At 40.0% G+C, this 60,948-nt stretch overlaps 5 protein-coding genes across 7 annotated transcripts; 4 read left to right on the top strand and 1 right to left on the bottom strand.

Annotated features, from left to right (window-relative positions):
• The first annotated feature begins 627 nt into the window (after positions 1–627).
• LOC310966878 (mediator of RNA polymerase II transcription subunit 26) lies at positions 628–4,635 on the top strand. Of its 2 annotated transcripts, none has more exons than XM_083940808.1 (3): positions 628–899; positions 2,299–2,376; positions 2,454–4,635. In XM_083940808.1, the coding sequence occupies exons 1-3, from the start codon at positions 828–830 to the stop codon at positions 4,023–4,025; spliced, it is 1,722 nt and encodes a 573-aa protein (XP_083796934.1). In that variant the 5' UTR covers positions 628–827; the 3' UTR covers positions 4,026–4,635. The 2 variants fall into 2 exon arrangements, with proteins under 2 accessions (XP_083796934.1, XP_083796935.1); XM_083940809.1 differs by having other exon boundaries at positions 2,302–2,376.
• Positions 4,636–7,048: 2,413 nt separating this feature from the next.
• On the top strand, positions 7,049–20,643 carry slc35e1 (solute carrier family 35 member E1). Its single transcript, XM_083939998.1, has 6 exons — positions 7,049–7,389; positions 9,711–9,781; positions 13,011–13,148; positions 15,041–15,166; positions 15,293–15,538; positions 15,788–20,643. Exons 1-6 carry the CDS (start codon positions 7,062–7,064, stop codon positions 16,007–16,009), a joined length of 1,131 nt encoding a protein of 376 aa, XP_083796124.1. The 5' UTR covers positions 7,049–7,061; the 3' UTR covers positions 16,010–20,643.
• A 2,152-nt stretch (positions 20,644–22,795) lies between these two features.
• LOC310945365 (prostaglandin E2 receptor EP4 subtype-like) lies at positions 22,796–24,917 on the bottom strand (the record flags this gene model as incomplete). The annotated part of the gene is made up of 2 exons (XM_083911445.1): positions 22,796–23,140; positions 24,120–24,917. The coding sequence occupies 2 exons, from the start codon at positions 24,915–24,917 to the stop codon at positions 22,796–22,798; spliced, it is 1,143 nt and encodes a 380-aa protein (XP_083767571.1).
• A 9,966-nt stretch (positions 24,918–34,883) lies between these two features.
• On the top strand, positions 34,884–47,250 carry LOC310945366 (uncharacterized protein; the record flags this gene model as incomplete). The annotated part of the gene is made up of 8 exons (XM_083911446.1): positions 34,884–34,974; positions 38,158–38,288; positions 40,409–40,507; positions 43,550–43,681; positions 43,794–43,880; positions 43,995–44,042; positions 44,582–44,672; positions 46,841–47,250. 8 exons carry the CDS (start codon positions 34,884–34,886, stop codon positions 47,248–47,250), a joined length of 1,089 nt encoding a protein of 362 aa, XP_083767572.1.
• Positions 47,251–48,471: 1,221 nt separating this feature from the next.
• On the top strand, positions 48,472–60,577 carry LOC310966488 (FYN-binding protein 1). 2 transcript variants are annotated; one of them, XM_083940229.1, is made up of 16 exons: positions 48,472–48,552; positions 51,896–52,514; positions 53,187–53,301; positions 53,654–53,709; positions 53,876–53,913; positions 54,180–54,211; positions 54,718–54,850; positions 55,504–55,666; positions 56,918–57,068; positions 57,292–57,308; positions 57,715–57,775; positions 58,018–58,060; positions 58,334–58,496; positions 59,153–59,186; positions 59,610–59,653; positions 59,788–60,577. In XM_083940229.1, the coding sequence occupies exons 1-16, from the start codon at positions 48,550–48,552 to the stop codon at positions 59,814–59,816; spliced, it is 1,701 nt and encodes a 566-aa protein (XP_083796355.1). In that variant the 5' UTR covers positions 48,472–48,549; the 3' UTR covers positions 59,817–60,577. The 2 variants fall into 2 exon arrangements, with proteins under 2 accessions (XP_083796355.1, XP_083796356.1); XM_083940230.1 differs by having other exon boundaries at positions 53,190–53,301.
• The last annotated feature ends 371 nt before the right edge of the window (positions 60,578–60,948 follow it).

Here is a 60,948-nt window from a genome sequence, read left to right on the forward strand (position 1 = left end):
AGGAGGGTAATTTGTTAAGCCAAATCATTTTACGGGCATAGTATTTTTCTAAGATGATTAAATGAATTATGCTAGTTTTATCTCAATATTTGGGACTGTTACATCCATCTTTGTTAGTATTACATTTTCTACAAAACACTTCTTTAATTCAACGTTTTTTATTCATTTAAATATTTATTTAATACAGAAGGTGTCACATAAACAAATAAATCAATATAAAAAATAAATACTGCAAGGATCTCATATAAAAATATATCGATAGAAAAATACACATTGCCATGTCAATACATAGATGCATGTTATAATCTCTGTTATAAATTGATGATGGGGGTATATCAAATATCTTTTCATAGTTGTGTAAAAAGGTTGTATTCTTTTTGTTTTTTAATTAAAAATGAGAAAAGGTTGATTTGGAGGCTGACATCTTTACCAAATAAAATGAAAAAATGAACTCAACACCGAAGACACTTTCATAATAATAACATAGAACATCTTTAAGGGAAAAGCATCGCGGATGTGAACAGTTGGTGACGTGAAATCTCCCATGATGCTCTGGGCGAGCGCTTAACAAAAAGCCCGATGAGCAGACCGAGGAGGAGGAGGCTGCCAGCCGAGGGGGGTAGCCGATTCCCGGAGAGGATTTTCTGCTCGCGTCGTCGTATTAAATGGTGACGGCGGCGAATGAAAACAAAGATAAAAGCATCATAAAAACATGGTGCTCACTCCCAGAGAAGACCGTCCGTCGGGCCTGTGAGTGTCGGCAGGTTCCAGCGCCGCCGCCTCTCTCTTCGGGGGGATTCTGCTGTCTGAGTCCGTCCTGACCCGCGATGACAGCGGCTACAGCCACTCCGCAGGTGATGAGAGACCGGCTGCTGCAGGCCATCGACGGCCAGAGCAATGTGAGTATCACCGCCAGTTCCCAGAGGACACACTGGGTGCAGAAAAGAAGACAACGAGGCCGAGCAGACATTGACAAAGAGGAGGCAGTCTGTTAACGTTTGCTTGCTAATTAGCTGGCTAACATCACTAGTGAGCTAAAGTAACTAATGCCAGCACTTAAGCTAACTGACTTCTGCTGGATAGTGTTAGTTAATTCACGTGTACTCTTAAAATGCCGCAGGAGTGGAGAGTTGCTGAGACTGAGCCATTAGATAGGAAGTGTAAATGTAACTGTAAGTGCCCCTTCAGTGACAGAGAGGTTGGTTGATTGGGGTTTCAGTAAGATCAAGGCTCCATGTAGATTAAATCATGATCTCTACCCTTCTCTACATACAGCTGATGAGATTGTCATGGTGTGTTACAGCACTTTTCTGGTAAGATCCGTGTTACAGCCAAACTGGGACAGGATAAAAGTTCAACTTATGACATTTATATTACCTAACCTTTTCAGTATTCTGTCCAGTTCTTCCAGCTTTTCCACTGGTATTAGCAGTCATTGAAAAGTACTCTAAAAATACCCTATAACATTGAAAAACTAAAGCTAGAAATGTAATTTTCTAACTTGGAGACGTGTATGTATGGCTCTTGGAGTATAATGTATGCTGTACTGCTTGTGTGAAAAGTTTAAGCACATAACTTAATGAGTTGCTGTGTCCACCTCTATATATATTCTGTATAAGGTTAATCATACAGATATGCTTATGGGTGGTTGATATGAAACCCTATTTATACATATTCAATTTTATTTATATTGCTAAATCATAAAGTTATCTCAACACACTATACATATAGAGTAGGTCTAGACCACACTCTATGACTTATATATGATTTACAGAGACCCAACAATTCACCCATGAGCAGCTGCAAGTTGCAATGTCTCACATTAAAGGGGATGCTACCAAAGTAAAATTTGTGATAGTGGAGAAATGTATGTATTGTCATATAGCCCAACTTCAATTGCCGCAGAGCAGTCCCAGACGAAGGGACCGCTGTTGCCAGCACTTTCCTTCCATCCTACTTGTTGGGCTGTCTTCCTCTTGTGGGATAATATGGGACATTTGCATAAAATCTCAGTTTGTCAGATTGAGCCTGAAACCAGGAGCAGTATGTTGTCACGAGACATCCAGGTGCACATTTGAAAGTCTATTCAAATAAGCCTTTGCCTCGTTTTTTTATCAGCCTCTCTTTCTCTCTCTGGAGAACTTGTGCATATTGGGCCTGTAGGGTTCTGAAGCACAAATTGCAACATTCACTGTACATAGAACAGTACATAGTACATAGATACGTCGACGCTGCTGTTGTAATGCTGACAACATTATGTCTCAGGATTGTGAAATATAAGCCTATGTGTCTTTTCAGCAGATATGCAACATTGTGGTCGTTATGGAGGTGATCTCCTATTTGGAGAAATATCCCATCACCAAAGAGGCACTGGAGGTGAGTTACTTCAGACCTATAGTATGTGAATTGTGTCAATTCATGTAGTTTTTAAAACTAATCTTATCTCTTTAAAGGAAACCCGTCTCGGCAAACTTATCAACGATGTCCGGAAAAAAACCAAGAATGAGGACCTTGCAAAAAGGGCCAAGAAGCTCCTGCGAAATTGGCAGAAGCTTATCGAGCCAGGGAAGGGTGAGGTGTTGTCCAAAGGACAGCCCGGTGCATCGTGGTCTTCCAGTGGTGGTGCACATTCCTGTATCTCTGCTTCAGCTGCCAACACACCATCAGGTAAAACGGGTACAGAGTTGAAGAACAGAAATGACTTCAACAACTGCTATTCCCCAGAAGTAGAGAAACCGAACAACAGGAAACGTAAGGGTGACCAGAAGGAAGGACAGCTCTTACCAGCCAAGATAGCCAAAACGACTCTTAACGATAAAATACAAAACTCCAAGCAACTGCCAACCAATGGAATTGGCGGTAGCTCTGAAATTTTTACGGATTCATGTGCACATCAGCCTCCAGACTGGGAGATTTCCGAGCCTTTGGACAATGACAGGCTAATTAAAATCCCAGTCATTGCTGTGAAACCTCATCCAAGTGCCCCAGGATACAGCAAGCCTCCGAGCGCTTCTTCTTTGCTAAAAGCATCAGTTCTGCAGCAGCAAGCCAGACAGGAGCAAGCTCTCTCAGGGGGGCAGCATCGACCCAGAAGCCCACGCTGTTCCTTGCACAGTCCTCAAACTCCAAAGCAGGAAGCTGGTATCAAACAAACGGCACAGCAAGCACAGGGTCTTTCTAGCCCCATAGTGAAGCCTGGGTCTGTGGACACCTCTGGGCTGGGGCCTTCCACTCAACCTTTAAATGGTTGTGTTCAGGGTTTGCACACGGACGGTTCAGATTTTGATTCTCAAAGCAGGCCTCCCAGCACGTCTCTTCACAATTCTTATGCCTCCTCCTGCAGTAATTTGGTCAGTTTGGAAGATGATGGTGCGGTTAGCAATACAGGGAAAAGGAAACGACAGAAATACAGGCCTAAGGACCATGTCGTAAATTTAGATGGACAGACTGTAGAAGACAACATTAAACCAGTCAGGTTAAAAGACAGGAGACTGACATTTGACCCTGTCACAGGACAGATCAAATCCTCCTTTCATAAGGAGTCTTCCCAAGAGGGGGAGGTCAGACTGGGCCAAGGACCTGAATCTCAGTGGTCAGAACCGCCGAAGCAGAATCCTCCGGTTCCTCCCAGTCCCTTCCAGCAGACGGACTGGAAAGAGCTGTCGAGGAGTGAAATCATCCAGTCGTACCTTAGCCAGCAAAGCAACGTGCTGACATCATCAGGTGCCCGTGCCCCTGGTGCACACTTTTTCATGACAGAGTTCTTGAAAAAAGAGGATCACCGAAGTACTGATGTCAAAAAAACACACGCGTTGGCACCGGAAATCCCAGCCAGGGATTTACCAGGGGTTAGCAGAGAGGTCGTCAGTGAAGACCTGAGCAAATTACACTCACAACACTGGTCTGGGGTTAATGGTTGCTACGACACAAAGGGTACTTGGTATGATTGGACAGAGTGCATCTCTTTAGACCCGCATGGAGATGAGAGCAGGTTGAACATACTGCCATACGTCTGTCTGGATTAAAAGGTTTGGGTTTCTGATTTTGGATGTTTGTAAGCTGCCTTCATCGCACAGCGGAGCAGCTCTGCGTGTGTTTAAGTGTAAGCTGTTGTTTTGCACCGTCGGTGAAGTCAGTGTGCTGCCTGTTTGGATGTGTGTGGAACACAGCCATAAGCAGGGTTTTTACAGGTTTTTGAACATTATGAGGACAGCGCGAAGGAAAGAGGCTCCGCATTATTTTGACCATTTAGTTGTGGGTGTTCATTAACTGTACAGACTGAGTTTCCAATACCTGCCATTGTTATTGAGAAGACTTCACATTAAACCACACAGCTCCATTTTATACCCATTGTTATTATTACACATTGGGATTATTCTGCGTCCCGGGGGAAGCATACTTTAATTTAAAGTGTATGCATAAAATGTGACTCAATCAACATTATCACCTTTTAATTAGAGAGTAGAAAGCTACACAATTGGAGCTGACATTCAACAGATAAATCTACCAATGAGGTTTATATTGGCATTTGCGCATGCACCTTGAGCAAGACAGTTCAGCTGTTCAAGCTGAAATCTTCAAGTAGATATCGTCATTACCAAACAACTATCAACAGCTGTGAAAAACGTTTATCATTGCACCTTTATGAACCGCTGGTCCGTCATTTCAAATCTGTCTCTCATGCAGTGACTTTTCACAGAAAGAATAACTGTCAAATCAGCTTTAAAACCTTTTGAATAATTTTCTCGTGTTGTGAGGTTTAACTGCTGTTAAATAAAGTGAAACTGCCAGATGTGACTGTGCAGTTTTGGAGGTGAGAAAAAAGGGCTTGTAAGGGGATTAAAGGTGCATGCCAGTAAAGGAATGTGGCTGTCATGTATATTTATTTACATTTACATATTCATTTTTAAGATTAATATACATGTTCAGACATTAAATCATGTTTTGTTAGATTTCTTTATCCAGAAATGGTTCAGTGATGCAGCTGCGACAGTGCAACCTTTTTTCCTGCTGATGTACCAACTTGCACAGGAAAACTCTCCAAAATGACACATTCTGATAATGTGAACTATTATTTTGTACTTGCCTTTTCCCTTTACTGTGTATTTTGGCTGTAAAATATGAATTGAAATGGCAGAGCAGATTATGCTACTAGCTTTGTACTGTCAGTAACAACTGAGCTATAACTTGACATGCTGGATAAAGTACTTAATACCATTCCTGTATATTGTTTGCCTTATGGAAACCTATTTTCCCTAAAGACAAAGCCTTAGTGAATGTACAGAAAATAGCCTTTTGTGTTCTGCTGAATGCAGAAGGGAACATATTTGCTACTTAGTCCTTTAAGTGGACATGTTGATATGTGTTAATAAAAAAACTGAAGGAATTGTGGTTGTCTTCTCTTTTTTATTGCTGGCTCTTTGCAAATTAAAACTAACTCACAAATGAATTCCCACAGTGCAGAATCTACACGCACATTACTCCCGAGGATAGTGTGTTATTTTTGGAAACAACATTTTTATTCTTATGTGAAAATTTAACAATTCCTGATGCACTTTTTGATCCAGTGTTCCCCCTGAAAAAGAAGTAGAAGTTGTTTCCATTAATCACGAAGTTCCAAAACAAAATGATTGGCAACTATTTTATTAATAATTTTCAAATGTATTAATATTTCACCAGCGTTTAGGAAATTGTTTTTGGGCATAATCATCATTTTCTGACTTTTTATTGACCAAATAATTAACTTATAATAAACCTTTAAGGGTTTTCCCACCTTAAGTGTAAGAATTTAACAAATTCTGTTACAAGGTCGGGCATTTGGGACAAATACAGTATCCCCACCTCCTTATAACTTTTAATAGGAAAGTCCTCTATTCAACAAGGAAATTGAGCATAATATATATTATGTAGCCTTCACAAAATAAAACCCTTGGAGGTAGGGCAACTTGTGTGCATGTGGAAATGTACTCTGACAGAATTTGTTTCCCCCTTTAGCTTTTTCTAAGAAAGAAGAAGCTTTTCCACATCCACTGAGGTTATTAGGCATAGTACGGAATATAAACAAAATAATTGGTGGTAAGGCATAATTTGTGCATTATGGAAAGGGGATTAAAAAATGTAAGATGTTATTTTTTGAGACTTCTTCTTTGCTGGGCAGTGATGGAGCTTTTCGTGTACTTGTACAGGACCTGCCCAATGATTGCTGAATCACTGACTTCTTTAAAATATTTTCTTAAAACACACACTTATCTTTTATCACTTATCTATTTATTTATTTTTCATTTTATTATTTCTTTACAGTCTTTTTACCTTACTGTCTTTTAATTTCTTTTTTTGTCGTTTTTAACTTTTCGTTTATCTTGCCTCGTTGAGGTGTACATGTACATGTGTATGGATTTCTGTGTTTTGGCCTTTGCTCTTGCTGTCAAAGCACTTTATAACTTTGTTTTACTACAATCAGCACTGCTCTCGCTGAACTCACACACAAACACATACACACTGTTTACCAGCCTGTTTATTTACCACTCAGTTTTACTGTGACTCTAGCTTTTTACTGTTTTTGGATGTTTTTAACTGTGAATTGGTTGATTTTATATTTCGCATCTGCTATTTGCTGCTGTAACACTGCTAATTCCCCCACCGTGGGACTAATAAATATATATTTTATATTTTGCTTTTAAAGGTGCCATATAAGTAAAGTTATTATTATTATCCTCATCATTATTATTATTATTGTCATAATTATTAATATTATTATGGTTATTATTGTTACTACTACTACTACTTCCTTTCTATGGTGAGTAAAGTGTTTTTTTTGTTTCAAAGTGTGTAATGTATTTGGTTTTATTTATTTCAATTGCTATTTAAAATGGTAGACTCAAAATCTACCATTTTAAAAAGCAGTCAACAGCCATTACACTTTATAAACGCATGTCTGTGAAAGTCTCTTATTTTGAAACCTGTGACCAGGAGCCATGCGTTTCCTCCGTAGTCTCCAGTCTGGAGCAGCACCGCCCTCCTGCCCCTGATGCAGCCGGTGACTCGTCACTCCGCGGTGGAAGATGGCTGCGGCGGACCGGCCCCCTGTTAGGGAAGGGATCCGGATACTTTTTCTGTGTGTGGGCTGGTACACGGTCAGCTCGGGGGGCAACATTGTGAACAAAATCATCCTGAATGGATTCCCGTACCCGGTAACAGTCTCTCTGTTTCACATCATCTCCATCGTCGTCTTCCTGCCGCCGCTGCTGCGGGCATGGGGAGTCCCCAAAATAGAGCTACCGAGCAGGTACTACCGCTGGTTCATCCTGCCTTTGGCTTTCGGAAAATACTTTGCATCTGTGTCGGCACACTTCAGCATATGGAAAGTTCCCGTTTCATATGCCCACACCGGTGAGTACAGCAGATTATGAGTGGACGTTTGTGACGATGTAACCGTGGTAACTTGATGATGTGTCTGTAACCGTCAGCTGATGTTAGCTTCGTGCTAACGCTGGAAAACTCCGCGACACCGACATTTAACTGTCGCGTGGGCCCCGGGGTAGTTGGGTCGTGAATAGACATGCTTTTCATGAGATGAATTAAATTACCAAGGGCCCAATTTTGTCCAAGGGACAAAATTGGTCAGCTTTGGGCTCCATTTAATAATAACTAACTGGCTGCTTTTAGCTAGCTGTAGCCAACTTCATTAAGGCTGATATATTCTACGTCACAGGGGGAGGGCCATTACTGAGCCTGCTCTGTGTTGCAGTGCTTCTCAACATTGATCTGACTGACAAATCAAATCACGGCTCCATATCTAATTTTTTTTTTTTCTAAGAAACCCAATGTGAAAAAATATTAGGTTAGGCTCTCTGCTGTGGGATCCTATACCGTTAACTGCCTGCCTGTCTTATGACAGCAGCAGTTTATAAGTTACACTCAGCTGCCACTTTATTAGGGTACACCTAACCTTAACTACAACCAGGCTAGTTCAGCCTGATTAAACAGACCTGTATGACTCATTCCCTTATGAAGGTTATCATGATCTGTTTAAGTTGAAACTTTTTTGTCCACCTTATTTCTATATCAGTAAAGTATATTTGTAATAAAAGAAATAAAGATTCACCGATCCAGTTTTTTCAGATCTGATACCTGATACTGATCCGATGCTACTGTTGAATGAATAAACCGTATACTTTGCCATGTGAATGAAGGTATCAATGTTCTTAATATTATTTATTAGCACATAACAAAGTGTACATTAGCAACAAAAATATATAAATAACACTTCCATGTAAAATGCACTGCATATAGATATTTTAAAATGTAATATAAAACCTTAACCGTTGTTGCAAACAGAATTGAAGTGACTAGATCGCTGTAACTCTATTGCTGTGTATGATGTAAATAAAAAAGAAATGACTGGATCAGAATGCTGGATCGGCCTCATTCAGCAGATATCCAATCCAGCTAATTAATCAATATCGGAGGCGATCAGATCGATGCATCTCTAAAAAGAAACATCTCTCGGTAAAATGCAGAGTGGGGTTTGACTCTGTAGTAAAACCTGTGAATAAAATTGTCCTAACTTTAAGTAATCTACCTGACCTTAAAATAAAAGTAAGTAAACTGGAAATGAAACATTTTTGCAGGTTTAAACGTCCTATAAACCTATTCAACTCTTGGCCGACGGCATCACAGTCTGAGTTTGTTTGTATTTTAACTTTTTTATTTTTTTCTGCAGATAAAACCCATTACGCAAACAAATGTGTAAAATCAGTAATCAGTTTATAATGAGCTGATCCTAATTTTTTTTTTTTTTAAAGGATGACATTTTCAATCAACACTCTTAACCGGTTTCAGCATCTAAACATACTCAAACGTGGAGGTGTCCATAGGGACTTGAAGGGTCAGTGGTTCAAGTCCCCACACGGACCCGGTGCGGGCTTGTAGCTGGAGAGGTGTCATTTCACCTCCTGGTCAAGGCGCTAAACCTCCGACTGCTCTTAGCCTCTTTCCATGGGCAATGCAAGAACAACAAACAGATTGATGTATACGTTTCAAATGTAGTGAAATCTTTATTGATCCCTCCCAAACACTCATTGTCAGTCTATACAATAATTAATGTTCAGTAGTTGTAGTTTAAAGAGGTGTTGGTTCAACTTTATGATCATTTTGGAGGCTGCAATCAGTTTTTCCGTTGAACTGTTTTGTGTTACAGTGAGAGGAATTTCTTATATGAAGTGTAGTGTACCGTCGCAGTTTGAATGGCGTGACACAATATTAGAATGCGGTCACACTCGCTATGTCAGTAAAACCTCTGTCTCTAACGTGTGGAAGCTGCTTTGCTTAAATAGTTAGCTTCTGTCCTTGTGGATGGCAGTTTTCAACAGTTATGAATCTGGTTTTCATGGTTTTAAAGGCTTTAAGTATGTGTTTTTAATGTTAGTACCTTTTTTTAAAATGACTACTACCACTCTTGAGTCAAACTCTCTCGTTGTTGGTAACTAACACCCGGATGAACCTAATTGTACACTTGTCAACGACTCAGTGACACATTGCTATACAGCTGTGTTGGACAAAAGCTTTGGCTCTGACGTAGGAGCACTTTCATTCTTGTTCTCTCTACCTGCTGCTTTTAAACGGTGTTACATGTTTGTCAAGGAAACACACCCACTGTTGTACATTCCAAGCTGACGTTGTCCCTTGTCTTTCTTTTTTTTCTCACACAGTCAAAGCCACAATGCCAATATGGGTTGTGCTGTTATCAAGAATCATCATGAAAGAGAAGCAAACCGTAAAGGTGAGTAGGTTTCAACCAGACACAAGGCCTGCTCTGTTTCAGACTGTTTCTCAGTGTTTGAGACCGAGCAGTGGTGATGTGGCACAGTACTGCGTCTCACATTACAACCATCTGTGGGGGCTTTTGTCCCTGAAGTTGATCAGATGTTCGGTGGGATGGGGGGGCTAGCTTTTTATCTCCACCAGCTGGCAACATTCACCTGTTATATCCCCACATTCACTCACTACTTTTCACATTATTGGAGCCTACTGGTTTGCGTTGATGCATATCTTTCAAAGGCTGTTTTCTGTCATGCAAAGTATTTTGGTATGCAGTGTGCAGAGTGTCAGAGCCAGACAGGTGGTTCAACATTTCCAGAGCAGGGGCAAAGTTATGTGAGAACTAGATGTTCTGGAAGAGATTTACTTTAACTAACTGAAACTTAGAAATGTTTTAAAAACCCTGAGTTCACTGTTGATAACTTAAATTAAAACCTGGACACACTTCTCCTTCCATAGATATTACACAAAACTCTGCTATATGAAATACTTTATTATAAGGAATCATTAAAGGGAAACTACAGTATGATACAGTTTCTGCATGTTCAGCTGTCAAACGGTTAATTTATTGGATTTCCAATCGTATCATGATGGTGGTATTTTACAGTCTGGGTTTGCTAGATGTGAATAAGGAGGCCTCTGAGTCTAACATCAGCTCTTCATGTTTACCTTACAGCCGACAGTTTAGTTTTCAGACAGGCTGGGTCCACAGAGGGAACATGCGTGTGTGTGTGGCAGCGGACTGAAGAACTTTAAGTTGTATGAAACACATTAGAACACCTAAAAGTCTGAATTTGTCAAAATAATATAACTGGGTTTAATGTTTGGACTTGACTCAGCTTTGTTCAAAAATGGCCGACTTTCAAACATCATAGACATACAAACAAACAAAATATACTCCAGTGGTGTGTAAGACAAATGATCATATCAGTTGTATTGGAATGGATTAGATTGCACAAGTGTACCTACTAAAACGGACACTGTAGATACTTGAATAACTAATTACATACGGCTTAATAATACCCTCCCCTGATGCATTCATATAGTCTCAAATATTTCCTTTTGACTGCAGAAAGACTTCAGGAGAATTATCCTAAATAAATCATGAAATGTGAAATGGGACAGAGATTTAGGTCCCTGCCAAAAAAGTTTTTTAGTGTGCCTGTGTTAAAATAAGTTATTAGATATATCAGCATGTTTAATGTGTTGTTCTTATTTAAAAATTTTCAAAGGTGCAAAAAAATATTTGCAAGTGAATGTGAAAGAGAATTGCCTAAACTATTAAAGTGGCATTCTCAGGCAGCATATTACATGATATAATGATGGCATGGTAATATACACAATTAATAAGAATATATCAATGATTTTAGGCATATTAATTAACAGAAACATAACACCCATCTGTTCCACAAGTACACTGGATCAGTCATAGACAGACACTCACACATGCACCGACAATCGCACTAGGGTTCTCAAAAAATCCGTACTAAAAATTAGTATCGGATTAGATACTAACTTGCAAAAGTATAGATACCTTTGCCATCAACAGTGCAGCCTCCTCCAGTTGACCACCCAGCAGACAAAACAAGATACACACACACACACACACACACACACACACACACACACACACACACACACACACACACACACACACAGGTCCAGAGGACAATGTGTTAGCAGAGGATAATTTAGTGTTATGTTTAACAATGGGTTTCCCAGAGCTGCTCTGCATCTTCTTTGCACATCCTGTTGAAAATGTTTAATCATCAACCAACAAATTAAGAGAGCTGACTTAAAGGCACAGTCTACAGTTTTGATGTAGAGCCAGAAGACAGAGTACTGACAATTTCCGGAGAAAACAAGTCCCAACCAGTATTTTTTATCTTTTTTTTTTACAGCCTCTTCTAATGTCCCCCATTCTTGTTACTTGTGTTTCTGTTTTTAATTGCATGTATGAAACAACTTAGTTGGACAACAACATTTACACCTGGCATTAAAATGTGAGTGATCAGATCGCAGTCGGATAATGTCTGATGACTTGAAAGTACAGCTGTTGAGGACAGGTTGTGATCCAATCGGCAAAACCACCTCAGGAGATGGTCAGGAACGCATTGTGACCACATTGAACACATGTTTAAATGCAAATGCCACATACAGCAACTACCAGCACGGGTAGTTGTTGTGGGTCCGTATGCCGAAAGGTCGCCCAACACAAGTCCTGTTGGAGAAATTCAAATAAAAAGAATCACAGTTCGGTGCGGTGTCGTTGCTGGGAGCTTAGGAAGAGCCGACAATGTACCTCCAAAACGTCCCAAAACTGAGTTCAAACGGCGGACCTTGGCAACATGTCTATTTGTCCATGTCTGATGTACAGCGATCCGGAGACGGTAAAGAAGGGAGCTAGGTTGGGTTGTTTCAGCTGGACAGAGCGTTCAGATCTCAATGTGGACACTGGAGACACATTTTAATAATAATGCCAGGTGTGAATGTTGTTAAATCACATCTAGGTACAATCTGGAGAGAGACACATTTTCGTTGCAGGTGTAAATGGGTTCAAACTGTGGGCGGTTGTATCTATTGTAAACTGGAATCTCAGCGCAGTTTGTTTTCAGTTTCACTGTGTGTGGTTGGTTTGAGGGGAGTAGAGTGGGTGCACAAGTGGGTTTCGTGACTGCAGGTCTCTAGCATTTCTCATGATCCATTTTCAACATGCAAATAAATCTAGCTGTAGATGTTTCTGATAGTTTCAGCTCGTGAGGTTTTTTGTCCCCAAGTGTGTGATCTCAGATGGAAAGGTTAGTAAGTACAGCTGCAGCCCCTAAAGCTTTACTGCAGAAGTTTTATGAAGCTATTTCAATGGTTAAAATGTGCCTCTAGGCATAAAGGAATGTTTGAAATGTCACATTGCTCCTCTATTAGCCTGTCCCCGTCACCAAACAAATATTAGGCGGCAGCAAGCTATTCATATTCTTACTTGTTTTAGTAGGGATGCAGCTATCAATTGCTTTCATTATATTTTAATCTGCAGGTTATTTTCTTTATTCATTGTTATGTCCATACAATTCAATCGGAGTTGATTGAGAAACACTCCCTGATTGAAATTATGATACTGTACTGGATAAATGCAACTTAAGTGTTGTTTGTCTTGGTTTTTGCTGACTCTGCCTTCTGTGTGGTTCTTTTCGTAGGTGTATGTATCGCTCATCCCTATCATTGGAGGAGTGCTGCTGGCCACAGCAACTGAGCTGTCCTTTCATATGTCAGGACTTATCAGCGCTCTGGCTGCCACGCTCTGCTTCTCTCTGCAGAACATCTTCTCCAAAAAGGTGACTTCCTTCTCAGGCTATGATCGCTGCTGGTTCTTTCAGCAAATCACCCAAAAGACGTGTGTTGTTGTTACTACGAATACATTCATTTGAGGGTTTTATCTGTGCAGTTCAGAATTATAGGATCAACAGAATTTTTTGAAAGACATTTTAATGAAATGAATGTTGCATTTTACCCGAGCACCATGATGGTCACGATGGCATGTCCATATATGTAAGTTTCAGACTAATTAAAAAATAGGGCTGGGTATTAATAAGATCAGTTGGCATATTTAGATACCTTTATAAAAAGTTTCTTAAGTTTGACTGTTATGTAAAGTATAAAAAGCTAATTTTAAGAATAATTCAACCTCTAAATGCTGAATTAATGCTGCGTCGTCTCCTGTCACAAGAGGACCCTCGCACAAATCTTCCTAAAGCAACTGGACTTGGTTATTTGTCCAGGAAGACGTTTCACCTCTCTTCCAAGAGGCTTCATCAGTTCATGTACGCATCTGACCAGGCTGGGACTGGTCCAACTAACTGGTGTGGAGATCCAAGTATTTAGGGCGCACTCACACTGTCCTTCTGCACCGGGCCAAAACCGTTTTTTCGGCTAAAGCCTAGTGCGTTTGACCAGTGTGAGTGCACCCGCTCCGCGCATAACTGCGGCCAGCGGGCCGTCCACGGCTTTTGTAGACCGCGTTTGTACATGTACGAGCACGAGCGTGCGCACGTGTACGAGCACGAGGCCTACGGCGGTTCTGATGTAATTTATGTGCACCTGTTCGGACATAGAAAATAGAAGGACGGACCATGCGCGGACATTTAACAACAACAACAATGGCGGCGAGAGGTTCACGTTGGTGTGATGCGGAGGTGGAGTGTTTACTGCAGATTTGGTCGGATGAAAATATTCAAAAACAGTCGGACAAGACGCACAAAAATTCCGAGGTCTATGGAAAGATTTGTAAACAAAGCGACGCATTGCGATGACGTCATCAATGCGTGTGATGTGTTACGACGTGATGATCTATAGGCAGGCAAGAAGCATTGGCCGAGGCCCAGGCAGTGTGAGTACAAACGGGCTGGCAAGTGGGGGGAGAGGGAGGGGGGGAGAAGTACCCTAAAGCCCGGGGCGCGGTGCGGAAGGACAGTGTGAGTGCGCCCTTAACCTCTCACAAGGCTGATGATGTCACTGAAACCCTTTGTGCTCCAAGTGCCAACGACCTTCGTTAGAGTGGCAGTCGTTGGTGGGAAGTTGGTTTCGGCTTCTTTAGTGCTCTATTGAGTCTTAACGACAGTCGGAGTCACAGGAAGCCATTTGTGAACAGTTGTTCTTTGAGGTTAGATTGTTGAATCTCCTGGGAAGGGATGAAAGGGCAGCATTGTAAATTGGAGATAAGTGGTGTCTCAGGCCTCCTCCGATTAGCGATGGTTTCTCTACTTTTACATAGATGGCCTCTTTTGAGGAGTAAAAGAGGATAACTATGACCTGGACAAATGAGAATATTCACAGGCCTATTTTCTGGATATTATCAAAATGCAACAGCAAAAATTAGACCAAAAAATTTAAATATTTATATCTCTGACTGCAACTTTTTCCATGCAAATCATAACTACAATTTCACAGAGATCTTATGGGTCTCCCTTGTCATTTGGTAAAAGGCTTTTGGTAGCAACAAGAGCAAGAGTTAGAGGTTTAGTTCGTTTTTTGAGGTTTACAGTGATGGAATATTTTCTGAAGGTGGAGCGGACTCATTCATGGTCTGTGAGTATATAGTGGACAACAGAAAGTATCTTAACACTGAAAAACTTTAAATCATCATCTCCTTGGCCAGTGCAGTTATAACCCTTATTCATTTTTATACTACCTTTTTACTTATTTTATCTTTTGTCCCCCTTTTTTAAAGATGTTGCGGGACACAAAGATCCACCACTTGAGGCTTCTCAACATCCTGGGCTTTAATGCCGTCCTCTTCATGCTGCCCACCTGGGTTCTGGTGGATCTCTCTGGGTTTCTTGTGAATGGAGACCTGGTGAGTAGCTGTTACGGCTGTTTCATGACATTTGCACCACCTTGTTGTGGTGGTTGACAGAGTTCTGCAGCCTCCGTTTTGTTTTATCACACTGAACGTAGCCTGACTATACTGCTGTCCTTACAGTCAGACGTCTCAGGATGGACAGGTACCTTCGTCCTCCTGCTCATCAGCGGCTTTTGCAACTTTGCTCAGAATGTCATCGCCTTCAGCGTACTGAACATCGTCAGCCCGCTCAGCTACGCCGTCGCAAACGCCACCAAGAGGATCATGGTCATTAGCATCTCACTGCTAATGCTGCGCAACCCGGTCACCCTCACAAATGTCATGGGTATGATGACGGCAATAGTCGGGGTCTTCCTCTACAACAAGGTGAGTCATGCCATGAAAAACGAGAAGCAGAAATTAAAGCAGAAAAGAAGAATTCATCTTCTGTTGTTCCCTTTAATTGAAAACTCTTCATCAGCCATAGCAGATAAATTAAATTTACACTTAATTTATCTGCTTGAAGAAAACTTTTGACCCACCCAAACTATTTAGGATCAGTGGACAGCCGCAGGGGACCGACTCTAAAGAAGGCCAGTCATTTAAAATCCATTTGCCCTTCTCCTCTGCCAACAGGCCAAGTATGACGCTAACAAGGAGAAGAAGCTGCTGCCAAGCTCTAAGCAGGACCTGATGACCTTCGACAACCCGGCGCTGGAGAAGATCCAGGCCAACGGGTCAGTGCCTTTCTTCCACGGCTCAGCGGAGCAGCACAGCTGGAACAACGTGCTCACCGACCATTTCCAGTACAGCCGGCAGGCCTACACGACAAACAGCAACCACCAGTATGTGGTGTAAAGGAGGAGTCTGTCCTCCATCTAGCTGTGATAGACATTACTGTGTAGCCGCACTCCCAGCTGCGGGACACAGCCCCGCTCCAAACACGAGACTGAAGGCAAGTGCTGTTTGTTCTGGATAGGAAGAATGAGATGGCCAGTGACGTGACATCTCCTGTGCTCCTCCCTGTCTAAACTTTACTTTCTGACAGCTTTGCCGTATGTCATTGTTTATTTATTAGTTTAGTACCGACTGTATGGGACACCTGTTTCATACATTTTTGTGATGGGTTCAGCCATGTTATCCAGACACAGAAATGTGCCACAGCAGGGTGACGCATCAAAGTAAAATGATGAATGATTTGCTTCTTACTGTCAGGGCATTTCTGAGTTTTGTTTCACAACCAGTCATGATTAATTTTGGGTTATTTTGTTCACTTTCAAAGGAATGGATGTCAGCTGTAATTATTTAATGTGTACGCTAACTTGCACCGAAACATCTGTCTTCTTACGTTTTGTAACCACAGACTGTATACTAGAGATGGACGAAGCTACCGTGACTTTACCAATTGGTTTGTGGACAACCGCTTTGAAGGCAGAAGGAGCTAGCATTTTGGCTGTCGCCATCTTAGGTTTTTGAAACTCGACGTGACCATATTAAGACAAGAGGGCAGACCACGGGAGGAGTAATAATAAGCATCAGGCTGTGCTCCACTGTAATTTCAATGATGCTGCACTAAGCTAAATGCTATAAAGGGAAACTGGCGGTGGTCTATTGCTAGCAGGTGAGCGGGTAGCTCTAGTCGCTGGCGCTGATTGCTGCAGTGACTCAGAGCAAGGTGAAAATCGACAGTTTCCCTGAAGTTGCCAGCTAACGCTAGCTTTGCCCCCCGCTGGACATGAGAGAGAATGCAGGTTTAAGGCACTTCAGCATTGGCTTCACTTTTCAGAACCGGGAGCTACGTCCATCTTTATTATACAGTCTGTCTTCTTAACAAACAATTCTCACTGGAAGGACTGGAGTGTCATTTTTCTTCATGAGGCACCTGTAATGATGTGAGCAGAAACAACCTGTCTGAATAGTCCTCACTGAATAAAACATGTTCCACTCTTCAAAAGCACGAGGCAGCTGGGACTGTGGATGCAATGTCAGTTCACCTCCTGAAATTAATGGTCCCCAGAGGAGGAACTCCAATGACTGGTGATCTCCTGGCTTTTGGTTTGGATATCCATGTCCCCCTCAGGATACACTGTAATCAGATTGCACAGTGCCTTCATCAGGTCAAATTTTTTATTTGTCCAACACATTGGTTTGTAACTAAATTCCTGCAAAACTAAACTCCCTTCAGCTTCTTCTGTACTTTGTGTTACTACTGTTAGCATACTAGCATGCTATACCAACATGGTGAACATCAGCATGTTGACATCGACACTGTAAGCATGTGAGCATGATAACGGTTACATTTAGACTCCACTCACTTTCCAGCGTGCTTCAAAAAAAGTGCCTGATGAAGAAAAATGTCCAAATTTCAAAATTAATTCAAGAATCTGATGCCAGTGAGTAAACGGGTTGCACATGCAGGTCAGTAAAATTCAGTCACACCTTTTGTTTTATCTGCCACTATCAAGGTATTTTTCATCTCTCTCTCTCTCTCTCTCTCTCTCTCTCTCTCACACACACACACGCACACACACACACACACACACCCCCTCCATGTCTATGAACTTAGATAAACTTTGAGAGTGAGACCAGTTCTGTCGCCCAGAACGGTCAATGACCTCCCACTACTCCTACTCCCCAAGAAAACAAATGCGTTTATCGTTTGTCAATCATGAAGCTTAATTGTAAAACTTAGATTTACCAAAACAAACGCACCCTCACAGTATCCATACTGTGAGGGTGCTCATGTTTCATCTTTCTTGGGGATTCTAATCATGTCAAATGTAATACAGATGTTAAAATTATTTTGCTATTATAGTTTGTAACAGTGAATCTTTTTTTTAAATTTGATTATAGGTATTTATTGTTCTGCAAAGCTTCTCAGGCAGAGTGAGATTTTCTCTCCTGTCAGGTGATTGTTTTTTTTTTTTTTCAACCTGAACCAAAGCTGCTCCGTCATGTTTGTTTTTTATTAAAACAGAGCCCCGGTTCAAGTTTGCACATCACGAAACAACTCGATGTGTTCTGCAGAGTGTGACTTGGAAGTCCTGGTGTTTTAATTGAAAGAAGTTTTGTCCCATTGGTGTCAGATCTGGACAGATTCAAACTGAGACATGCATGAAATGACAGGTTTGATTTGTGCAATTAAAGATTCAACTGTCATTTCAGGTGGACAGGAGTTTGATTATCATTATTGATTACACTGTTACCTAATAATCATTTATGATTGAAAAGCCTATTTTACTGCTTGAAGAACTATTTAATTTAGTAAACATCAGCCTCTGTGCGGGATTTCTGATGCACACATCTCACTGCAGCAATATGAAGATTTTTTGTTTGATTTCTTTGGGGGGGGGGGGTGATTCAAATGTCAAAGTAAATGAAATCAATTGTATTTCTGCTCATTTATTTTGTAGAGACAACGCACGTTAATTGAATTTTTGTAAAAGTGCCAGTTGTAGCCTGTGAGCTTGTTTTTTTTTCAGCTGTAGTCCTGGTAGGTAGGGGATAGTGCGGTTATATTCTAATAATATGGCTTTTTTTTTAATTGTACCGCGTTTGTCTTCTCTGACAAATTTAAAACGCTGTCACAGTATTTAGTCTGGAGGAAAAAGAGCTCTGGGCTTCCCACAGACAAACTGGTATGAATGATATATTTTTTTTTTTTTTTAGAAATTAGCTGTTAGTGCTGACATTGTAGGATCTTGGGAAACCGTAGCTGCTCTGATTTTCTTGTGAGGGAAATCACAGCTGCCTGTTTTAAAGAAAGATATAAAGGCGGCTGTTTTACACTGACCTGAAAACGCCTGTTTGTTGTTTGAATTTCAACAGCCTGGGAATAATTACTACCTTATTCAAATGTCTATTTTTGTGTTTTGACCATTGTACCCTTTGAGGCTTTACTTTGTGGTGTCGGATGTGTTTGATGTGTTTAAGTGAAACACATAAAGCAGAAATATCAGAAACTCCTTTAAATATGATGCAGTCACCAACAGCAGCCTCAAAAATTACGGAGTTGAATCAAAACCTGAGACCTCCGTTGTCAGCATCAATTCAAATTATACATTTCCTAAAGGTATCATTCATCTACTTTTTGTTTTTGGATCAACTTTTCCATGGAAACCTCAAAACTTTATTCAAACATTTTCTATATTGGCATTGAAATAAATTACTATTAAAGTAGTCTGGCTTACCGCCTTCTGCTATCTCCACTATCTATTTTGCCAGTGCACCGTCGCTGCATCCTGGACTTAACACCCCCCACTATGATTGTGGCTGGTTGCTATTACAGCCGCACATATCCACTGTGGTTAAATGTAAGTGCTCTCATCTCACCTGTGATGAACTCCAGGAATGCTTCCTTTCGCGGACAGATTTACTGAGAGGCTGCAGAACAGAGTGGAGTATTTAACAACTGAAAAAAACATATTTATTAAGAGTCCAAGTCCAAAAAGGAGAGTGCATATCATATACTGTAGATGTTTATTTCACTGTAACATCCTAGTTTTTATCACTACCTGTCCAGATAGATTACGTAACTCTTAAACAATCATGATTTCAACTCTAAATCATATAAGCTGTAATCACAGAACTGCTTTCCAACGGCTTGGTTCTGTAATTTTTGTCTACAACAGGTGGATCGTTGGAGCTGATAGTTGCCTCATGTGGGAAGCTAGTTTTGTAAATGTCAAAGAGGGAAATCTGCTTCCTTTTAACCATCACAAATGCTTTTAGAATCAATCGACATCGGCTGGTAAATGACATAATTCAATACAAATAGCCTTTTATGGATGAGGACACTTCATCTGCATATCAGACTGGTGCAATAAATCAGGTGATATGTGACATATCTTAAACTCACGATTAAATGTTTTACATGAAGAGACGAATACTTTGTCGGTTGTTGTGAGGGGTGAGTAAACGACAAAAATCTAAACTTATGAACAGCTGAGCAGTGTCCAAACAAAACTATCTCACAACAATCATTTCATAGTTTAAGAATGTAATATTAACATGCAACCTGCAGAAAGGGACAACCGTAAATCTCACTGTCCGCTGCTGCAGCTGATGTTTTTAGACTCTTGAATTTCTTCATGTTTTTTTTCCTTCATCTTGCCAAAAGCAGTTTGCAATAAGTACAACCTTCTTCATGCTGATGCACCACATTATGGGGGGCCTGATGTAAAAATTCATACACTTTCATAATTTCTTTATGAATATTTTTGCTGTGTCATGCTGGCTGTTTCTGTGAGCACAATAGAGAAAACTGTTTGGATTTTGACTCTCACCTGCAAAGGAAATGTTAAGGGGAGGAGAGGAGCTTACTTTGTAAAACTTAAATTTTGTGCATCTTTCATGGATCTCAAGGCCGACTTTTTACTTGACCGATGTTTATAGATTTTTATTTATGGTGTCACGGTACAGAAATGTTGTACAGAGGTGCAGCTTTGCACAGTCTTGTCTGCTTATGTTTAGTAAATGCTATTTTTTAAATGTTGGGGGGAATAAAATGCATTATGGAATACTGAATATATTGAATGTATGTCTTTATTAACGTCTAAGAATTTATACTTTCTACTTTTTATTAGCCTTTGAATGCAGGAAGAATGTGACCACTGATTGTACATATTGCTGTAGCATCATATGTTGTTATGTATTGAGAGCAGGTGTTAAATGTGCTCTCGTCTGCCTGGTATCAAGAAACCAAAGCCCTATGTTCCACTTTAAACTAGCTCACACAAGTTAATACATCTGATTATGACTGAAACAACTGGTCAGGACCATAGACTGTATATAAAGTCTATGGGACATTGTCAGCTAGAAGTGAATAATGGAATTATACCCTATTCATTACATTCATAGAAACCAGACTACAACTTATTTTGAAGTTTCCCTGCCCCCAGGTGGCCAAAACTAATTTTACGCAGCATCAATTCCCCCTTTCTAGAGATCAGAGCGGTGAAAAATTTCATAATTAATGTGAGAGTTGTAAAGGATGTCATGCACACTTGATCCAGTTTGTCAACAGAAGCTGACAGTGACGTGTTTCTGTTCTTGAACTGTTCAGGGAAAAAAAAAATTATGAAAAAGGTCTGGGACATTTTGAAGAACACCCTGCAGATGGAGTTCAGTCACTATCCCTCTCCCACTCATGCCACCAGTATGTTACCTCCCTGCATGCCTTATCAAAAATCCTTGCATATGATTGGATAAACAACTTGTCCGTCATCTTTATTGACGTGCTACTTCAACCACTAACATCAAAACTAACCTGTGACGCTGACGAGCGACGCAGGGAAAAGGCAAACAGAACAGTCGACATCGTTTTCACCAACAAAAGCCTTCAGAGCCGTTCTCTGGTTCTTTTAAAAAAGAAATATTCGCTAGATTGGACAACATCGGATGAAATGGCAGCATAGATGTTGACGTCTGCTTCCTCGATGCGAGCCGCCACAGTCGTTTCTCTGCTATGTCGCATCTATAAAACCCGGCACGGCGGTCCTGATTGGCCTGACCATCCTTTGCGGACCCTGAAATCACTTCACTATGGAGTGAATCCAGATGGTTGAGTGGAGCTAGAGGGAGTCAAGACGGAAGCAAGGTGGAAGGAAAGTCACCAGGCGAGAGTCAGGTTAGTGTATCACAGCATTTACAGCTACTGCCAATTTCAAATGTCTGTCCCTAGATGGGCCTTTAAAATAACAAACATAAAACATCATCACAGACAAAGTTGAACCACACACCCATACTTTTTAAAAAATCCTACTCATTGTTCCTTTAAGTTGAAATATAATAAGGGGGCTTCAAAGGTGGTCAACACCAACTGAGACTGCAGCAACATGAGTTCCATTCAAGATTAAAACAGTCACACATTAAAGACAAAAGACGCCAAGGCTCAAATACAATCTTTAATACAAACGTCAATCGGTTGCATTTAGTCAGTGCTTCATCAGCCTCATATCAGTGTTTCAAATATCAGTCCTGATGCAAAACTGACTCCTGAGAGGTTCCCCATGGAAGTAGCTGTAACTGAGGGAGGGTGGGGGGTCCGAACCGAGCTCTACATCAAAAAACACATCTCAGAAAAATAGTTGTGATGCGTCTCATCCATCGACTCTTATGATGTCCATGCACTGTTATTTCTGTTGTATGAATACACAACTTTTAGCGCTGGATCTTCCAAGAACTATGACTATTCCTGTACCATCCAACTTAATTCACATGAACTGGAGGACTGACGACTCTGGTGGAGGGGGACGTGATGGGAATGTGATGAGAGGATGAGGAACTGTACACGGGCGTGATGGTCAGGAGGAAGCCAGGGCGCTGCTTGTATTAGAGGGGAGGCTGGATGACAGTGAAAGGCACAAAATAAAGGCTCGGTCACGTCTTATCGTTGCACTTACGGTGATAACATCCAAGTTCCTGTGTCACTGCAGGATACGTCTTCATGGACGCCGAGTAGCTGTCCACTTTTATTTCATCACTAATCTAACTGACCCTGAGCGTCATGTCCAGCTGATGGCCCAAGGAGACGTCACAGTCTTTCCATCCCGCTGACAACAACGCCTCTGGTCCTGCATCGAGCTGCTTGCAGCCTGAGAGATCAGCAAACCTTCACGGATGTCTTACACATCTTCAGTCTGTTTAAGTCTGGCCAAGGCTCTCCGTGATGTACGTCAATGGCTGAGAGAATTTGACGGTGGCAGGCAGCTGAGTAATGATGTTTGCGTTGCACATCAGCTGGGTGATCACGTGGCTGCCCCCCATGAGTTCAGGATAAAACAGATTCCTTCCTGTAGGAGAGGAACTACTGCGAGTGCTGCTACCCCGCCTGGATAAACTGAGTAACCGCCGAAACAGAGACCTCCTGAGGAGGATGTAGATCCAGGGGTCGAGGATGGGGTTAACAGAGGCTATCCGGATGGCAGCCAGGTCAGCATCACCAGCCGTGTCCTTTTTCAACTCAAAGTAGTTGGCAAACACACGGACCTTAAATAGAAAAACAAGTTAATATAGCTCAGATCTTCATACAACAAGTAAGTTTAAACAAACCTGTAATATCTGTGGATATATAGGCCCTTTTTATATTATTTATCAGGTTTCTCAACTCAAATCAAGGTTCATTATCAAGGATCATTCCTTTATTTCTTATGAAAAGTGAGCAAAAACTACATTACCTCATGAACCTCATGTCCCCTACTTTCTCTTAAAAGATTTTGATTTTCCCTTCTCAAATTGTCTCATTTTTATTTGTTTTGGAGGCAAACCTATCAAGTATTTAACAGGAACAATTAAATATAAGAGGAAAGCCAGAGAATAAACGATTTAGTTTAGAAGAAATATGTTTTAATAATCTCCTATCCAGTGAATATTCTTGTGGCCTGTCTGATTCATCTCGTTTTGGGTTAGGGTTCTAACCACAACATTTACAGCAAACTATAAATTATATTTATATTATACTGTAAATAAAAAAATAAATAGGGAGAGCATTAGATGATTGACCTACATGTATTTTATCAATACATCACACTTCCCAGTTATAGTGTTTAGTTTAGTTTAGCTAGTTTATTGTACTATTCCAATTCATGTATCTGACAGATGAAGTTACTAAGACTCTGCATGAAGATTCTACCTACAAAACATACGGTCACATATGATTCATCAGATTCAATTACCCAGGACGGAAATGTGAAATTTGAACATGTTGGACACACAATAATGCATCAGCAATAATAACACACACAACTTTTATATTTCAAGTGCCCACATACGTATTTACTGCACTCCCTCATGTTTTGAATGTATGTTTTAAAGTGTTTTCATAATGCTACTTGTAATACCTCTTCCAAGACAACAAGAACTATGGCTGCATGTAGTAAAGAGTCAATGCTCCATACATTTAAAAGGGCAAAGGGGATTGTATTCAACATCAACAACCAACTACTGCCTAATCCCACCCCCGACTCACCACCAACGGGGCTGAACAGGCCAGGACCACCGCGGAGGTCATCACCAGCACCGCGATCATCTGCGTCTCTGCAGCCGAGGACAGAGCCCTCCACCTCTCCCGGACGCTGGATCTGGTGACGGGCCGCTGCACGGTCCTCTGCCTCATCAAAAGGAGCGCTCCGCACACCGCCAGGTTCAGCACGATGGTGCCCAGGATGAGCAGCAGGCTGACGACGCCGTACAGGACGGAGTAAGCGGCGGCCACGGGCTCGTGCGTCCCCCAGTCGATGAAGCACCAGGTGTGGGACGGCTGAAGCTTGCTGCTCGACATGCCCATCACCGGGAGACAGCAGAAGAAGATGTGACTGGTGTAAATGAAGAGAAGGAACTTTTGCGCAAAGCGACGGTCCACCCCCCACCGCTCGTAGGTGTATGGGCAGCAGATAGCCAGGTAGCGCTCTGCCGCCATGGCGCATATGATGCTCAGTCCCGTTACACCGAAAAACAGCAACAGAAATGAGTGAAACTCGCACGTATGTCGGTTCTCCAGCACATAATTGTCCAGATAGTTAGCTAGGGTGAGTGGACTCGCCAAGCAGGTGCCCAGCAGGTCTGTCACCGCCAGACCGCGCACCAGCGTGTAGAAAGCCGAAGATTTCCTCTCCTGTCTTGATACCGAAAGGACGATTATTGCAATTAAATTCCCAATGGCGCCTCCAGCAAACATAAAAATCGGCAAAGCGATTGTTGACTGTGAATGCTGAGCCGGCGTGTCGTTTCTGGAAACAGATCCGTGCGTAAAGTTCGGGCTCTCCATCGCCAAATACACCCACAGGCTGGTGTTTGTTAGAGATATTTCCTTTGGGATGTCGTGGATTTGGAAATGGATTTCCTTTTCAACCCCCTGAAACGGAAGATAAGGAGTCAGCAGGGGTGTTTTCTCTGGTAGTCTCATCCCCTCTGCTTTCCAGTAATCCAGATGCAGTTAGCCAGAGGTCGTTGCGCACAGATGTGATCTGAGAGGCGGGTATCTCTAAGATACAGAAACACCCAGCCGCCTGCCGGGGTGGATGGGATGCTAACAGGAAGCTAAACATTTTTTGTTAGTTTTTTTCTGTTGCAGGGTCCGCTCCATGGCCGATGCTGGGGTCATCACAGCTCTGCGTAAATCTGCGACAGCATGTCAGGAGGTCACCGTGACTGGCTGGTGAGTAAAAGATAGAGTCATTGCACAGAGACAGAAGAGGCTTCAGCAGACTTTTCTCACACAGTTAGACACGAGTCATATATCAACTAGTTTGATCAGTGTGTCGCAGAAAGCGTCGATGTTGACTAATAAGAAATAACCAAATAAAATCACGAAGAATAAAGTGAAATAGACACAACTGTTTTTTATGTTGTTATGTTGGAACATTTCCAGCTTTTTAAGGGGCCAATTCAACCAAAAGATACATAAATACATTCTTTTTCTAGCCCAACAGATAGTTTGGGTTCTTTTTTGCGGAGCATTTAAATTATCCAAAAATGAGTTCATTCTTACTTTATAGAGCAAAACCTGGATAACAGTAGCTTCAAAACCATGTGAGGGGACAGCAGCACAAATGATTTGTCAAACAGTAATACATGAGAATCAGGTTAAATGTTGCACTAAATGATGCAAACTACAATCTGGAAATAGAAGAGCCTAAAATGATTGTGAAACATCTCACTATTAATGTTGGTGATGTTTAATTCAAGTGTTCAATTGCAGGAAAATCAAAATCTAATGGTAAACCCCAGTAGCCTCTGTTGTGTCTTTCATGCCAAAGTGTATTAAAAATGATCTTCAATTTCAAATTTGTGTCACATTTTTGTGTTATAAAAATGTGTCTGAAACAGTATACACAAGACCAAAATGCGTGTTTTATTATGACACTATGATTATGCTAAAGGCCTGTTTTTTTGTAAAAACATGTTGCGGTGAAATGTCTCTTAATATTTTTTTATGTTTTGAGCAGTGAAAGAAACGCTGAGCAGTAAAACACACTGTTAGATACCAGGAGGGGAAGGGAACACATGTGTTTCATAATTTGAGTGAACTGAGCCTTTATTGCTCCCCTCCTGGCGTCCTAACATGGTGTTGTTGATCATGTTTCTGTGTCTTTAATGGTCCATATTGTTTTTTTCATGTGTTTGTGAATCATGAACACTTTGAGTTGATTAGGGGGATTTGGTTTCTTGCTCAAACACACTTTTATGCTGTGAATTGCTGCTGTCAAAGCCTCAGAAGAAGTGATTTACTCACATATCTTTACCTCCTGCTGGTGAGTTTGTGCTGTTGTGTGTCAGTTTTAAAGTTTGTGACCTGTTATTCTCTGCAGTGATGCACACGCTCAATTAAAGCTGACAACATGTCCAATAGTTCTTTCAACCCCTGCAAAAAATGTACAAATTTATTTTGCAGATTTGTCTGCCTTCTTTTGAAATCTGTGCTCCAGACTGGTGCAATCACGTCATTTGAAGCAGAGAGGTTTCTGCTACCACAAAAGCAAGCGTCATATTTCCTGTGTATGTATGTCCCTAATTAATGTAAGAATGTGACTCTCGCTCCACACAAAAAAACGCGATGACAGTAGCTAAACATCAAAACGTACTAATGAGTTACAGATATGCTTTTGTGACATTTTAATGATGAAGCCTGAGGTTGTGTGTTGCTCTTTTTTATGTCTTAAATCTGACAAAGAATGTTTACCAGAAGTAGAAAAGCTTTATATACTGAGCAATTGTGCATGAATAAATGGTTGGGAAAATGTGTTCCAGCTTTGTCCCAAACAGACATGACTGTAAATGGTTGCGAGGAACAACAGAAGGCTGCTGGACATTGAGAACACACACGGGACGACTCTCCAGCCATCAAACATTCATTACAGCGTGACTTATGTTTACAGTGGGGAGCAGCAACGAGGGTCTGTGTCTGCAGCCATCCTTAAAAGACAAAACACAACACCTCTCTGAGAGGTAAACCACCGCTGCTCATCTCTGCTGCAGACAAAAGGGAGCAGGCAGATTCTAAAAACAACAAACCACTTAAGTGATGCCAAGGCTGGGAAACTCCAACGCCGACTGGAATGTCCTCATGTTTGCAGTGAATCATCCGATGTACCAGCCTTCCCTGCACAGTTTATAGTTTTCTTAAATGTCGTAAAGGTAATTCATTTATTGCAAATGCACTTAAAGTGTATCATGTCTGTCTGTGGTCTCTGAAGCTAAAAAAAGTGTATGTAGTTTTTAGGGTATGACTAAGCTGCAACACAGAACATGCCCCTGTACAGCCATAAAAGGTCATTATAAAGGATATACAGGTGTATTTGTCTGTAAACTTACCCGTACACTCATCTCAACGCATGAATCAGCACTTACAGTCACAGGCAAATGAAAGAGCCTTTTTGCCTACTATTCTTAAAATAATAAACTCTAAAACATGAACAACATGATCAGACATTACATACTGTTACAATATTATACTACACGTTCAATCTGAAAACGGTGTGTACGTTTTGCTACGGGCTCCAGGTTGAACGACATGTTGCCTTGAAACGGTGGGCAACCATAGAAAGCCAGCCAGTTCAATTACATGTGAGTTCTCACACGTTAACAATGCGTGAAAAATTGATGCGTTGTCTACGTGTTGTTAACTTGTCAGAATTCACGTGTATTTGAACTGGCTGGCTTTTCCTATGCAACAGGCTTTGAGGTCCGTTTATTCTCTGTTATGGTGGGTGTCATGTGCTCAGAACACAACCTGATGTTCAGCACACTGCTGTTTCAGTTTAAATTAAGGTTTTGCTACCTTTTGTCGAGGATCAACGTACCCCAGGTGTTAATAGGGATGTTGCAGACGAAGTATTTTTGTAGGACTACCAAGACCATTGAAAGGTGGCTGAATCAATAGAACTGGAGCTGCGCTGTTGGGGGGTTACAGCAGATGGAGCAAGAAATAAAGTGATGGTGATCTTTGGTTTCACTCATTCTGACAGAACATTAAAATGGGTGGCGGATGTTTACCTATGTTTATTTTTCAAATACAATACATTGTGAGCCGAGGTTGACTGTGGACACCTCAGTGAAATGAATCAATCACCCCCATATTCTGTGTTAGTGGGCCACATATTGAGCCTTGTGGCAGCTACAGACCAGATTTTACTGCAAATGTGTCATACCCCAATGCTCAGATGATTTTTCATTTTTTTGGTGACTCAGCCTCTTTTCAATAACCTTGAGGACTACCCAGAAGTTGGCGCTCTAGTTTGTTGCAAATCTTTTTTTTTTTCCTAGGATGGCAAAAACATGACCCACCATACTTTACCTCTAATTGGTTGGTACTTCATTGGCTAGATTGATTAGGTTTAAGCATGAGGAGTGGGATTGGTTTGGTTTAGGACAAGAACAGCACAGTAAGCCAATCAGAGACAGAGTAGGGTCTGGAAGTCATGCCTTCGCCATTCTAGGAAAAAAATATTGCTTCTTGGTCATGTCTAGAGGATAACCCTAGATCTGCGAAAACTCGAAAAAGCTCTTGTGGGACTCACTTCCCGACCACCTACACTGTACTAACCTTTCATTCCAAGTTCAATGCCTAGCCTTATCCTTTCATGAGGCTTTTGCAAATCTTGGGTTACCGTATTGTCGCGACCATGGTTCCTTCGACAAAAAGCCAGTGGGATTTTGGGTTGAAATATGCTCTGTGGTGAACAAAAAATTACGATACTATAATGTTTTGTTCAGCAAAAATCTGGACACTTATGACTTATGAAGGGTAAATGCAATCACCAGAAGTAAAAAGCTTAAAACGTTAAACTATAAACAAACTACACTGTGGTCACATGACTACAGAGTCACCACCACTATAGCTTCCAACTGAATTCATGTGGCATCTTAAAATAAATGCATAGTTGATTATTTTGTATTGTATGATGCTTTGCATCTGTTCAGCTAACCTGAGCAGGGCCCTGTTTCAGAAAACATGATTAGTGAAAACTGAGTTTGTTAACCCTGAGATGAGGGGAAATTGAGGATTTTCAATTCCATAATAATAACAACTTTGAGTTACCGTGGTAACTGGCAGGTTAGGTTTTCTACAGTTGGATACGCTGTGATTGTGATTTCATAATCATTTTTGTTTTTGATCAAGGTTATATATTGTTTAAATGTTTAACTACATTTTAAAATGATGAATTAATTAATGGACAACATTGCATAAAACGTAATTGTGTTAACTTAATGACACTTTCCCTGCCTGACTGGAGTCTGCATACATCCACTGGACCAAAACGGCAGCTCCGTCTTTTATTTACCTGTTGCCATGGTGAATCGTATAGTATCTTCATTAGTGAGTTCTTTTTATTGAATTTCTTGGGGTTAATTTTTGCCCTTGTTTCAGTAATCCTTTTGTTAATGACACCACCTTTTTGCATGGATTCTGGCCCACAGACCGGCTTCTTCCACAGCCCCTGCCTAAAAGCTCCACTGTCTATTTGCACCTGGGTGCAAACAGTGACACAAGAGTTATGTACACTCTGCCCCCTCACCCCCGCCTCCTGGTGGCATAAAGAACGACAAAATGCATGCAGGGAGGAGGTTGTTGTGGAAGAATGAGTCTAGCATAGGACTTTTACCCAGGAGGCTGGTGTTTTTGCCCTGTGAGAAACCTATTTTTACACCTAGTTGACTTATTATTTTCACAGTTTGGTTAGGTTTAGGCAACATAACTAAAAGCCTGGTTTATATAGAGTGTCTAACTGAGCACACACTTGAACAGTGTCATTGCTGCAATTAATAAAAGCTGCAATTCTTGCACAAGGTGAAATACTGCTCCCTGTTTTTGAGCATGTGGCCAGAAGTTGCACAATGCCCCATTTAAATCCAAGGAAGTGTGTGTTATTTGTTTATGTCTCAGCTGAGTGATCAAGGACCACATATAAGAGTAAATGTGGAATTGTTTGAGTAAATCGCTATTCCCACTAACTACACAATAGTTTAAGACTTCACTGGAAAGGAGTGGTCGTTGTGTAATCACAAGAAAACTTCATGTGAAGACAGATTCTTGGCATAAGAACGTGGCTGATCACAAGTTTGTTCATGAATTAAAATAAACCAGATTAAAATTAATTCACTCATGTTTTCTGATCATATTGTTCTCTTTTGGTAGGAGTAACGCAAAACAAAACCATTTATTTCAAATTATCTCAATTTTATTGTCATTGTGGAATTTAAACATTGAGTGTAGTGTACCACTCTCACTGTTAACCTTAACGTTGCTACTGTCACTAATGGGAATCTTAAGTATATATATATATTATGTTATTTATATTTATTTATCCTACTACAGTATCAGAATCAGAATCAAGTCAATTTGCCAGATCACATATTTCAGGAATCTGACTCTTACCACTAAAGATTCTCGGGGGACTGTTGTAATCCAGAAAACACTGAAGCCGTTCAGCGTAACTGTGATTCTTGGATCTGCTCTTAAAATGCAGGAAGCCGCTGACTTCAGCTGAATACCTCCTCATCTTTTACCAGAAACTCAACTACAACACAGAAACGTCGTCCCCCACCTTTTCCAAGACCCTGCTCCCTGCTGACCAGTGTGAAACCATTGACAGGCAAACAAATGTAATGGACCATTACCTTAAATAAAATTACAAATTTCTCTGGGTTTGAACATTGTTGGAAACATTTGGGGAAATGAAAACAACTCAACAAAAGCATAAATTACACCTTCAAGGGTGTTTGCATGCTAGCATTTTGTTTATTGGTACTAAACAGAGCTGGGGCTGATGGGAATGTAATTTGTTTTGTAGTTATTTGATCATGAGTCAAAGTATTGAAGGAATTACCATTTCGACCTGATGATTAAGAGACTTTCAGATGATTACCAAAGTCATTACACATACAGAGGAGCATGTAATCCTTTAGTTTAAAATTGACTGCTGTAACTCCCCAAAATTGGGATTTGGATATTTGCATGCAACAGTAGCATATTTGCTGTGCTCCATTATCTAATATCTGATACATGTGGACAAGACTTATTATTAGTCAGACAAAACTGACTGAGACCCATTCAAATCAACATATCGGAGAGCTGCTGATATATTTGAGTTTATCATTCATCCATGAATATGATTCCCTTTATTCAGAAATAATGAATTCATGTATTCACTGTATATATATATATATATATATATATATATATATATATATATATATATATATGAATATCAAAACATAGCAGGTCACATTGCAAGTGTTTACTGGTGATGTTTAATCGATGGAGAGAGTCTAGATCAGGCCAACATGACACTAAAAAGTTTAGAAGACAAAGAGTCCAAAGTAACCACTTGAGTCTGGACTTTTGTGGATGATTGTTGGTTATTTTAACAGGTGGCAGCCTCCAGGCCTGAAAACGAATCCAATGCAGATGTGCCTGAACCTGCATTCTTTCTAATGTCCAGCAGGGGGCGACGCCACTGGTTGCAAAAAGAAGACTGATTGTATAGAAGTCAATGAGAAAATGACGCTACTTGTCACTTGATTTATTTCCTCAGTAAACAATTTCCTTTTTATAAGCACCGGGAGAAAAAGGGTTTGGTGGGGTTTGGGGGGGGGTTGATCTCAGAACATCAGCATGTTTGGATTCTGCCAATTGGTTTGTAGACGTTAGCGAACTCCTTGTAATTAACACTGTTGGCTGTAGGCAAGCTGAAGAGAGACGAGGGACTCAGGAGCGTGCAAAACATCACATCCTTTGGAGTTTTCCAGAAACTTTGACCAAGTCACTCAGGCCGTAACTACCACTGAGGTTACGGCCGTCATGTCATTTGTTAAAAAAAAAAGTGAATTTGTGGATTTAAGCATTTGGATTCTACACTTACTGAACCAACTTGCACATTGTGGTGTTATATGAGATGATTCCAGTATTTTTAGACTCAATAAGTTTACATGATTTCTGGGCCAAAACTATTTAAAAATATAATAATAATAAAGGCATCAGCACAGTGGTAATCATTCCTGGCATTCCCCATTTAGTAAACCATCATGATGGAAAATACAATGTGCAGAAAGTATTTTTCAAAACACATGGGGAAATGTGTATTGATACTAAAATGGATAGATGTGAAGTGAAAAATCCAATTGATTAAAAAATAAATAACGGTAATAGCTATATGATGAAAAAGGGTTTACCTTCCCACTGTAAAAATGTTTACATCATGCTGAGTGTCTTTAAAGAGCAACGGAAGAAATTTGCTCCAAAATCCACCAACTAGATGAGAAAGCCACCAACACACACATTTCTAAATCCTGGTCACAGTGCAGGACGGTGGATGCTCCGAGCTTGTGTGAGACAAATCTTTCGACTCCTTCACTGTCACCGGAAACACAATCATTCAGTTTCCCGTTCGCTGCTGAGATAACAGTAATCTACATGATGTTTTCCTGTCTTTAGTGTTTTTCCAAAGTGGATTGAATATGGTATTTCATGTCCTCAGGTTACTAAAGTCTCAGCCAACAGACCTAATAGTCTGGGTTTGCATATTATTTTTGCTTTAAAATAATTTCTCTCATTTAGAAGAGATTTTAGGGAAAGCCATATCAAATCCGACATGAAACTCTTCCTGTTCCTAGGGGGTTTCAGTATAAGCTTCTGTTCCTGAGAAAATGTTTCCACATGCAGAGAAGCTTCTTAGATAAACTAAATTTAATGTTTTTAAGTGATCTGGTTCATAAATATTTATTTTAGAAAGTGCATCGCTTGAGTTTTGGAGGCTCTCAAGTGGAAGGCTGAGACTTTTCTCCACCAAACAACTTTCTCTGTACCTCATAATTCCACAGCACCTGAGCAAATGCATTTAGTTTATTCCAGCCTCAGTCTCCCACTGTATTAAAACTACAAACCACAAGGATTTTGGGTGAACATAAGAGGAGGCGAACAAACTATAAATGACATCCCACTTGACTTAGTGTATTATATATTTAGAGTATATCAGAAGACCAGAGACCACAGTTATAGACAGAATAAATATCTTAAGCATACTTTTAAAGTTGTACTCTGTAAGATTTTCATCTATTTGTCTTTGAAGTTAATATCTATCAAATAGTGAGTTAAAACAATGGTGAATGATCATATGACCCATTAATGAAAGCCCTTGTTGGCTTTTTTGCGAGTATTAGAATATCTGTGTCTGTGGTGACATTCCTGCCCTGGATGTAAATAAGCCACCCTGTTAGTGACGCTGCTGACAGCGGTTGGTCTGTCTGCCCAGAACGTTACTATAACGGTTATGCTGTGTTCACTTGTAATCGGAAATCGGGAACTTCCAACTTCTGAGTCAGGCTTGTATAAGGGCATAACTGTAATAGGAACAAGTGTGTGTGTATGTGTGTGTGTCAGGTCCCCAGGACAGGCCCTATCCCGTCGAATGATCCTATGGGCTTAGTGGCCAAGCTATTACTGCAGCACTCATCTGTTTGTGTTGTGTCCTGGAAGCACATTCACTCATTCACTCTCAAACATGCGGTGAAGAGGAGATGACTAACAAAAAACAGTTTCTGGGTACCAATGGAAAGGCTCATATTATCATAAGACCCTCTACTAAAACCATGTAGGTTGACATCATTTTGGACCCTACCAAAATCAAGTTACCTGCAGGAGAAGGAGGGTGCGTGGCTAAAAAGAGCCGGAGTGAAACACATTCAGCAGCTTAGTTCCCGTCTCCGTAAAGGCCCGGTGCAATGCTCCGGCAGCGACACAACGCTTCTGCTTACACTTTTTGTGCATTGTGTCCGATGATTTTTCGATTGTTTTTTGTTGTTTTTCGTGCTGTGGAGGTCTCTGAAACAACAGGCGCACTGCACTTCAAATTCACTGCAAATCCAACCCATGGCCCTTTGCTGGGTGTCATCCCCTCTCTCTTCCTTGCCTATCCTGTCCTTCTCCAAGCTAACGCCTTCCAATCAAGCAGAAATGCTGAAAATATCTACACTAAACCACCACTATAATAATCCTATTTAAAGTGCATTACATAACATCATCATCAAGTCAAAATTATTTCTGGAGCAATGTCTGGTACATGAACCCTTTAAAACCCTTTCAAGTGTTACCTAATGATTTTATAGTTGTTTCTCAAACAGTACTTTATTAACATTTACCATTTTCTGGTTTCTCCCCTGTAGAGGTTTTTCGGTGCAGTATTTGGCAGCCAGACACATTAAGTTTAACTGCTATTTTAAGTAAATACCACCCAAAGCCTGTACTTGAGGGAAACACATGACCTCAACTCATCCCCAGAGAGGGACAGCACCATGCTCTGACTTTCCTCCCTATTAGAGCTTCTTCAGTCTTATGCCAGTTCCCATGTATTTGGGACTCCCAGCGGATGTTAATATATCACCAGTAACTCTGCGGCCTGACCTTTGACTCTGAGAAGTTTTGGCTGTGAGTCGAGCCAAGACAGAGCAGAGACACAGTCCCAACAGGTGAGGTGGATCAAACAGTTTATCTTCTGCTTTTTAGAAAACAAAAACAAAGATTGCTTAAATCTTTTTTAAGATGTTTCTTTTCTTTGCACTTTGACAGTTTTAAATGTCTGATATTTTTGATTTGCTCTACATTAATCGTGCTGTCTTTTTCTCAAGCTGTTGAACTGATGTGGCGTCCTTATTTGCAGCAAACAAGTGTGACAGCCACATTGCTCTCACTGCATCCTGAAGCTCTACAGCTTTGAATTTCCAAACAGACCTCGTCATGATGGAGACGGAGCAAACAGCTGCAAGTTGTCATACGCCGGGCCAAACTCCTGTCAGGACCTGGCTCTCCTCCAGCGCACGAGGTATGAGTGCTCGGCTGCTGTTAACTGTCAGGATTGGTTCTCAGAGAAAAATTAAGCTCAGAGTTTTGCCTTTGACAGAAGCTTTAACCTATGACCTGAAAAAAACTCTTGAATCTACAGTTCCTTAACGTTTCTTCGCTGGGCAGGCCCTTTCAATTCCTTCAATTTAGTAGTCACAACATAATCAAAATTGATCATTTTCTGCGTTTTATTCTACATTTGTGTGGCCTTATTTTTGTCAAAACTTTAAAAAGAGAAAATACTTTCAAATTTCAAATCCACACATATAAAAATGTATAACTTCAATATGTACAACATCTCTAAAGACAGAACAGTTGCAGAACAGCTATTTGCTGTCAACAGCAACGCTTTGTACCTCAACAATATCATAAAAAATGTTACGGTTACATTCTGCCCTTTTCCACCAGCAGGTTCTGTTCTGGTTCACGCAACTTATTTTGAACCGTACAGAACATTTTAAACAAAAAGAAAATGGTTCAGAACCAAAAAAATATCATGTTTTCCTTGAGCTAAAGTGCAAAGCGTGACGACAGGTACAGGTAGAAAAGAGAGTTAGGAAGTTAGAAATCATCAGAAAACAAGAGTGTGCAGTGGTCCGTGCTTGTTTTTTGATGATAACAGAACAGAAGCTTGCAGGTAATCACTAGTATCCTGGTAACTTCTGTTGTGCAATGCCCTCCATTGATGACTCATCCTTGATTACAATGGTTCTGCTAAATATTGGTGGAAAAGTGAGGCTGGTTTGTTAGATATTACCACTTTCCCAAGAATTTTAAACAGAACCAGTTCGAGATTTGAACAAATTTGACCACTGAACTGCAGTCTGCGTTTGTTTTCCCGGCCAATTTACAGATGTTAGCATTAGCAATGGAAGCACCAACTGAGTGTTTGTGTTTGTGTTCAGGTCAGCTCTTTCCATTGTACGTAATCTCACTGCCTCTAAAATTTGCTTCTCTTCTGTCAGAACACAGTAAAAATCTAGATGTCTCTGCATCCGCTGCTTTGATTTTGACCTTTCACCCAACTTAGTGGAAGTTCACTACTAAAACACTGTACACTGGAGTACACACGTAATCCATATAAATGATTGCCTTGAATTGTTTTTAATAACAGAAGATTCACCCTGTAAAAGTGAATCACACAACATTTGTTTTTGTTTAGTTTCAGAAGAAATTACACGCAAACACACACAAACACACACACAATTGGATTTTGGATTAATATATTTTGAAATTAAGCGGTACACATACAGTGTACAGTACAGTGTGTCCCCTGGCCTGATCTGTGACTGTGAGTTTGTTAATATCTTATGGGAAACTGGAGCATTTTCAGGTAGAGACAGTTTGTTTTGTTCCTCTTCGTTGTTCCTCTTTCATGCACCTCTGGAGGGTGTCCAGCTGCTCCAGCTGTTTGAGGACATCACTGTTGATGTCATCTGCTGAATTAAACAGTAGTCTCTTACTCGAAAATCCTTTAACACATTTCCAACTTCATGTCAAAATGGATAAATGTTTATTTGGTGTGAAATACAGTTTGTGTTGCTCCAAAACCAACACATTTTCATGTATTACCATTTTCGAACAGCTGGTGTGGCAACAAAAGCTCTGTAAGTTTCAGAAATCTTACACAATCCGTTATACACACTTCTCAGTCATGTTAACCATTAGCTATCATCAGCAATGATGATTTTATGAGAATATGAACACTTTGTGTGAGACTATATTCCAATGCAGTGCCTATAAAAACAGCAGTAAACCTGCAGTGGTCATACTTAGATGATGAAATAACGGGGCAAGGATTGTAAAACCCATGAAGCTCCTGAAATCTGATGAAACTAGTTAAATTTACTTTATGGAATCTAATCAACTGAAAATGAGAGAGACTAACCAAAATGAACCTGGCTTATCAGGTAAACTCACTTCATGGAAGAGGCCAATACTGCTTTGAAGCATATATATATCTGATATAATAAAAATGCCTTCAACAAGTTCTTCGGAGGCAGAAACCACCTTTTTTAATGTGCAAACATCAGTGACCTTAAGTCTAATGTATAATACCATAGTCCATTTGGGTGGGGGAGAGAGAGTGCAGGGGCAGAGGGGTTGTTAAGTTGAATATGTTATTCTAGTCCGCCTGAACTTGAAAGTTACAATCTTTGGCCCTGACCATGGCTCTGAAATATCAGCTGTCTAACTGTGTATTGATAAATCAATTGCGCTGTCCATTGTGCTGAAGGAGAAGATGGATGAGGCCGTTCATTAGTCACAGCTGAACAAAATGAACCAGTCTGTTAAAGATTAACAAATTGCTGACTGCATAAAACAATGCAGTGATGTGTCAGTGTAGGAATGCTATACTGCAGCCAATGTTTAACTATACCTTGTGTCCAGGCCTTTATTGTAGCTTATTTTGCCAACTCTTCAGTCAGTCCTCACCAGAGCTCCTTCAAATAACCGGAAAGAGATTTGTTTGCCAGTCATCTGTCACACACAGAAATACTGGCACACCCAACACAGTAACAAGTGGGTGGGATATGTTCTAATGGCTGACCGAAATGATAAGTTCAGCTAATTAGCAGCTTGTGTTCTAAAGAAAGCAACTGTTTTTTGTTTACTTTAGAGGCTATTTGGCTTTTGACACTCACCCGCTCAGGTCAGGTGTGCAGATGTGTATTTGTGCTGAACATTAAACTAAACAGTGACTAAAACCCAGTAAACTCTTTTAACGAAGCTGTTTAAGAGCCGACCTTTGTAACAACAATGCACACTGATATTTCCATAATCGTTTTCATTGCAGGGAATGAGATAAAACATTAACCACGGATCAGACAAACGCTTGCTCAGCAATTTGCCTACACACACACACACACAAAACACACTGAGAATATATAAACACTAACGAGCTTGTAATGGTTATCCATTTACAAACACACAGAAATATGTACACACAAAAACATGTGTACTTCACTTTGTAAAAACACAGGCATCACAGTAAAAGACACAGAAGTGCAAACACATTAAAACACAAATACGCATCTGATCATGACGCACAAACATAATTAAACCACAACTAAGTAGCACAAATATACTCAGACCAGCATTTCCTTCCTCTCACACAGTTTTGAACTCATAGTTCCACCCCCTTGTCTCACTTCTTCATCTTTCCCAGGAGCACACAGTGACACCACAGCACGTTTCCATGGAGACGGAGTTCGCTACAAAGCCAAGGTCATCGGCACGGACCCGGTTCCCGACGCCCAGGGAGACAAGATGTGCTGGGACTCTATGATGAAGCTAAAGGTAGTCAGTCCACAGCCTAAGCAAACGCACCTTCTGCATCCTTAATCAAATCTGGTTCATCAAATCTTCTCGTTCTCCACATCCGCAGTAATTTTATCAGGAAAGAAAATTAAAGATAAACATCACATATCTGTTGTGACCTGTTAGATTAAAATGTGTCGTCAGTGAGTGTTATGAGTGATTTTCGGAAGTCTGCTGTATATTGAATGAGATCATTCTGGAGACAGATGCCCTTCTATGTCACACCAGTGGCATGAAAACAACAGCAAGTGCTGAACTAATGAAGACTGCATTATGTTTAATATTGACAATTGTATCTAAATACAGTGATTATAAGAATAATTAATCACAAAGTCAAAAAATGCTTTAATATTAATATAACCGGAAGCAATGCTTAAGTCAGGGGTGTCCAAACCTGCTCCTGGAGGGCCACTGCCCTGCATGTTTTTAGGTTTCTCTCCAACACACCTGATTCTAACGATTATCAAATCTGTGACAAGTTTCAGCTATTTGATAACAAGCAGAGCATAAGAATCAGGTGTTTTAGAGCAGGGAGGAACCTAAAACATGCAGGACAGTGGCCCTCCAGGAGCAGGATTGGACACTCCTTACTTAAGTTGTTGAGATATTTCACTAAAACCCCCAAATGTCAACCTCGTTGCACAGAATCACCAAAGTCTTTATGGTTCATCTTCTGAGGAACATCAATATCTATACAACATTGTGTCTTAATCCCCCCATATAGTTGTTAAGATATTTGTTTACTATTGTTTTGGCTTTTTGCCTTCATTTCAGTGTAGAGAGAGACAACAAAGGTCCCCCAGCAGGGAGTCGAATGGGGCCTTTGCGGTTATTAGTGGCATGAATAACAGATAATACTTATGCAACAAGTAGTTTGTATTTTAGATTTGTTATTCATTTAAATCACTTTGTGGAAACGTGTTTTGACTCCTATTTTAGAGAGTCTTTCTCTGTGGACCAGAGAACCCCTGTATGGTATTCAGGTGAAATTGACCCATTTCAAAGTTTTACAAGAAGAAAAACTGTATAATTTTTTTTCTGCCTGAAACTCAATGACCTTAGCCTATTTTGTGTGAAAAACATTTACAAACAAAATAATAGAGCACACATGCTACTATTCCCCGCACATTTAGATCCTTCATATGGTCTTCGGGTCAGTTTGACCCACACACACAGATAATGTTACATTATTATGATCTAAGCACAGAGAAGCTGTTTGCTCTCACTCTTTACCCTCTGTCCTGTGTTCACTTCCATTGTTAATTGTGTTCTAGTAGAGACTGATTGCAATTATTAAACATATTTGTTATCTATATTGTTTGAAATGGAGATAAAGAAAATATATGTTAAGGGTTTATGAAGTAAAATTTGATTTCAGACTTGTTTTTAAAACCCCAAATATGTCCCGGGTCAATTTGACCTGAGGGATACCAGAGGGTCACTAAAGTGAAGACCATACGAGGGTTAAATCTACTTTGATTGAATGCCTTAAGACAATAAAACATGGAAACTTCCAAAAGGGAGATCACATTTCATGAGCACCTTAGTTTCAGGCTCATTGAAATCACAGGTCACAGGTACTCTTGGGATTATAAATTACAGCAAATTAACTGGGTTCCTTGGAAATTAGTTGTGGGAAAATTCCTGCAGTGGAAAAAGCGAGCTTCTGATAGGATCTGACATCCTGCTCACTTCTGACATGTGGCCCTCGAGTCTCACAGGACTTTGCACGATCCAGTGGGAGTGTATGCAACAGCATTTAAAAAAACAGACATGATCCACGGGGGCTGAACACTTCTTGGAGGGTCATCCGAAACCCTTAGCCATAGTCAACTGTTTTGGTTTGTGATTGCATCAGAAAAGACAATAAACAAAACGTTTCAGAACACTTCAGTGTTACAATGACATTTTAAAAGCTATAATTACACTATCATTATTTGGGGGATTTTGTAACTGAATGTTTGCGAGAACAGTAGGAAAAAAAGATCTACACATAGTGACTTTGATGTAAGTCATCATCAATATAAACATTAATTTCACTTTTGGATGGTCGGCTCTGCCCTACGACACTCACACTTTTTGCTACTTTTTTGTCTTAGGGTTTTGAGGCAGCAGCAAGGAAACAGGGGAAACACAAGCAGAGAGTGTGGTTGAAAGTTTCCTCCAGCGGCCTGAGAATAGTGGATGAAAGGACCGGGGTGAGTAACACTGACTCCCAAATCTCTCCTTCTTCATTGTGTTGTCCTGTAACTGCAGCGCCTCCCTTAGGTTGATGGTTAATCTTGAAAAGTCTCTTGTGTGCAACCACAATAACCATTTTTTCATCAAGCTTCACTAATGCCTGATGACATTGGAATTCCTTTTTATCTTTCCAGTTAAATTTTCATGATTCCTTAGGGAGGTAAATGTTACAAATGTACAACTAACATGGTACTATGAAACTTTTCTCCAATACCATCCCATTTCAAAAACATTTGGGACGCTGTGTAAAATGTAAATAGAAACACAATGTGATGATTTGCGAAACATTGAAAACCCCATGTTTAATTTCTGTTTGCAAGAAACAAGGCTGTAAACAAATATTGGTTGTTGGTGATTGTCAGGCGCTCAGAAGTCACTGCATTAAAAACAGACAGATTCTGTAGTGGACGTCACTGCATGAGCTCAGGAACACTAAAAAAACATCTTCTGTGAACACAGTTCATCTGAATCCACCAATGACAGTTGTCAACATTTTAAATTCTTTTTGGGAATCATGGACGCTGCGTCCTCCAGGCTAAAGAGCAGAGGGACCATCTGTTATCAGCGCACAGTTCAAAGGCCAGCATCTGAGATGGTACGGGTGCATTAGTGCACATGGCATGGGCAACCTGCACAGTTGTGAGGTTGTGTAATGCTGAACAATATATAAGGTTTTGGAGCAATTATGCTGCCAACACAATGCCAAACCACATTCTGCACGTGTTACAACAGCATGGCACTGTAGTAAAAGGGTCCGACTGCTAAACAGATCTGCCTGCTGTCAGACTTGTTACCCACTGAAAATGTTTGGTGCACAAAAGAGACCCTGAACTGTTGAGCAGAATGAAAAAACAAGTAACAACTGGTCTCCTTTATTCCCAAACCCATACAGAGTTTTATTAAAAGAAGAGGTGATGCAACAGAGTCGTGAACACGAGCCTGTCCCAACTCTTTTGAAAAGTTTTGCTGGCGTCAAATTCTAAATGAATATATGATTTTCAAAATCAATTACGTTTTTCTGTTTTCACATTTAAAATGTTGACTCTGTCCTAATTACAGCTAAATATGGGGTTTAAATGTTTTTTGCAAACCATCAAATTCTGTTTTTTAGCAGTTTGTTTCCTATTTTTATATAAAAGGGAGATTCCAGTAAAGTTTAGTCCACTAAGATATATTGTGAATGATCCCACCTCACCACCTCACCAGCCCCGTTTGTACTCACACTACCAGGGCCTCGGCCAATGCTTCTTGCTGTCCATACGCCTTCAAGCCGTAACACGTCACACGCATTGATCGCGTGTGTGGCTTTGTTTACAAATCTTTCCATAGACTTCGGAGTTTTTGTGCATCTTGTCGACTGTTTTTGAATATTTTCATCCGACCAAATCTGCAGTAAACACTCCACCTCCGCACCACACCAACGTGAACCTTTCACCGCCATTGTTGTTGTTGTTAAATGTCCGCGCATGGTCCGTCCTTCTATTTACATGTCCGAACAGGCGGACATAACGCTACTGCCGTAGGGCTCGTGCGCGTGCGCGTGCACGTGCGCACGCTCGTGCTCGTAAATGTGCAAACGGCTCCGCTAAAGCCCACCTATTTCAAGCGGGCCGTGGCGGCCCAGCTGGCCCCAGTTGAGCGCGGAGCGGGTGCGCTCACACTACTTAAAGGTACTAGACTTTAGCTGAAAAACCGGTTTTGGCCGCGGCCAAAAGGACAGTGTGAGCACGCTCTTAGAAGCCAATCCTCTGTTTTTATCCAAAACATTATACATTTTTTTACATTTTCATTTAAAGGTCCCATATTTTGCTCATTTTCAGGTTCATACTTTTGGGTTTCTAGAACATGTTTACATGCTTTAATATTCATAAAAACACATTATGTTCCTCACACTGTCTGTCTGAATATATATCTGTATTCACTCTGTCTGAAAGGCTCTGTTTTAGCGCCTGTCTCTTTAAGCCTCCCTCCTAACCTGATTGGTCAGTGTTTCCTTGTCTTTTGCATCTGCTCTCTGCATCTCTGCACCATTACTGCAGTTGGGGATAAGTGTAACAGCAGATAGCGGCATTTTCTACCTAGTGTAGCTGTTAAGTACACCCGTACAGAAGTCCTAACGGCTCATTTAAAGGCACAGTTCCTGAATATGTTCTTTCACAGTATTCATATAGCACCTCAGCCTGATTTATAATGTTTTTAAAGACAGACATTGACATTTCACATTTTGGATTATGGGACTTTTAAGTGTTGGTGAAGTAAATGAGGAAGTAGTGTTTTCCATGTGAAATGGATACTGCGCTTTATGTGGAAGTTGGTGTCTGGAGATGATTCAAGTTTTGGTTCTAGTTCCTCACCTCCTTTTGGTCCAATATCTGGTTGTGGTGAGACCAAACAAAACAACATCACAAACCTTTGCCTGCACTGAAGAATACGGTAAAATCCTGTCACATCCAACACGCTAGATTACAACAAATTGATTTCCTGCTCCTGCAAACACATTCTTTGCAGGAGCCATTTCTTTGCAGGAGCCATTTACGGTCCCATATTGTAAAAAGAGAGATATCCATGTCTTTTTGATTACAAAGCAGGTCAGGGTACTAATAGATACTGTGAAAGAGTTTTTTGAACATTAAAATATATAAATATGTTCTACTCAAAACCCAAAATACAATATGATCCTGAAAATCAGCATACTATCGGACCTTTAAAGGAAATACATACATGTAGTCCTTGTCTTTGTTAGCTTGAAGACGGTGAGGAACCAAGATCCAGAAAACTCCAAAGAAGAAACTTTCCACCTCAAAAGACAGAGAAACAGAAATAGTTTGAGATGAAAAAACAGACAAAGCAACTTGAATCTGGCACAATTGTATGGTTATGTCTGAATTTCCCTTTTTCTTCTTGCAGTAATTGTAGTTTTCTGTTCCCCCCATAACTTATGGTTTTTTTTGTAACATTAAAAAAAACCTCTCTAATCCTCTTTATGATCTGTTTTTCAGGCTGTGCTTCATGACCATGACAGGAGCAAGATCAGCTCTTTGACGAAGGATGAGTCTGACCCCAGAGCTCTGGCCTACGTCTACCAACACCAAGACACCTACTGCCTCTTCTACATCAAGACGGCCAACCTGGTGACAACACACAGTACTTCATGTCATCATGCTGCATATAGGCCTCTAGGTTCTGCCACCCTGCAGAGAATGTCTTTGGTGTACAGTGTGATGTTTTATCCGTGTTCCTCAGGCAGATCCGGTCCTCGTTGACATCAGAGAGGTTTGTCAGATTGTGGACGAGGAGACGCCGCAGGAACCTGCAGAGCCCCAGACGCAAGTCAGAGAAAATCTTTCTAAGTTTTTATCAGTTGGGGGATTTCTTTGGTGTATGTGTTTAGTTTTTTTCATAAAGACTGTGTTCAGTTTTGTTTGTCTTGTTTGTTTTTTCCAGACCAATTCCTTACTGCTTGTAAATGACAGCCCAGCTCCTCCAGCTGAGGTAAATTAACAAATAAAAAAACATCTGTTTTTACAACCCCCGAATACTTTGCTGTTTATTTTTGTGGTTTATCATAAAACATCTCTTTATGGTTTGTTTGTTTTTTCCAACATGGTGCAGGTCGCATGTTAATACAAAACTTTTGTGCGTACCAAATGTTACTATTAGGGACCAGCTTTGGAGGATGTGTTCAGTCCACGGCCGGACTCGTCATCAGGAAATTCGAAACAGGTCAAAACAACAAAACACACGTTTTACTCCACTGTGCGTCACCACACAGTCTCTGAACATGTTTTTGAGAATTTGACCTGAAACTGTTGCAGTCGGAACAACAGAAGCATAAAACAATTGACATTTCAGTATCAGAATTAGAGTTAATAAGACAGTGTGTAAAAAATAAACTCTTAATAGTGTAGAGGTTCTCTTCAATGAGAGGAACTTAACAGTCTGCCACCTGACTGTTACTTCACATATATTTGAAGGAGAAATGTAAATGTATTCTGTTATCAAATACAGACTCTAGTGTTTTCTGTCTGCAGGCCTCTTCCAGTAATGAGTTGATGGAGGTTTTCTCTGCCCAGATGGAGGCGCCACTGATTCCCAACCAGAACTCCTCCACCAGTCAGCCAGGTTTGTCCAAGAGATGACCCTGTGCTGAGCCTCTCCTGCTGCGTTTACCCATGACCCGAACCTTAACCATCGATGACCTGAAACGTTTTATGTGTGGAGCGAGTTGGGGGCAGCAGCCTGGGTGGAGGTGCCACAAGGGAGACCTGAATCAGAGACAAATAGGACATTTCCTTCTTCTTAGGTCTCTTCTTACTTGCTTTCAAATTTTGCTTGATTTTTAAACAGCCAACGAAGTATATTACACATAAAAAGGCCGTCGGTCGTAAGATTAATTCATTGATTCAGTTACCGGTAGTATTATTCAGTCGAGTTGACCGCGTTCCAGTTGCAAAGTGTTTTTATAACATCTTTATTGAGAACATAAATAAGGATATATACAATGGCACACTCAAAGCAGCACAATTCAAGTATGACATCTGTCTCAAACAGATTCACACCTCCTAAATGAGATATGTACATATTATACACATTTTGAAAACACCAGCTGTTGGAGGAATCATTATATTTAATGGGTTAGCCAGGTAAGCCACTTTTAGCGATACCAGCTGATAAGGATGCTGTATCTTGTGCTTACAAACACTGTGGCAACATGTCCGCAGATGAACTATGGACAGCAAGAGACAGAACAGAGAATGAACAGTGTATTCCTCCAGCTTTAACGGCTGAGACGCCACCATGTTGGATTTAGTGGTCAGTGTTGCATGGTTTCTCTGACTGGGAAATTTCAACATCTGAGTTCAACTAGATCGCAGCATTAACCCCCACACACACTCTGTGGTGTTGAATCTGTGGTTGAACTGCTTAGATGACTGAAGTACTGCCGAGCCGAAAACTCCATTCACATAGCGACTATTTTCATTTATTTCACACATAACCTTAAAAACTTAGCTAAACAATAACCAGGCCTCCCAACCTTTGCAGTAATGTTGGTCAATGTGCACTGTCCATGATAAATACATGAATAAAGAATCTCTATTGAGTATTAAATGAAAAATATTTTAGTCCGCAGTAGATTAACATTTGTCTGCTTTAATATATTGTACATTATACATAATGAGATCAATTCAAAAGATCAGGCAGTAAATAAGATAGAATAAATAAATGTGTAGTAATACACTGATTCCTTACAGCTGCTGCTCTTCTATTGACCTCTGACCTTTGACTTGGAGATACAAGAAATACACTGATTATCCCTTAATGTACACAGTATTTTCCCACGATCTCCCTGTTTATGTTTAATATCTACTGACATAATTCCCATGGTACATCTGATAACGAGACACATTTTTATATGGTATACAGTCAGACAGAGGGATGTGTCGTGTTTATCAACGATGGAATAAATAGTCTCTCATCACGTTCTCAGTTCCCACACTGAAATCATAAAGAGCTTATTGGGCACGCAGCCTTTGTGGAGGAGCTGATTCAGGGCTAAATAGCCTCATCGATGTCCTGCTTGCTTGGACTCTCCCTACTTTCATCCAAATGTTGTTGTTTTTTTTTTTTTTAAATTCATGACAAACTTTGCCATTCAAGAAATCCAGGTTTTGAAAAATAATTAAATTTTCTAAATTGCAACATTTTTTTCATTATCTGTACATTTTTTTTTAGATTAATTGAGAAATGATTAAGTTAAATCATAAAATATCACAAAATAGTGAAAAAGCACTTTTTCTGAAAAAGTGCATCCCAGCATCCCAGAGGTGTCTCATTTAAATGACTTATTGTCCGACCAATAGTCCAAACCCCAAATTATAACACATATAAGATACAAAACAGAGAAAAGTTGAAGGACTGGAAAAAATGTCTGCTTGATTGAAGTATAAAAAATATGTTTTCTTGCCTAGAGTTGGATGGAAGAACACTCTCATATTTGTTCATTAAATATGAAGCCAGAGCTTGATTATCAGTCTTTAGCTTAGCGTAAAGACCGCTGGCCTGGCTCTATCTGAAGGTTAAATATTCTGCTCTTAGCGTCTCTAACTCTTATTAAAACACTGTATGTTTAATCTGTTCCAACTGAAAACAACAAGTTATTTCATAGTGAGCTGGAACAATTTCTTGACACAGTACCTGCAGGAAGTGCTCCTGTAATTTTTCGATTGACGAAACAGTTAATCAACTAATCATCAATCGTTTTTTCCATTTATCTTCTTCCTGTCTCCCAGAGTCTCCACAGCCGATGCTCTCCACCTCTCAGATGCTCTCCACCTCTCAGATCCTCTCCATGTTCCCCACACAGCCAGTAGGGGGCTCTCCGTACTCCTCTCCCCCATACTCCCCCACCACCATGCCCTGGAGCCAGCAAGGTCTTCTGGGAAATCAGTGGGCAGGTCCAGCTGCAGCACCGTGGCCCACAGTGCCTAGCAGCTTGGCAGCATGGGCACCAGCAGGCATCGCATCGCCCCCCTCAGGGGCGCAGATTCTGGCTCACGGCCCTCCACCAGGAAACACACCCGCCTCACCTTCTTCTGTGAACGGGTACCCGAGCCCTTTAAAGTCCCTCTATGCCCCCACTGGAGCAGCAGGACCACTGCAGACAGTGTCCCCCACTGTGGACCAAAACCTCCTCCTGTGAAGAACTGTTGAAGGGAAAATGCAACTTATTGAGATCCATGCAGATTTAATTTCTATTTAATTTCTAAACATTCTTTCTTTATTTTATTTGCACATATACAGAAATGAAATAATTATTTTGCTTTTCAAGAAAACTGGAACGTGTCAGTCAGTTATGGTCTTGTTTCATGAGAATTGATAGTTGATGAAATTACAAAATAATATTAACATAGATGTTATTGATGTTGGAAGTAACTTGTAATTCTACCACTTAACGATAACTAGAAATGTAACTAATTACTTTTTCAAATTAAATAATGCAATTAAAATGACTGATGTTTAATTGTTGCTCGTTTAGTGTGTCTCAATCATGGAGAAGACAAACGCAGGCTTTTTTTCCCCACGTTATGATCTGATGTTATTTTACTCCTCCAAAAGAGTATAAAAACGGACTTGTGTTGCCTGATTGAAGGCCTTTCGACGCTACAATAAATACATCCATCAAACTTTTCATTATTAGTGATAATGGAAACATCATAGATACAATTTGACAGTTGTCTTTTCACACACTCACACTAATGTAGTGCATTGGTAAGAGGGCTGAAGCAGATATTTAAAATTAATGTTAGAGTCACTTCCCTTGTAACTAATTACTTTTAAATGCAGTAATTGGTAAAGTAATTCAATTAGTCATAATCATAATCAGTCACAAGTCACTGTAACTAATTCAGTAACTTGCACAACATTGGATGTCATCCAATGATACTAACCATGTTTTATTTCACCTGATCATGTTCTGTTCTGATAACTGAAATGACTTTTCCTTTCTTCATTTGGTTTTCTGCACTTTGCTCTTCTGCATCAAATTCAGTCTTTTTAATTAATTGAAATTAATATTAATTGTCTTTTTTCATAAGCATGCAGAATAAAATACAGAAGGCTCATAGACCAGAACTTTGTTTTGTATTTCTTCAGACTACAGTATGCCATGTTGTCTCGGTTTTGCTTCTCTCTCTTAACTTTTTCTTAACTTGTGGAGAGAGCAAATCTCTAAACACACGTTGCCAGAAAGACAAAAGAAATAACTTTGCGTCATCTAAAATTTCCGCACAGTGCAGGCTTTTTGAGAAGAAATTAAACAAACGGACTGTTAATGTTTCTCTGATGTTAAGCCCATGTTGTAACGGTGTCAGTCACAGTGTTGCCCACACTGCATCACAGAGCGTTTCCTCATTTGCAGTAAGTTTAGTGACACAGGACTGTACAGTAGCATCAGGACATGGAGCACTTTATCCATCATTAAAAACCACTAAAGGCAAACATGGTAAGAAATTGTTATTAACTATGTTTTTTAGAACGTTTGGTTATTGTTTTTTTTAATATATCTGTCAATGGATTGATTCCTTCACAGCACCTTTACTTTCACACTTTAATTCTGGTTTCCTTCTAACCATTAAGGCGTCTATGAATAACCTGACTGTTGTAGAAGGACCATCATCAGATTGTGTTGTTTCCCTTAAACCTCAGTTTCCTTCTGCCGTGTAACCAAGTACTCTTTGAATAACCTTTTAAGTTTTAACCCGCTTTAAATTCTACAAATATTTGATCTCACTAACGGCTACAGTTGTTTTCAACAGTAATTACATATTTCACTGCAGAAGGGGAAGTTGGATTTAAACAATAAAAATGTTCATGCTGCTGATGATGAAAGAAAGCTTTGTCACACAGTCATCTGTGGTTAATGATTCACAGCATGCTCCCTGCTGCTTTACTTCTACTCTTCTATCCTGCTAGCTCTCTCTTAAACTACACTTTAATTGCATTTAAGACTTTTTTTAGGATAGAAAAATGCCAATGATGGTTGATATTCGTCTTTAAACTGTAAAGGAGTGGCCTCTATCAGAAGATACATGGAATTACATTCCTAAACTGGTAATTCATCCTCTATGTGCTCGAAAGTGCTTAATTCAGTTCAAAGTGGTACATAGGGCTCATATTTCAAAAGCCAAATTACCTTGCATGTATCCTGAGATTAGCCCCTACTGTGACAAAGAGTGCTGAAGCCTCTTGTATTCATATGTAGCACTGGTATTATAACAACCGTAACAAGCATTGGATGGAAATATTTCACTCTAATTCTTCGACTTATGACTCCATTGAAACCAGACTAGTTATTGTAAATGTGGCAGGCAAACAATTAAATAAATTATGAATCACTGCTTTCTGCAGCGGAGACTGGCTGGTACACTATGCGTTAGAAAACTAGTATTACCTGAACATATTAAATCAAGCTGTATCTGAACCCCAATTCAAAATGCTTAACGGGTGACTGACAAACTGATAAGATAAATGTTTGATTTAGTCTTAATGGAGGTCAACAGGAGACATCAATGGCGTTTATCCATATTTCAGAAAATGTTGTAAATAAAATGTTTATTCTCAGTGTTATCAGGTTTTCTCTGCAGCACACCTGCACAGCTACAATCTGTGGCAACGCCGTTTTAAAAACATCTGCGATAATATGTCAGTGTCAAAGGACACACTGTAGATGCACACACACACACACACACACACACACACTTCTGCAGGCGCTCTGACTGAAAGTGGGACCCCGTCTGTGTGTTGTGTGTGTGTTTTGTGGTGAAGAGAGAAAAGTTTTCGTCTGCTTTATCTGTTCCTCGTATTGAGCGAGACGACCGCGAGCAGAGCTTGCAGCGCAGGAGTGACAGCGAAGGGGCGTTTCTATGGTAACGGGTGCAGGATGCTGGCTGAGGTACAGAGGTGTGTGGTTGTGAGCACTTCCTGCTCTTTTACCTCTGTTTAGCTCGACTTTTGGTGTTCAGACAATAGTGCAATTTCTTCATCATCCTGTTTTATTTTGTCTACTCAACAGAAAACTACACATATTCATTCATAACAACATGTCCTTTTATTTCCACCATCTGTCCCTACTTGCTGATGATATTTGTGAGTGAGTTAACCATTGCTCAGCCGCCTGTTGAAGTTAAACACCAGTGATATCATTTCTGCCTGTGGACGACTGATGCTCCGTTTTAAACTGTTCTGAGTACCTTATTCAAACTCACTTCCCTCTTTTATGTGAGTTCATCTGTGTAGGTTACAACGAAAAACATTCAAACCCCAAATGACCTCACAGAGATGCCGAAAAATGGGAACTTCCATTCTTTTAAAATGACTGAGACGCGTGTCAAATGTTCTTTCGGTTTCGACTTTCACCTACACAACACATTTTGTGTGGATAAATGTACACTACCTGGCCACTTTATTAGGTACACCTTCAGTTGTCATTGACACTGTCAAGAGAGGTGTTCATTCAAATATTTATCTAGTTTTTTGACTGAGGTCATAGTTAGCAGATGTTTTGTTCGACTTGACTTGAATTGAAAATACTCCTCTACAAGTAAAAGTCCTGCATTCAGAACCTTACTTAAGTAAAAGTATATAACAGCACTTAAAAGTTGACATTGTGCAGTAAAATGTTCCGTCAGTGTTATGTTGTTTTTGCATTAATGTGTACATTGCATTTTATTGCTGCAGGTGTAAAAGGTTGTGCTAATTCTAACTCATATAAATACTATACTATATATATAGATATGCATACTGTATATACTAAAGTACATTTCAAACCTGTTGCTTCACACGTGCTCAGAAAATATCGTATCATAAAAAATAACAAGAATTTCAGGGAGTGGTCAAACATAACACATCGGGAAAAGACAACAGAACTCAAAAAACATTGTCGTAATATCTGTATATCCCACCTTTAAATGTGCTCACCTCTTGTTTTTTTGCACATTATTGTCCCTGTGACCCTGAATGACCAAATATAAAATATGCAACACAGAGAACCTCCACATGCAAAGAAATCCCTCTAGAGTTGTAACTGCCCTTTTAAAAATCTGCCATGAGACCTGAGCAAAGCACCGTCTGAGTCATCAAAGTCAGGGACCCCCTTATCACTTCAAGCATTGCTACAACGTTGAACTGCATATTTTAGACTGACGCGCCTTCGTTAGAGATGCAGCGATCGGCTGTGCCAGGTATCGGCTGGGATGTGGACAATTGAGTTTCTTTGTCAGTGTCACTATAAACTGTGTTTCTGTTATATTTATTAAGTCACGTGCCGTTTTTAGTGCCACAGCAATATCTGACCTCGTGTTTCAATTGAAACTGTCCAATTGCATTGAGGTGAATAGAATTTAAACTTGGACAAAAAGAGCAGTGGTATTGGATCAGTGTGAAGATGAGTTGAAGAATCATCTGCACCATTGTTTCCATGAACAATTGTAACATAAATAAGATTTTAAGGTTTTATTAGTAATTTTTCATAATTATCACAATCTCTAAGAAGATTCATAATCATTTAATGCAGCCTTAAATATCTTTATGTTCAGATCTCACTGATAAAGGTTGTCTCTGCTGCACAGAGTTGGAGGAGACTTCTCAGCTCTGTGAAGATCTAAACATCCAGGAAACTGTGTTGCTGCACGGTGCATTCTCACTTTGTAAAGATAGCGCAGGGTTTTTGAGAGTGTGTGTGTGTGTGTGTGTGTGTGTGTGTGTGTGAGGGGGGGGGGGGGTTGCTAACTTCCTGCCTTAAAAACAGAGCAGCTGCAGACAAGTTTGTGCTCCTGTGTTGTTGTCAGGGGGAGAGCGTTGATGTCAAGGCTCTGAGGGCCAGGTTCAACAACAAGCCCAGGACCTCGGACACCAGCAGTCGAGACAGCGGCTCCCCAAAATCTCCACGACCTGGGTTTGGGAAACTGATACTGACAGAGGAAGCTCTGGCGCATCACAGACTGTCTCCCACGGTTCCTCCTCCTCCGATGGCTAGCCCAGGCCTGGCAAGGATCCCGAGGGCAGAACCGATGGCAGCCCCCATCCCCTCCAGACCTGTTTCCTTCCCTCGACCGCCTCCATATGCTGGACTCAGAGCATCCTTCCAGCCGACAGATCCGGGCATGGTCAAGATGAAGGGGGAGATGCTACAGAACATGATGATGAGGCACCAGAGGCCTCCAGGCACCAAACCGTCCCCAACTCCAGCTCCAGCTCAGGCCCCTGTACCAGTTCCAACCTCCACCCCTCTACCGCTCCGTCAGCAGCCACGACAGAGGAGTGCAGGGGAGGTGATCCCACTGAGGAGGCCCCTGCCACCTGAAGGACCCCTGCCTTTGAAACCCAAACGCCCTCCCAATGTCAACCTGGAGCCGTTTCTGAGGTTCAACCGAGGACCTGCCCTTCCTGGTCCAAGAAAGATCAATGGTGAGTCTCTCTGGCTTAATCGCTTGCAGTTTTGTAAATATCCTGGCGCACACTGGAATTTCTATGCTTCCATCTTTCTGGCTCATTTTGCTCCTTACCAGATGAAAAGCAGACACTTGATGTTAATTCTGTCAATACAGCACAAAGACAAACTAGTTTAGTCTTTTTCATATGCCTTTATGAGACATTTTGACATGTCAGAGTAGGAGAAGAAAATGTGTTACCAAAACCATTAATGTTGGTGGTAACATCTTTCTCTGTTAAAATGTCCAAAGAATTGGATTAGGTGATTTGCCATTGTACTTCAGCTATTTCTATTGTTTTATTGAAATTAAAATTTGGACAAGATATATATATATTTAGATAAGATATGTGTATATATATATATATATATATATATATATATATATATTGTTTTTTTTAACATTTTACCATTTCTTGTTTTTCTAGTCCATTAAATTGATACATTTCAAATGAAATATTACTGATGGAGAATGAGCCTTTTATGAAACATCTTGATTAAATAAAACAAATTAGCCTATTGAATCAAAGGAGAAACTTTCAGTATATTGGTTTGTTCACTGTCTATTCAAGTGCGTACACGATTGCTGGTTCTCCGTCTCATTTATCGTGAGTTTCTTCGTATAACGACATTCTCTCTGGTCGTCCCAGCAGGTTCCCCGGGCCCAGCAGGCAGAAAAATGTCTATACCTGCAGGCATCAGTCCTCCCGAACCGCCACAACGATCCAACAAACCCAACAGCCTGCCGTGCCAAATAGCCACCATGTGAGTATTTCACTAGTTCACACGATTCTGCTGTTATTAAAGCACCTGCAGAAAAATGTGTTTTCAATTCATGGCATTTATTTCACTATATGAAATATACACTCAGCAATGATAACATCACAGAGAAATGAATGAAATGTGAATGAAATAAAATGATTGTTTCTCTCACAGTTGTGATGATGTAGAGACGGCAGACAGGAGATAGTGTGAAACAATCTCGAGCTAGATATACAAATGTAATGCACTTAAAGGAGAATAATTTCTAAATGTTTGCAGCATGCAGGGATCAAGTGATCTCAGATGCATGTCACATAACCAACTGCTGAATAATGAACATGTTTATTGATTGCAGGGACATTGAGGATAACCAGGACTTCTATGATGACATTGCAAGCTTTGAGAAGAACGGTAACAACCGCAGCTTGTTTATTGATGTATCGCTCTTTTTGTTCTTTATGCTCTGACGCATTTTAAGTCATTAAAGAGCTGTGACTTGTACTATTATTAAGAGAATGTGCCACTTTTTCAAATGGAAGACACAACGTTAATGTCTTTGTATGGTGTCACTTCACAGAGTCCTGGAGTGACAGCAGTTCACAGTATATAGACGGGGTAAGCATATAAAACTGAAAAAGTTATCTTACTTTATAGTGAGAAAGCCTCCTTTTTAAGAATTCAAAACCAGATAGTTTCTCTTGTGAGAATATGCTGCACTCTCTCCTGAACCTAAACTAAAATTCAAGTTTATACGTGTTTATATTGCTGAAACATCAACATGTGCTGATAATGGGCGACAATCTACTTTAATCTAATAATTCCAGTATATCAATGTTTTTCTTTGTTATTTAAAAGTGCAAATAAAACCTTTTCTCTTACAGGACAACAATGAAGTGTATGAGTTTATTGAAGAGTAAGTATACCATTAAACTGTATACGACTGTGTCTGTATTTGTTCTACTGGCTAAAAGTAGAAAAGCAGCTGCATGAACATGAAGCAGGACATTGTGTTTCTACTCTCTACTGGTATTTTTGCACCTACGAAAGCAGCTGCTTGTGAAACAACCACTACCGCAACTATTATTACCTAAAAGGCTTTTGCAATTAGAGTTATTTTGTTTATGACACAATATACTGCATCTTAACGGTTAACTATCTCTGCTCCTTTAGATTTAAAGTCACACAGAAACAGCATTTAATGGAGTGTAGTGTTTATGTAGTTGAGCATAATGTGTCTGTGAGGCAACATTAAACGAATAAACAAGTGTGCAATGACGGTTTATGGTCATTAGTTGTTGCTGTGATTAAACATATTTCCTGTTAAAGCAGGATACTGATGAAACAAAGGGATGGGGGTGGTGGTTGCAACAAACTGTGATGTGTGATGAAAAAAGTCTCATTCCAATTGTTCCTGTATAGGGACCAGGTGGAGCTAAACCGGTTAAATGCAGACAAGCAAAACAAAGAGGAAGCAAAGAAACAACGGGCGCAGGAGAAGAAAGATCAGATGGAGCGTCAGAAAAAACAAAATGAGCTGAGGAAGAACTTTCAGGTACCAACAACATTTGTCCTCCATGAAACCAAATCCAGATTCTACGACAGCAGATCAGATAGTATCATTTGTATTTAGTTGACATGCACAGAGGTGCCGCTTGCCAGCAGACAAAGCAGGCAACTGCTTGTGGCCCCAGGCCAGTAGGGGGCCCCTGAGAGCTGACAAACTTTAAACTACAGCATTGACAATGCACAATATTTGCAATGGCAGTAGACCTGACCTCCCTAAGGGGGCCCCACTTGACTCCACCCACTCCTGTTGCATGTGACATGCATGATTCGGTTAAAACACCTAATGACAACTATAACATTCAGCATTTTTTTTGTTCGTGTCATATCATTTATAACATAACGATGATGAATGCTGGTTCGAGGGGCCCCCTGTGAATTTTTAAGGAAATGCACCACCTTACAAAACAGGAATGCCATTTAGGTTTAGTAGTTTCAATTGATATTTCACTGACGCCCAAGAACGGCAAAAAGTAGGAATATTGTACTGATGAAAAAATATATAATCTATTTAGTTAGTTATCAAGGTTAGCGACAATAGAGTTCGTCTTTGAAATTTATATTTGTTACTTAGCCCACATCCTTAAACATTGAGGTTCTTCAAATCCATCTACAACGTCATTCATTTCTGTCCTTCTGTAGTTGCAAGGGGAGGTAGAGGTTCTTCATACAGCCAGAGTCCGGCATGACTGGCATGGAGGAGGAAAACTGGACCTCAGTGTACGTCAAGGAGAGAGCGTGGAGATCCTCCGAGTGAAGGATAACCCAGGAGGGAAATGGTTGGCTCGCTCTCTCAACGAAAACTGTGAGTTTCGCTTTAAATTTCTATCAAGCATGTATAGGAAACCTTCTGGTTTGAACATCTCTTTAAGAAGAAGAAGAAGAAGAAGAATTACTTTATTTATCCCGCACGGGGAAATTTAATTTTTTCACTCTTATTATTATACATGTTACACACACAGGCCCGAAATACACACATGCACAAACAGGACCTATACATGCAATTAAGGAGAGATGTTAGAGCGAGGGGGCGTTTGGGTCCATAACGTTAAGCCTACGAGTGAGGCAAAGCAAATTGACGTCACGTCAACCTTACAGACACTGCAGAGATCTCTGTTGATATGAAGACAACTTAAAATCTTTCTATCTTAAGATGTGTGTGCAGGAGGCATCAAACTATAAGTTTTCACCCACCTGTTTTGATACCTGTTTTTAATTTAGCAAGTAAGGTGTGTATGTGCTGTTGTACTTATGTGGACCCATTTGAACTCAGGTCTTCTGTTTGGAGACTTTTTCTGTGGTCCTTGCTTCCTTGAAGAACGCCGGTCCTGTTATGGCTCTGACATTTCTATAAAAGATGTATTGTGCTATGCAGATGATACTCAATTCTATCTGTGAAACCAAAATATCTTTGTGGCCATAGCTCTCTCAACCTTTCTGTCTCTATCTTATTACATACTTCCTCTAGTGTTTGGTTAGCCTTTCTAGTAATTAATCGACAATATGCAATTATAGAGGACAAGATGTCCCAAAACAAGAATGTAGAATGTAGAATGTCATAAAGCAAAGCAGAGTCGCATTTTCTCCACTGAAAAGTATTTAGACACTTAAAGTTAATTTAAAGTCACTTTAGCACGTGGTTATTTTGGTTCTTTCTCTAGTAAGCCAACTGGCAGTGTAGCATGGAAGTAGTGTTGTGGTGGTTACCTCAAGTTTAATACTATAAATACTCTGCCAATCTATCAGCAGCAGAGATCAAAATTTAAAAAATGTATTCAAATCCCATGATAAAAAAACTATTTTTGTCAATGTTATTGATTCAAACAGGAATGCATGGTTCTAGTCAATCCAACATTTTCCAAAAAGACAGATTTAAATCTAAGAACTTACCATTAATTTCTAAATAAGAACTTAGAGTCAAGATATTTAACATGAAAATGACCCAGTGATTATATTGACTATCACTCTTTACATAGAGGGGTTTTGTGTTGACTCACACTCGTAATTACCCTAATAAATCCAAAGTACATGATCTTGATGTTGTGTTACCTTGCAGATGGATACATCAGTAACACATGTGTGGACATAGACTACGAGGCAGTGAAGCGCAAATTGCTCCAGTCCAGAAAAATAGACACATTGCCATTGCCTCCACCACCTCCAGACCCCCCACTGATGTTAAATGTGGAGTCAAATAGCAGCGACAGGTACATGCGATCATATTAATCCTGCTCTTTTCATTTCCCCCCTGTTTTATTGTGAGAAAAAGGTTTCAGTACCTTTCAATTTACTTTTCTGAGCGGTTTTAAAGTCATTGATAGTCTATGAGTGATTCTACCTGTAAACTCACCTAATTGTTTGGTTGCATTACTTTTTCAGTTTCACCCACATTTCTTCGAACTAACATGTTCTGTTTCCTCTAATCTGCAGCATTCTGCAAGATGATGGTAAGTCACAACACAACACGCATAAATATTATTGGCTGATTGGATTGATACGAGCTAAATCTGATTGTTTTTTGTAGCTCATCATTGCTCAACATAAAGACCAGCTTGTTTTGTTCAATTCAGTTTTTTTCTTTTATTAAAAGCACTAAATAGGGATTTAAGAGTATATACCACTAACCAGTTACTGAACATTTGAAATATTCTGTTCTTATTCAATAATTGCTAAAAATAAAAGCAGTAATTGAAATAATTTTATAGAAAAACTTTGCTTGCTTCTTTTATTATTTTCTCTTACAAGTGTTAAATGTTTCAAATTGCTATTGGTTGATTGTTTCAACAGATACTCTTAATATACAATTACAAGATCCTTTTAGTTTTAGTTTGACTTCACTTTTTTTGCCCTCAGATGACTATGATGACGTTCAACCACTGAATGAGGGTTTCCCCCCACCACCACCTGAAATCAGGTATCCGTTCACATCTGATTTACTGAAAGGGAACAGGAAATTACAGCGTGGGATATTGACAGTTCAGAGCAGCTCCAGTATCTGTAATGTAAAGCTTTATTTCTGTAGATCTGAAATGATGAGACCACATGAGCTAATGTTCAGATACAGGGGAGAAACATAATTAGTTTACTATGTGTTGCTGATAAATGCATTCATATGCTTCGTGAATAACTGCTGAATCATCATGATCTTTTTTCCAGCACAAACCCCAAAGTGGAGAAGGAGCTAAGAAAAAGATTTAAGGTAAATTGTTTTTCACACCAGATTATTTGGTTTTAGCAGTAAATAAAGCGGAGTGTTATCAGCATAGCAGTGAAAGGAAATAGTTAGACCGTTCATTATTTGTTCCTGAATTATTTGTCCAAAGGGAAACATGTATAAAAACAAAACAGGGGCCTAGAGTGGATCCTTGAGGAACTACACACACACTGCACAATAATGACAATAAAAGCACCGTTAGTTGCTGAAATTCAGATAATGCTACCCAAATAAATCACTGCATATGTTGTTTTGCAGTATGAAGGGCCTCTCAGAGTGCTGCACACCATGATGGTGGATCCCAATAGCATCATAAAGAAACCAGGCGGGAAGGATCTGCATGTGACTCAAGGAGAAGTCGTGGACATCATCCAGCTCACCAACAGCAAGAAAGCTCTGTGTTGCAACCGCTTTGGAAAATGTATGCTAACACTTCACATCCCTCTTTGATTGTATTATTTTAAGATATAGCAAGCTATACATGTTTGTGGAGGTGACTGGCTTTAGAAAAAGAGTAAGAGTTGATATTTATTGTCATGGCTATGTGATTAACAAGACTACAGCCTTGCCCAAGGTACAGCCTTGCTTTGAGCTAAATGTTAACAGTAGCATGCTAACATGTTCCCAAAGACATGACTAACATGCTGATGTAAACAATATGGCCAAAAGTTTACCATGCTGTCATTTCGTATTTAGCAGTAAACACAAAGTACAGCAGATGCTTATTGGAATGTCATTTGTTTTCATTGGACAAATTAGACTGTTGATTTGGTGATGGCACAATACCATCAGGGGATGGTGTTTATTATAAACAAGGTATCCTTAGAATTATAATAAATCTCATGAACTGTGTGTAATCCAACCCCAAACAAAATATCAAAGAAATCCATAGTTGTTGAGATTTATTTTCTTTTAAATGTCACACTCATTTGGCATTAAATGAAAAGTTGCAGAGTTCATCCACAACAAATGTTTGCAGAATGTTTTGTGACAATCCACATAGTAGATATTGACATATTTCACTGAATGAGTGAAAACTTTGACTGTTTTACATGAGGTCTATTTATCCTCTCACAGATGGTTATGTGTCCAGATCTCTTCTTCTTCCAATGTAAGTGAATCTTCATCAATTCATTCGTCACCTTGTTGTCTCTTTATACCATAACACTAATAATAGATAATGACCTTTTTACTAACCTCATGACCGATTTACCTTCTTGTAAATATATTTCTGGTATGATGACCACTCCTTTCTGACGTTGATTGATCAATAGAGTTTTGTTGTTGTTGTTTTTTGGTGTATATTAAATTCGTAAAAGATGTACGATTACATATTCTATGTTTACGAATCCAAACACAGTACAGAACTTTTCATTTCATCCAAGTTTAATATGATGCATTTTGTCTTCAGCCGTGATTACAGTAAACAAAGTTGTAAACTTAATTTTGACTTAATGTTAATGAGTTTTAGGTCGAGAAATATCAATAGAAATAACTTTGCTAGAGTCAGTTTAACATCTTTCGTCCTTTGCAGGGAAGGAGACATTTACGATGATGTTGACTATGCAGGCAGTGCTGGTGAGTTACCTTTGGATCTTCATCTGTTACCTTCATAAACTGTAATAATGTTAACTGTGCATCTATAATTTCCACTGCAATCTTCATGAAAACCCATTTCTTTGTTTAACTTGTCTTTTTCTTTTCTATTTCAGACATCTACGACAACGACACCGATTATTAAAACGGGCCAAACTCAACACACACTCACACGTAAGAGAGAGAAAGAATATATATGAAATTTAAAGCTGATAACTTAAGCTATATAATATAATATAATATAACTCTCCATCTGGATACACATTTGTGCTTTACTTGACCAGAAAAAGAACAAAAAATAACTGTCTGACTAACAAACTATTCAAACTAAAGCTGTAAGAAAACTATATAAAACTGAGGGACAAAACAGAAAATAGAGTGAAGAGAGAGATCAGTCTGGATACACACACACACACACACACGCGCACACACACACACACACACACACACACACACACACACACACACACACACACACACACACACCCACACACACACACACACACACACACACACACACACACACACACACACACACACACACACACACACACACACACACATGCCCTGAAGATGGAGCCTGGAGTAGAGCGGCTGCTTCTTCACATAGAAAGGGGCCAGTTGAGGTGGTGATCAGGACGCCTCCTGAGCGTCCAAGAGCGCCCGAAGACCCAGAACATTCTGGAGAAATGATGTATCTGTATCTCGCCTGGCCTGGGGAGAGGGACGGCTGGACTACTCTGCTCCCCCTGTGAGCCGGACCTGGTGAAAACGGATGAGAATAACAATATTGTCATCAATGCACTGTCAGTCAAACTGTTTGAATAGAAAATGAATACACTATTACTGTAGCTTTGTGTATTGCTTAAAGTCTGAGATAATTTAAAATAAATGAAATACATTTTTTGTTGTTGTGTCCCTTTTTTGTTGACTCTTTTATCTCTTTTTTGAAACACTTAGTCCCTGGAATAGGATATGTTTTATTGTCATTGCTCAGCGATTGTACAGCGAAGTTTCAGTGCATCTCTTTCAGTGGAATACAATAAGAACACAGTATAAAAAGATTTAAGAGAACAAAGACACAATCAACCACTGACTTACCAGATCTGGGAATACATGCACTACATGTATTTGTATTATTTGATAACTTAAGTAATAAAACATTATTATATTATTATAAGTTAAGCTACCCAGCAGTGTATAAAGCAATTAAAATTAGCTTCACCTTTACCAGATGTAATATAAAAGTGAGGAACAGTTGAACACATGAATAGTTA

The sequence above is a fragment of the Echiichthys vipera genome (assembly GCF_963691815.1).
Source record: "Echiichthys vipera genome assembly, chromosome: 3".
NCBI lineage: Eukaryota > Metazoa > Chordata > Actinopteri > Perciformes > Trachinidae > Echiichthys > Echiichthys vipera.

What these genes read in the sequence shown, in the direction of transcription:
- LOC310966878 (XM_083940808.1), top strand. Translation starts at nt 828, where the DNA reads ATGACAGCGGCTACAGCCACTCCGCAGGTGATGAGAGACCGGCTGCTG. An exon ending in CCATCGACGGCCAGAGCAAT is followed by an intron (nt 900 to 2,298) that starts GTGAGTATCACC and finishes GTGTCTTTTCAG; the next exon opens with CAGATATGCAACATTGTGGT. An exon ending in TCACCAAAGAGGCACTGGAG is followed by an intron (nt 2,377 to 2,453) that starts GTGAGTTACTTC and finishes ATCTCTTTAAAG; the next exon opens with GAAACCCGTCTCGGCAAACT.
- slc35e1 (XM_083939998.1), top strand. Translation starts at nt 7,062, where the DNA reads ATGGCTGCGGCGGACCGGCCCCCTGTTAGGGAAGGGATCCGGATACTT. An exon ending in AGAACATCTTCTCCAAAAAG is followed by an intron (nt 13,149 to 15,040) that starts GTGACTTCCTTC and finishes CCTTTTTTAAAG; the next exon opens with ATGTTGCGGGACACAAAGAT. An exon ending in TTCTTGTGAATGGAGACCTG is followed by an intron (nt 15,167 to 15,292) that starts GTGAGTAGCTGT and finishes CTGTCCTTACAG; the next exon opens with TCAGACGTCTCAGGATGGAC.
- LOC310966488 (XM_083940229.1), top strand. An exon ending in AGCTGAGGAAGAACTTTCAG is followed by an intron (nt 54,851 to 55,503) that starts GTACCAACAACA and finishes GTCCTTCTGTAG; the next exon opens with TTGCAAGGGGAGGTAGAGGT. An exon ending in CCACCACCACCTGAAATCAG is followed by an intron (nt 57,776 to 58,017) that starts GTATCCGTTCAC and finishes TCTTTTTTCCAG; the next exon opens with CACAAACCCCAAAGTGGAGA.